Consider the following 70,550-nt stretch of genomic DNA (forward strand, 5'->3'; position numbering starts at 1 on the left):
GGTGGTTGTACTGGAGGAGAAGCAAGAGCCCATGTACGTATGATCAGAAGAAAGCTAGCTAGTATGCTTATGATCGAAAGGAGAAAGAGCTAGCTTCTACTTATATATAAGGAGGCAGTGCGCAAGGAACCATGAAGGTGACGTAGGCGAAGGCGTCACTGGAAGCGTACGAAAAGGAGCGGGGCGGCAAAGAGCGGGGATGTTGGGTCATGAGTGACGAATAGCTTGCTCGTCAGGCAAGGGAAGATGCGCAGGTAGGCATACGATTTTGTCTGGTTTCACCAAATTTATGACCGGTTCCACTTCGCCCGTTCTGATCGTGCCGTCGTTTCAGACTCTCTTCCAATGCTTACGCTTGTGGGTGTCTCTAAGTGCGTCGCTGGAAGTTCTTTTGGGACCGCTAAAAAAAAGAGGTGGACTCGGTGCACGGCCAAGTTCCCGTCCAGGGAACACCGTGGCCTACATTGGTCCCGAAAGTTTGACCGACCATACTTCTGGCTGGCTGGCGCCGCCGTTTCATTCTTGTTCGCCGGGAACTGTTGGGTCTAAGTGGGCGCTGTGGTCAACCACGGGGCCGGACGGGAGACTCTATTTCTTGCACGTGTGATAAGCCTACTGCTTTCCAGCCTATGAGACGGGCTGTCTACGGCTTTCCGTGATATTCTGCATTTTAATTTTCTTAGCTGTATTCGTACACGTTCTGTATGATACTTCTATTTTAACAAATATATATATATATATATATATAATAAAAATTGACGAGTGAATAATTAGTACTGAAAAGTGGTGTGTTGGCAGGCCTAACAGCCCATCTACTCAACAAATTATATTCCTGTAAACATACTGATTATCTCGCCCTTATTTTTATAAATCCCATTCATCATGTACTCACTGACAGCAAAACCAACTTATCCCGACGCATTTTGCGACTTTTCGCGACGCTTATAAACGTCAGCTAAAGTCCCGCCGACGCTTCTCAAAGCGTCGCCAAAGCATCGGCGATACCTGAGTAGGAAAAGATTTTTTGACGCTTTTGGAAAGCGTTGCAAAAGTAGGTTTTTTAGCGACGCTTTAAAGCGTCCGCTAAAAGCTTCAAAGCCACGCTTATAAGCGTCGGCTTTTAGCCTTCAATTATTAAAAAAAAATTATTTTCTTCACTGGGGACCGAGTGTAGGCATTATCGAGAGGGAAGATCACTAGATTGAGCAGCGAAAAATATGCCCTGAAATGGAATCAGGAATTCTAGACTTTATCTACTTGGGACCATGGAAAGCAAGAAGAGGAATTAAAGAAATAAAAATACAAGAGAAAAAGAAACAAACAGAATCTAATACTTACATAAGAGTTGTCCTGGCAGCCGTGATTGAAGCTCGTCATTCTCCTTGCTAATTCATCGCAAGACTCCATGGCCCTCCCAAGATCCTGTTCATACAGAGAGCACTCCTCCAATTTGGCGTAGTGATTCACCAAATCAGCATATCCTGACGCCCACCATCTCCTTCTCCTCGATGCACCTCCTCAACCCTTGGGCATTCATGGTCGCCTTTGCCTACCCACATCAAAATCAAGACTTCCCCATAAAAACCAAACCCTAGAAACTCAGGAACAAGAAGAAGCCGCAAAAGATCAAAGAATCTGCACCTTATATTGCTCTACACGCTTCTCGGCTTCCTTGAGGCGCTCCTCAAGGACGAAGATCTGATCTTGGAGGTGGCGGCGGGCGTCTTCGAAAGCAAGGACCTTGAGGCGGAGGTTCTTGTCAGAGATTGGGAGGGCCGAGCGAGTTCTCAATGGATTCACGGATGTACTCATCGGTCTCTGGATCCATGGTCTCTTGGCCAAGAAAACGTATAAACCCTAGAAATCCTAAATATTTGGCTACAGTCAAGAAGTAGAGAACCTCGAAAGCTCGAGAAAGAGGGAGTAAGGCAGATCGAGAGAGAACCCTAACCTGAAGATCTGAACGAGAATCATCTTTCCTCCTCCTCGCTTGCCTCTAGATCGGGGCTCGGGATGGAGGTGAGAGAGGGGGGGAGGCGGTGGATTGTCAGCGCCATAGGGAGGAGGAGAGAAGAGGAGAGGGTTATAACAGCTAGGGCATCGATCGATGGGAGGCTGATATTTGAGTGAATTTGGCCTCCGACGACGCTTATAAGCGTCGTCGTAGGTCCAGCCATTAACGACGCTTTTTAAGCGTCGTTGATTTCGAAACTGTACCGACGCTTTTTAGAAGCGTCGCCAACATTCGGCGATGAAGGGGGATTGCCCGACGCTTCTCCCTAGCGTCGGAAAAAAAACATCAGAAAATCTCCGTTTTCCTGTAGTGACTTATCTCAGATTGCTGCTTTCTTGCCATATCTCGGATTATTTTTGTGATGCACTGCTGACATGATAGGCAGACAATCCCGATGAATGTTTACTATTGCCACTAAGATTGGACTCAAAAGAAAAATAATTCTAAAGCAGGAAGAAGCGCAAGATATGCTTAAAGTTCTACCAAATAGTGGCATTAGATATATATTTTTTTTGGGTTTAGATGGCTGGTCTCTTATAAGCAATTTTTTCATTTTTTTATTTTTTTTCTCTCGGCTACTTTTCCTGCAGTGGCTATCTCGTCTTGTATAGCCTCGGCTTAACTTCTGGTGCTTGCCCCTTCCAAATGTTGGGCTTGATATTTTTTCTCGTGCATAGTGCTTATAAGTTTGTAGCTTCTGGAAGGAAACTAGTTCCGTACTCGTTTGCCATTTTGACGAGGCTGGCAAATATTCGGGTAAACCTGCAAGTATGGATGCAATGATCAGGTAGGGCTGGGGGTTTTGTTAATTGGTCGTGCCTGCATGTGTTGGATGAAAACTCCGTACCGCAGAAAGATGACCAAATCACAAAATAGTCTACGTCTGCCGACCAAAGTTCCATCCATGTGACTTGAAAGGAAATGGTGATCATCAAGTGCCATGGGTAAAGGAAGTATGCTTCTTATTAAGAAATTCCACTTAAATGCTTCTTGAGAATGACTTCATAAACCAGGAATACATATGAGCTTCAGATGCGTATGGATTAAAAATATATTCACCAATCTTATAGGTGATAGCCCGTTGGCCTTTGCCTGACCCATTGACGATCCAGTGAAGCACCAACCTATACCTATTACTGCATCTGAAAACAGCCAAACGGCCAAAATTCTGCAACTATAGCACATTAATATGTTTTGTTTTTTAAAATTATAGGCAACTAACTTCTTGCAATACGAAAAGAAGTGTTTCATTTTTTTTTTTTATGTTCGAATTAATTGACTGCTGTCTGCTCCCCAACCTGGAGATGCTCCTGGGCAAGTGGTTATGAAGGTTTTGCCATGCCAGTGATGGTCTAACGATGTTTTTGAAGTCTTTGATGATCGGATGCCATCCTGTCCTCTTGTCAACCATTTTCCAGACTCGTTTGCTGCTTGGAGTCCTCGGTCTCAAGTAGCGAAAAAGGAATAAAGGGATGTGTGGCGCAAAACACAGAATCCAAATGGCGAACAAGACGAAGAAATTGAGAGAGAAAGAGAAAGAGGAATCAAACATAGAGATTTTATGTTGTTCGGCAATGTGCCTACGCCCACGAAAGAGAAATAGATTTAATTGCACTATCTCTCCAAATAACAAGGGTTGCAAGATATTTATAGTTAGACTCTAGTTCTAGAGTCTCAACCCCTATTAGCATCCCTGGTAGAATAAAACACTACATACTTGCTCCAAAGATAAGTATATGTCGTTGCTTCGCTCCATTCCGTTAGAATACCAGTGTACCACTCAAATACGAATACCAGTATACTACTGAATATGAACCACTTACTCTAAAAATCTCTACCTTGGCGAATATTTACCTCTTAGGAGAAAAGATAACTTGGGACACCGCCCGACACCGATGGATTGGAATACCTTTTCTCTAGCACCTAGAAATGTTAACCAAGTCTAAGCAATGCTTGAACTTGTCTGTTGTAACGGATTTTGTCAACATGTTTGCTGCATTTTTAGAAGTATGAACTTTCTCAAGTAATAAGTCATCAGAAGAAACCAGCTCCCTGATCTTATGATACCTCACATCTATGTGCTTAGTTCTCGCATGATATACATGGTTTTTTGCTAAATAGATCGCACTCTGATTGTCACAATGCAACTGAACTCCACCTTGCTGAACATCTAGCTCCTTGACTAATCTCGTCAGCCACAATGCTTCCTTGGCAGCCTCAGCTACTGTCATATACTCTGACTCAATCATAGATAGTGCAACTAGAGATTGAACCATGTACCTCCAACTAATAGGCCCTCCTGCAAGAGTGAATACATAGCCTGTAATCGACCTTCTCTTATCTAAGTTCCCTACATAATCTGCATCAACATACCCCATGACTGAATGATCATCCTGCTGTCTAACAAACATGATATCATAGTCTGCAGTACCCCTCAAGTATCTAAAAATCCACTTGCTTGCATCCTAATATTGTCTTCCTAGATTCGTCATAAACTTGCTCACTATGCTAATTGCATGCACCAAATCCGGCCTAGTACAAATCATAGCATATATCAGACATCCCATTGCACTAGCATATGGAACATTTGACATGTCTTCAATTTCTTTTTCTGTCTTCGGGCACTCTTAGTTAGACAATCTGAAGTGATTCACTAAAGGTGTGCTTATTAACTTCGCATTACTCATGCGAAAGCTCTCCAACACCTTCTGTACATAATTATTTTAAGATAACCACAATTTTTTGAAATCTCTGTCCCTGCAAATCTCCATTCCAAGAATCTTCTTGGCCGCGCCCAAATCCTTCATTTCAAACGCTCTACTTAACAAAATCTTCAACTTGTTGACTTCATTCATAACCTTGATAGTAATCAGCATATCATCCACATAAAGTATTAAAAAAATAAAAAAAAACTATTATCAAGGCTTTTTCATATAAATACAACAATTATACTTAACATCTTTTGTAGCTAAGGTCAGCTTGTTCGTCAGGCACCCAATTTATGACCGGTTCCACTTCGCCCGTTCTGTTGGTGCCGTCGTTTCAGACTTCCGGGTTGGGGTCCCTCCTAAACTCTCGTCCGATGCTTTCGCGTGTGGGTGCGTCTAAGTGCGTCTCGGGAAGTTCTTTTGGAACCGCCAAATAGGTGGACTCGGTGTACGGCCGAGTTCCCGTGCACGGAACACCGTAGGCTACCATTGGTTCGGAAAGTTTGACCGACCGTACTTCTGGCTGGCCGGTGCCGCGGTTTCATTCTCGTTCGCCGGGAACTCTTGGGTCCAAGTGCGCGCTATGGTCAACCATGCGGCCGGACGGGAGACAATTTTCCAGCTTGTGTGCAATTGTGCATCACACAACAAGATGTCCAATAAAAATTGACGAGTGAATAATTAGTACTGAAAAGTGGCTGTTAGCTGCCCATCTACTTGAAAATTATACCTGAGGTGCAACATACTAATCATCTCGTCTCATTCTTATAAACCTATTTATCATATATTTATCTCGGATTGCTACTTTCTCACCTTATCTCGAATTATTTTTGTGGTGCACTGCTGACATGGTACATGTGGCATTAGGTATAATTTTTTCGGTGCTTGGATATGGCTGGTCTCCTATAAGCAATAGTTTTTTCATCTTTTTCTCTTGGCTGCTTTTCCTGAAGTGGCTGTCTCTATTGCTCAAGCTATCTCGTCTTGTACGGTCGCTGCTTGATTTCTGGTGCTTGCCCCTTCCAATGTTGGGCTTGGCCACCTTCTCGTACATAGCGTTTACAAGTTTGTAGCTTCCAGAACTAAACTAGTTACGTACTGGTTTGCCATTTTGACAAGGGGTGGCAAATATTTGCGTAAACCTGCAAGTATGGATGCAATAATCGGGTAGGGCTGGGGGTTTTGTTAATTGGTCGTGTCTCCATGTGTTGGATGAAAACTCCGTACCGCAGACAAGATGACCAAATCACAAAATAGTCTACATCTGCTGTCCTAAATTCCATCCATGGGATTTGAAAGGAAATGGTGATGATCAAGTGCATGCCATGGGTAAGGAAGCTTGCTTCTTATTAAGAAATTCCACTTAAATGCATCTTGAGAATGACTTCATAAACCAGGAATACATATGAGCTTCAGATGCGTCTGGATTAGAAATATATTCACCAATCTTATAGGTGATAACCCGTTGGCCTTTGCCTGGTCCATTGACGATCCAGTGAAGCACCAACCTGTACCTATTACTGCATCTGAAAACAGCCAAACGGCCAAAATCCTGCAACTATAGCACATCAATATGTTTTTTTTTAAAAAAATTATAGGCAACTAACTTCTTGCAATGCGAAAAGAAGTGTTTCATTTTTTGTTATGTTCGAATTAATTGAGTGCTCCCCAACCTGGAGATGCTCCTGGGCAAATGGTTGTTAAGGTTTTGCCATGCCAGTGATGGTCTAGCGATGTTTTTGAAGTCTTTGATTCGATGATCGGATGTCATCCTGTCCTCTTATTAACCATTTTCCAGACCTGTTTGTAGCCTGGAGTCCTCGGTCTCAAGTGGCGAAAGAGAAATAAAGGGATGGTAGACAGGATGTTTGGAATACTCTGGACCATGATGAAATTGATTCTTTTTTTTTTGATTGAAAGGAAGCAGAGGCCACTCATTTTATTGAAGAGCAGCCTAGAGGAGATTTACAAAGTCCCAGAGGAGATTGAGCAGCTATATGAAATGAATATACTCCCAAAACAGCATTCCAGGATTCTCAGAAATAACCATCAAGGAGCAGCAGCAGCAGAACACCAATCACACAAAAAAAAAAAAGGGAAAGATCGCTCCTTTATGAGAAAGGCAGGGTCCGAGAATCAGCATTCCAGATTCTCAGAAAGGGGATATAGAAGAATTGCCTGTTCCATCTTTTTTTAAGGACTGCTGCAGATTGTAGGAATAGAGGCAATACTGAATTGCTACATAACTCTCTTGAGATTGGGTTGATGGTTATATGTCAAGACTCGGCTTTTCAACTTCCTAGTGCCTTCTTTTTTAATAGCTTGGGGACATGACAGACCTTAATAAGCCAAAATTTGAGAATATCTTGTTTAATGTCCATCTTATTGTGATGATATAAAAGTCTTGGGTAGAGAATATCACTCCAATATGCTGCCTGGCTTCCACCCATCCTTGCTCTCAAAACTTCTTCTCAATTTATTGCAACGCCCAGCCTAATCTCAACCAGAGAACTAGGCCTTGTCCGCTTGACCTGCCCGGTAAACATAAAATGGCCCAAAAAGAACCAAAATAAGAAAGAAAAAAAAAAGCTCACACGTAGGAGAGCGACTAAAAATAAGATTTTGATATCTTTATTTTGACTAGATTTTCGTTAAAGTTGATGGAACATTTTAGAATATTATTGATTTTATGAGATATTCAATTTTAATTTAGCTATTTAAATTTTTTTAACTACTTATTTATTATATTGTGTTGAGATGTTTTACATGCTTGTAGAAAGAATTTTTTTTAAGTATGCTGCAGTTACTATGACCCTAGCTCGTGAAGTAGGATCAACGGCGTGACACTTAGAGCTAGGAGTCAAAACTGAGACCTAATCTAATGAGTACCTGCTGTAGCAAACTCCAAGGGCTGGCACTATAGATGATCCTGGACTCCACTCAAATCCTATTTAAAACCCATAAAAAATTGAAGCGTTGGTTCATGTGCATCAATTTTGCTTCTTTTATTAAAAAATATATTTATTAACATTAAGCTCACATTGCTCCCCTAAACCCTGCACTCATCCACCTACTTTGCTGCCTCGTTATTTTTAGCTCTACCATTTCAACACTCCGTGGTTGCCGCTTTGCAATCAATACATATAGAAATTGTATCACATGACATGCTAGAAAGATAGATAGATAGATAGATAGAGAGAGAGAGAGAAAGAGATTATTTTATTATGGATCTTAATTAAGTATTAACAAGATCGAGTGCCTAAATGAAAGGGAAATGGAGGAAGTTCAATAGCTGGAGGGCCTCACAGCCACAAGGGACACTTTACATCTTGTTCATGGAAGGCTGATCACCTTAAAATTTAATCTATTCCACTTGCATAAAAAAGGACCACTATACTTGTCAGATATCTTTCATGCTCATTCCCACAAAGTCTTTAAAACTATAATCAAAATATCCAATGATATGATGCCAAAAAAATAGAGGGGAATGACAACAACGAATACTCCAACACCAATCAGAAATTTAAGAATAGTGGTAAACTTCTATAACATAATATAGGTACAGCTGCAATCCCCTTTTGAACCAAAATATTCTAATCCTACTGAATGAATTTCTGCATTTGAGTTCATGAAATTGGGGTTTCTAACCTCGGACCGAAGGAAGGATTTTCTTTTCTTTCTCTCACACAATGATGGAGGAGGTGACAAACTTACCTCAGAGTTTATTAAGAATCCATGTACACCAATTACCATTTCATACTTACGGATTGTACCAATGCTTTGGGTTACTTAGGGTTGGCCTGCTATATATGATAAGGGTAGCCAAACTATAGTCAGGCTTAATAATAAAAAAATAAACTCAATTTCTTTCTCGGTATTTTTTAATATTAAATAGGGCGGTAATGCTGCTATTCAACTTTATTTTTTAAAGGCCATTAATTTTTAATTCATCCATTTATCAAAAAAAATAATTAGCTTTGCAATATTTCATTAACCCAAAGAGGCGAAGCACAACCATCCCCATTGAACTCTTGGTGAGAGCTGCATCTCTCTTTCTTCGTTGAACGAGATCAGCAAGAAGAATTTATCCATTCGGATAGAAAGCACTCAACTGAAAGGAGAGGGAATGGAAAGATGAACTCCACCATAGGAGAATAGGTAGAGGCCCTAGAGGGCAGTTTCTCTATGGATTAGTCAAGGTTACAATTGGAATTCTAGTAGAAGGCTTACAGAAGGGTCAAAGAGGGCTGACACACCGAAAGAATGGTGAAAGATAGGGAAAGGGAGATATTTTTTTTGGTACAGGAAAGGGAGATATTTGAGTCACAAATTTTTCTCTCTTTTTTTTTTGATATGTGGATGAATCATAGTACGAAAAAATCTGGGAAAGTTAAAAAATAAAACAAGATGATAAGAAAGAGGAGCAACCTTGTATTTGTCCCACACGTAGCTATCAGAATGCTGAGCCAAATTGTTCTGCTCTCTGTATTCGAGCCATGCTGGTGAAAGATTAGAAGCCGTGCTTGCGTCCGTGGCAAACATCGAAGGCGGCACCTGAGCACGGCACCGTCAGCATCTCGTGCTGAGTCACGTGACAGCATCTTGCCACGTCTCGCGAGTTTAGTCACTTGGATTTTTAGAAGAAGCCAAACGGCGTGAGTCCCGAAGATGGTTCCTTCCGACACGCGCGATCTAGTACATGACGCGTGTGTGCACACCAACTCCCACCTCCCCCAGAAAATTTTTCGCCACAGATTCCGTTAAATTCACCAACCGACCAACCGGGGGCCCATGCGAAGTCAACACGTGCGCCTCTCGCCACAGGTTGTCTGAGCTTACTCGTGTCACTCACACGTCTGCCGCCGCCTTCTGCGATAACGGACGACGAATGGAGGAAAGAATTAAAAAAAAGAAAAGCTTATGTGAAAGAGGGATGAGAGATGACATCTTATGTGATGAATGAACGAAAGGGAAATGTTGGACTATTTCTAGTTTTTCATTTCCATGACTCGGAAACCTTTGTTTCTTTCTCTCGAATGCTTTCAAGCACGCCTAAGCTGGGGTAGGTGGGTTTAAAGAACTCCCAACTCATGAATCTGAGGATGGGTAGATAAAAGAGAGAACTTTTATCCTTAAATCTAAGAGAATGCCAATGTTGAAAGTAACATAAAATCTACACCGACAGAACTGAAGATCTAAATGATTGAAATTAGATGTGCATCTCACATGCCTCCCATGGAGGCTCCTGCACCACCAAAGATTTCCGCCATTAAAACATTAGTCCTGATTGTTTAAGATAAGGCTGTACATTAATTTAGCATTGTCCTTTCTCCTAATTCTAATTATAAGAACATTGAACTATATTCTTTTACCAGATTCTTGATATAGTATTGTGACAATGATTCAGGAAAAGAAAGAAACAATCAGGATGCTAGAAGCAAATTACATACATTAATAAAAGAAAAAGATGAATATGTTGCCCGATTTCTTCGAGTGTATATGGACATATGTATGTAAATTTTTCTAATGTTAACTACTAGAAGAAGCAAAAACTGCAGAAATAAATTAGTGTATGAATATATGTCTCGGCACTTACCATACCGTCCTTTGGATCGAGCATGTGAATTGCACGTGTAGAAAGCTAATTCTAATTTCTTCTTAAAAAAAGTTAACATAGAAACTAGGAGAAGAATAGAGGAATAAAGATGCCATTATCTAGACGAAAGGTGGCCTTTCTCTGGATAAAGGATAATGAAGACTAGTTCAACAGTGCAAAATGTCGACACCCATATCCACGTGTCATGATGTGATATGGTGAGAACGACACCTCTGGTGTCAGCCAAGCCCCAAATGGGAAATTTAGCTCTCACACCCGCCGTTGCTTTTGGGGCCATCACGGACCCCTCATTAATCTAATCCCACCCACCCCTTCACCTTTAGTCCTAAGCCCATTTCCTAATCCAACATAATATTCTAATCCGATCTCATCTCATCAGCCCCTAGATGGGGTGTTATAAAAAATATGCTTGCCACGCCCCTTGACATGCATGTGTATTGTATCTTATTTGGAGATTGGAAGCTTAATGACAGTATTAAAGCAGCATAAGATAAGAATGGAAAGGGATGGAAAAGAAAGCTGAGGCCTTTGGAGATATCACGATTCCTCACGGCTCTACCTTTGGAGGGAGGGAGGGGAAGGAAAGCGATGGAGAGGAGCAACTCAAGGTGGAGGTCCCTATCACTCGACTCGTGGCGTTGGCGTGTCGACCAAGTTGATGCTAGATGCGATGCCCCCGATCCTGACGGTTGATGACTATTACATTATTCAGTTATATACACTCTGTCCATGACCAACTAACCAACCAACTGCTACATTCGGGTATGAGTCCAATCGAGCCATTAGGTTAGGACTCAATCCAACGCTCGCACACTCCAAATCTTGCAAACCACGATCACCACCTTCTTTCTTTACCAAACTTGATAGACAAAAGTTTTCTCACATTATAGGCATAAAAATATGCAGCTTTTGATCAAAGGAATAGACAATGTTGTCGATTCAGAAGAAGATTAACTAACTATCAAACCAATTGATGGTCCGATGCAGCAACATTGATGGTAAAACATGTCGATGCTTGTGCTAACATGATCGAACATCTTAGAGCATTAACATCAGAGTACACGTCCATCCCAAGTATGCACAAATGGGTATTTTTAGGCACTCACGTTATAGTTTTTACCAAAGAGCCAGCTAAATAATAGCAGCATTACTAAAATTAGTGCAGGCCGACCATCTGTTTTAGATAAAATTTTGTTGGATCAAATTTACTGCGGACTTAGTGAACTGGTCTAACCGTGAAGTAACGCATAAAAACCTGCATGTAACATGTATTTTTTTTCTTCTTTTTTATGTTTTTGTGCGTGCTGTTTTGCGGTTGGATTGGTTCACCGGCTTAGAGAGCAGGGGAGATCAAAAGAAACGCTGAGCGTACACTTAATTAATGCACCCTGCAGGGAGTCAATTTGTACCATCCACTATCATCTTAATTATGTCCTTTAAAAAAGCCCCAGATGCATGCATGAAAACGCAGGAGTTAAATGCTACATAAATGCAGATATGGAGAGCATGATAAATACCATACATGCATGACAGGCACCATAAAGAGATTAGATTAAGTCCATCTCAAAGGTTTTCCATTTACACAAACCAACTGCACGTACAAAAGGACATAGTGCTAAGGCTGCTAATAATAAAAGAATATATATATATATATATATATATATATATATATATATATATATGTGTGTGTGTGTATATATATATATATATGTATATATGTATATATGTATATATATATATATACATACATATATATATGTACATATATATATATACATATATACATATATATATATATATACACACACATATATACATATATGTATAGCAAATGAAGAAAATAAAAGCATAGGAAAAAACTAACACACTCCATGTATAAAGCTTAGGTGTGAGAGAGAGAGAGAGAGAGAGAGAGAGAGAGAGAAACAGAGAGAGCACTGCATTCTAACTATATTTACAACAAAAAAGAAAAAGGAGAAAAGATAGGTTTTTCCTTCCTTTTAACTTCCTATGTATCTTTGCTTCTTTCTCCATTGGCTTTGCCCTATATGTGCTAGGTGTCTCTTTCCACATTTATTCAGTACTGTATCCAGTCTTTTTTCTTTCTACAAACTTTGTAGGCTCCTATCGATCTTATTATTATTGCACCATTTTTTCACAGTTGTCGAGCTTTATTTTTCTAGAATTTTCATTTAATCTTTAGAATGGAGCTCGGTGGGGAATACCCTTTCTTCTGGAAGTCCGGTAGTTGATGATGGGAGGGGTCCCCGGAGAAATGCTACCGGTGGCATTGCCGGCCTCGTCATCCGATGGGTTCGCCGGGACTTCGATGGCTCGGCCGAACGCCTGCGTTTTTCGGAGCTTCCGGGGTGTCGATGACTCGTCCGACTCTGATCCACGGAGCAATTCCCGGTTCGGTTTGGGACGCAGGGCGAAGGTCAGCTCCGGGTCTCTCTTCATGCCTCCAAGCTGAGAAGAGAGAGAAAAAAAGAGACCTTTTTATGCAGTGACACTGAGAACAGAGCGGGAGGGGAGAGAGAAGACACCAAGGAGGAGATTGGTTTCGCTTAGAAACATCATAAACCGAGAGAGAAACGGGAAAAAACCCAGGTGGGCTTTGCGCTAAATGCTTCAAAGAACACTTTTACTTTAATTCGAATAATGGAAGACCACAAAATATATATAACCAATTAATAAGAAACAGGTCATGCTTAGAAACCTGAAATCTTTCAGGTTAATGCTTAAGAACTTGAAATAAGGGCTCAATCTCTCTCTCTCTCTCTCTCTAATTAAGAAATTCATTTCATCTATGAAGAAATACAAAGCCGAAAACTGAGAAGAAAAGGTTGATTTTCTAATAAGATAATTTTGCGCGTTTGAATGCTCAAAAAAAAAAAAAATCAAAGTGGGTATTGCGCAATTGCTTCAAATATTTTTTATTTTTACAATTCAGTTTAAGAGAATAAACTTAAAAATAAATTGAAAAAAAAACTTCTGGAGCAACGAGTCTTGCTCATAGAAATCTGAAATCTTTCAGAATAATGTCTAATAACGTCAAATACCAAACTCATCCCTCCCCAATTAAGAAACCTATTTCATCTATCAAAAAATATTAAGCAAAAGCTAAAAAATGATCAAAGTGGGCATTGCATAATTGCATCAAATGACATCTTTTTACAGTTCAGTTTAAGAGGATGACTATAAAACAATGATTTCTCTCAAAAATGATCTACGGAGCAACGAGTCTCGCTTAAAAACCTGAAATCCTTAAAAATAATGGCTAATAACAACAGAAAAAGAAATGAAAATAGAGGAGAAAAAAAAAACTCGATTCCAAATCAAAAAGCTGAGAAAAAAGTGCCATTTTTGTGAAGGAAAACGGGCGAAAACTTCTATTAAACCACTCCAGAGGCAAGAAAAAAGCTGGGAATTAGACCTTTGGGAGAGGGAAGAGGAGGGATAAAGGAGGCAGACCTTGCAACCAAGGGAGCAGAACCGGAAGGAATCGAGGAGACTCCGGCAGCAAATCTCGCAGGTGTTGGTCACCCCCTTCCCGGGCCTCGGCTGCGGCCTCTCGTTTAGGAAGACGATCTTGGCGCTGTTTATAATGTAGGTCTGGACGCAGGAGATGTCGATAAACTTCGACACCTCCGACACCCTGATCACATTGTGGTACGAAGACCTCCGAATCTAGAAGAAAAACACCGAAAAACGGCCAAAAACAAATCACTCAAAATCACTTCTTTTCTCGATTTCTTCATAGATTTCTGTCAGAAGAATAAGAACGAATACCTGGACAACGTGGTGGTCCCTGTGGTTGCCGAGGCAATAGGAACAGAGAGCTCGCCCCATGCAATCCAAGCAGTACATATTGCATTCGCTCTTGTTGGAATCGCCATGAACCTCGCACGGAATGAAGAAGCTCGCCTTCAGAAGAGGCCTCAGCCATGGCGGAGCATTGTTCTCATTCCCCCGCCGTATCATAGGACCCACCTGCTCCCAAACCCCCATCTCCAGATCAAAACCCAGCCCCAAAGTTCCCATCTTTAGCAAACAAAACACAAAAAGATCGAAACTTTACCATCACTTTCTTCTGCTTGATCCCCACGAAGCCGATCTTCTGGTGGTTCTCGATCGCCAGCTCGTCCAGTTGCAAGGAACTCCAGAGCTGACAACAAAGCAGAGCAAATCCCAAAGTGGCTTCTTTCTCACCAAAACACCAACAGAAAAATGGAAGATTGGGGCTTATTCGGCATCGAGTGTTACCTCAGGGGCCGAAGCGCCGCCGGTAATCGCCGGAAAGCTCGCCGGGGAGAGGAAAGGAAGCAAAGAAGAGAGCAGAGAGACAGAGAGAAAGAGTGGCGAGAGAAGAGTTTAACATGGGAGAGGGGAAGGCTTGGAGAGATATATACGGCAGATTGATTAAAAAACGCAGACGTGCCGACGATTTTAGCCGGCGGTTCTATCGACGGAGGACAGCGAATTTGATTCGGCCTAGGGAATTGTGGACCGTCCGATGGGGTGATTAAAAAGGCCAAGAGACAGAGTGGGCGATGTCAATACTATTCATGAGTGTTTGATTAAATAAAAAACTGTGGTTTAGTGGATTTTTTGATGGGTTATTACGAAGGCGACGGTCATGGGTTAAAAGGAAAAATCTAATCGGCGAATCCTCGGCGATTTTCTCAGATTTAGTGCTTCCCTGAACTGTATCATCTCATGATATACTACGGACATGCTACCTTTGGTTGTCTTTTGATTTTCCTTTTCCTTTTTCAAGTAAATAATTTAATCTTGGAATTTTGTTGGGAGATGGTTTAATTGATGTTACTTGGTACTTGTGGTAATTGGCTAGGGTTTTGTTATTCTACAAGGCAAGAGAGAAGGGAGATTACTTGATCAGATCATTATACTTGTGGACTAGGATTTGTGTGAAATTGATATTAGTTGACTTTCTAGTTAAATACCAATAAAATTCATCATGAATTTTAAAATATATGTTCATGAAGCATTTAGCTAAAAGTATATTCATGAGATCAGTTAATTAGAATATCATTATGCATAAGTTTTGTCATTTGCTCATTCAAAGTTACATGTTAAGTTGATTGTGCGATGCATTATCTCTCTTATACTATCATATTTTTGCGTAAAGATAATTTCTAGAAGATTACTCCTGACTTTTTTAACTTACCAATATCTGAACCTTAACATAGCTACAATTTTTTCATTAGTTTCCTCTAACCTATAAGATAGACAACTGTTCCCAAGAAATTGATATATATGCTTTTATAATGCAATTCACAGACCATTTTTGTTTTAATACCCTAGATTTTTTCGGAGAAATGTGCTACTTACCTAAGAGTGTGGCCCCACAGTTCAAACCACTTTTAATGTTTGAAAAGAACAAACTTTGCCTTTTCCATGAAATTTATATCAAAATAATTAAAAGCACTTAGTTGGACAAAAAATAACTAAAGTTATACTTCATATGATTAGTTCAGCAAGAAAAAGGAATATTGCCATTATTGAATGTGATTGCGCCTAATTCTAAGGAAATGTTATCTGTATTTATTCTAAAAAATATTGATGGGAATCTAGGACAATAAGTATTGGGCATAACAAAATAATTTTTGGTGAAGAATCATGATTGTGTATATTCTTAACCTTTCATGGGGTTGGGATACCTAGCATCATAAAACTGCTAATTAATTTGAACAGAAAATAAAATAAGATACTCTCAAAGAGTTAAGCTTGAATTGATATGATGAATTTGGAGTCTGAAGTTGAGTGATCTATTTTTTTTTTACATAAATTAAATGATCATCAATAAGGATTGGATTAAGTAGTATTAGTATATGGATGCTAAAGTACATTCTCAATACAGTTAAGAGTATATCCTCATGGCTACCCAAAACAAAGGATTGAAGACTTTTCTTTTTTAAGGAAAGGCTTGAAGACTATCATATGAGGGAAGAAAAGAAAAGAAAAGAAAAGAAAGGAAAATACTAGCCTATGTTCGCTTAGCTAGCATAGAAGAAATGTTAACTCTAATTCGAGTGCAAAGAGGATGAGGATGCTGAGGATAATCATATTATCTAAACATAAAAAATACTAAATAATGCGCTCATTACCTCATGGCTGCAAATTTCATTGTTGAAAGGGGCCATGCCTTGACCAGTTTTATGATAGTTGATCTTTTGTTCTCTTAGTTCAGCTAATGATGCATATTTTTTTCAGGAGTTTTAAACATAAAATGAGTCTACCTTTCATGCCTCTATTGCTTAGGTGCGAGAAAACTATCTTTCTGCAAGCAAATCTCTTGAGTGATACCTGATTGGCCATTAACATATTTAAATTAAGGTACCCGAACTTTGAAATGCTCCTCAAGGACGACTTCCCCTACTACCGAATATAGTACATCATTCAAATTATGTCAAACATAATAGTTTTATAAGACAATAAAGAAAGTAACTTCTTTTTTATTTAACTAAGTTGACTTCTTGAGATTTTGGTACCATTGAGAATATATATGATGAGAATAATTTGCGTATTAAAATAAACAGTGAAAGGAAGATGGTCTCTAAGAAAATTGATAGATCAACCAACCAAAACTCAAGGAGGGTTAGCTTGATTCTTCTTTAGTACACCAGAAAACAAACATTAATGCTAATGTCTTTTAAAATAAATTTGATCCATAATTTAAGTGCCAAGATGAGTATTATTTTTTTATGAACATTGGAAATGTAACCATCACTTCTATAAAAACATAGATATAGGGAATTTTATTATATTTCTCTCCTTTTCTAGTACTCTTATTCTTTTGGAGGTCTCCTGCATGCTGAACATATAAATCAAAACATGGCCAAGGAGCCACACTTGCATCTTCCTCAACCCCCTCTGCTAGTGTTGCATCTGGAGATTTTAATTTCTCTAATATGAATAGGCCAATAGTAGTTTGTGACTTGCTAGCAAATTAATTATATGCAAATTATACCCACGGATTTATTTGGAAATGACTTGTCTAGATTAGAGAAATTAAATTTTGAGAAGGATATTAAAACCTGACCATGATTTTGAAGGATCTAAGAAAAAATTTTAAAAGTAATTAATATAGGTACATATTTTTGCCAATAAATATACAACCTCCATTTTGAGAAAATGTGACTAGACTAAAGAAAGCTAGCTCCACCAAATTATTTGGAGAAAAAGAAAAAAGTTATCATCCATAAATAGTATTAGAAATATATTTCTCAAGAAATGTATTATTAGAAATACATTAGCCTCTCCATACTTGTTTGATGACCTCATAAGAAATACTCTTGTAATCTCCAACTAGAATGCAATAACTTGATGTGTTCAAGCATTTGTAAAATTGATTAACATGGCTATGTAGAAAGGTTGCAACTCTTGCTTTAAATTGGTCCAACAATTCAAACTTTATTTCCATAGTAAAACCAAGTGTGATGCATGATACACTATGGATTTAGGCTATCCCGCATTATTAACAAAATCTCAAAGTCCACCTCATATCACAAATTGGCAATCTTTGCTAAGCATCATCAATATTTCATACTCAAAAGCAATATTAAACTGAAATAGAGTTATAATGGCCAGACTTCAAGTTGGAATTGAAAACTATGACTTGCGTGAGTAGTGGAAGCTTCTGGTGACATTCGTCCTCCACAAAATCTACAATGTCGACCAAATAGATTGGAGAATCAAAGCAGAAAACTTCCTCAGAAATATCTAGACTAGATTTTTTTTTTTTAAAAAAAAAGAAAACACTCATCTATGCAATAGATTACACTGCAATCCAATCCTTTTGCGGCTCATCTATCATGTTCATACCACGCCTGCCAAAACCTCACATCATCGGCAACTCGACGAGTTGGAAATAAATCGGCAAAAGGCCTGGGAGTCCACTTGACGAGGAAACGGCGTTAGAGCACGGGACCGTCGGACATAACGGAAGGAGTCGGCAGCCGTGACGTCCATGTCGCCGCTTTTTTTGTGTGGCGGCGACGACTTCGTGGCCGGCTACATCATCCACGGGGCCTCTCCGCCTCTCATGTGTGGCCCTCGCACGTATGGAAGCCCACAGGTGATGGAGGTACGTGTCGAAGGGAATACCCGCGTTTACCCCACCGCGGTCGGACCAATCTGGATGGGGCGGTGGGCTTTTCTTTTTCTTTTTTTTTTTTTTAGCGCTAAAATGGACGATTCATCCATATCTGATACGGATATATCCAAAAAAAATTAAAAGACAACACATCATAGAGAGCTCTTGGCAACTACCTCTTTCCAACCCACAGAGCCTCCTCTAAATGGTCTGCAACGAAGGAGGCCACTCAATCCACAACCCAATTTGCCTCTCTGAAGACATGCTTGGCTAGGAATGCCACCCCATTGTCTACCATAGCCTGAATGTCTTGAAGTAGAGAATGGAACCCTCCCATGCTACCGAACTCTGCAAAGATTCAGTTGATCGCCGTAGATGAATCACTCTTAAGGATGACTGTTCTACAGTTTTAGCCCGCAACACATGCCAAGCATAGTCCAGCCCTGCCCATGCTGCCTTCAGCTCAATCTTCGGAGCGGGGTGTTTGACCCAACATCTTTGCCTCTATGGTGCAACTTGAGCGGGTCTAATCCAAAAGAAATGAGTAGCTTGGGTCGAGTTGAACTAATGGCTAGGTATTTCAGCTGTGCTTGGATTGGAATTCTGGTTGGATTTCTTTTTTGGGGCACATTTTAATTTTTTTTGTTTTTTTATTGAAGTTATACACATTATTTCTCCAATTGGGTTCAAGTTGGTCCTTAACCAAGGATGTTAACAAGATAGGTTTAGCAGAGCTTATGTAAGGTTTTGTATAGGCTTGACTCATATTGAAGAAGAATTATGTGATGTGAGCTTATGAGTCAACTTGTTGAGATTTTTATATTTACCCTCATGTAACTTGTCCAAGTTGTATCCCTAGTTTTTTTTTTTTTTTTTATGATTGAAAATCTTTGTATCCCTAGTTTTAAAGGCAAGACAAAAAAATACTGCTAAATAACCAATCAGTAATGGAAAGTTTCCTTAATATCCAAGCTCAAGTAGGCACTAATATTTCTTCATCACATTTTGTAGATAGAAACAGGTATCCATTCAAAAAGTAGATGGAAATAGCTTTCCAACCTGCAACCTATTTCATTGAAAAGAACATAAGAGATTTTTTCAGTAGATTTTGTGGGGGAATTTGCTATGTATGGAAACATTTCGAAGCCTGATTAAGGGCAGAGTTCTTTTCTAACTTACATACTTTAGGAGATTCTTGGATGTTCCAAAATAAACCAACCATCATTTATATTTACCACCTTGCTGGATGAAGTTAGATATACATGGAAGGAAAGATGAGATGCTATCAAGAACTTGTTAGCAAAATGTGTGGTCATCCTTCCATGCTTTTCTTCCTCATCCACCCCAACAATCACAAGGACAACTCCATTTGGCAATGATGGAGCACCTAAATTCTCTCAATCAAGTCATTCTCTGTGTATCTAAATGATGGAGGGATGATTTGTCCTCTTGCATTTGTATCGTAAAAATCGATTGTTCCAAAAACATAACAATCTTTATGTTGCTGAACTTAAAAGATCAAAGTTCGCACGGGAGAGATACTAAACTAAAGCAGATGGAGACAAGCTTTCGACTGTTCCCTTAGTTCAGTCAACCTCAAAATAATTAATCACCTACTCATCTCGTGTCCATTCTCTTTCCACTGATCGCATGTCCATTCTCTTGCAATTATGGAGCACAATGGGGATGGCCTATGTCCTCTCCTTTCACAGCAATCTCACTCTAAGAAAACTTTAGAATGAGTGGAGGAATCAACCAGAAATAAAGCTTTGCTCCCTCATTTTCTGGTCAACTTTTTTGACAAATAATAAAGTAAGGAAGCCCCTTTCCCCCAATTTTATTAAAGAGAATGTTTTCCACCAAGCTTACCTCACTTGTGTAACTTGTCTTTGTTTATTCCTCTTCCTCCTACTCCCTTAAGCCTCCTCCAAAAATCTATTTGCAGAATCCTGTGCATCTTCTAAAATAATTTGCCTGTGATTGGTATAGAGTAGCAAGGAGTTGGCACGAAAAACCTCTAAAGGCACTTGTCTCAATATTTGAACTGCAGCAAGGTCTTCCAATTAGTGCACTCGATACAAGGTCCGGGGGGGCATGGGATCATTTTCCTTATTCAATTGCCAATTCATGGTCACCCCACTTATGTGGGGAAAAAAAAATAAAAAAAATATTATTATAACTTGCTTACCAGGATATGATACTTTGAGGATATCCTTCCACCCAACTCTTCTTTAGAGAAGTTTCAAAAAGAAGCGTCTTTGAAACTTATAAAAACAAAATAAAAATATGAAATAATATAAATTTTTGAATAACTAGAATTTATGAATTATATATTATAAAATTCTAACATATATATATTTTAATAAACTGTACTATTATATAATACTTAGAGTTGATAAAGCAAGGTACGTGTCTTTTTTTTGTTGTTGCTGTAGTTGTTGTTGTTTTTTAAACTCTTTATTTTTTCGCACATAGATTATTTTAGCAACAAGGTTTAGGGTTTATCGAAAATATTATAAAGCAAAGCAGGCCAGTATGTCACATATTACATATCTTAGTATCTTTTTAAAATATTTTTTATTTTCAAGGTAAGACATATGTTATTAGTTTTTGAAAATGTATGAAGGAAGATAAAACAAGAGATATTTTCTTTTAATGGCTGGACTTTTACTTATGTGACTTATATATACATATATATATCTCAGCAATCCAGAAAGATTTGCCTGGCCGGAATAGACAATAAAGAAGCCAAATATTTTGTCATCACGATTTGACTATTGTACTTCCATGGTTCCACTAGAAATGTATTAGTGGACCAAGGGTCACAATCTTCAACAATCAAAGGGCATTAGACAAGGATAGGATGCTTTTTAGGATATATGAACATATATGAGGATGGGAAAATTTTATGCAGTAGGCATTCTGGATAATGATGAGCCATGGCATTCCAACATGTGGGCCTTGTGGCCAAACCTCTCAAACATTAACTATGTTGTGTTCAGGATTAAGTAGAATCGACTTTATATTATCTTCAAGTTGTTTATTCTAGCTATTTTAGCAGGTATTATTTATTAAAAAAGAAGATTCGAGAAGATAAAGTAGATTCTTTAACAAATAAATTTTATAAATTCCATGAAATTTACCCAATTTGTCAAATAAAAAAATTAAATTTATATCTCGAAATTAGCCAAGTAGAATGTGTCTAATTGGAATGGATTAGCCCGACCATCAAACAATCGTCTGAATACCTTGTAATACTTAGAGATGGTAGGTGTCTCATGTCAAAATTTTCTCCCCTAGTTGTGAATTTAAAGAAGCATGAGCTATAATACCCTATATAACATTCATGGTGAAGGTGAAAAGGTATAAATATATCAAGTATGCTACTATATGGTTTGCATACTAGTTTTTCTTATTAATTAGCAATGAAATTGAAACATTCCAAAACAAGGCAGGAATTGTAGCAAAAGTACTTCAAATGTATAGAGATTGTTAGATTCCTCTGGTCGGAGTTTGACAGCAGAAAAAGCCTTGATTTAAATACTCTACTGCTTGTCGCCGACAAGGAAAATAAATAAAGTATTTAAATGACAATTACTGAACTATTTCATTTTATATACATTATGGACCCACCAAGGAGGAAAGCAATACGTAATGGTCCAATTTTAGGCCCAAATATTATATGGGCTGGCTCTGTTGGCCCATCCATTCAAGTACCTCACACAGTTGGATATTAAATTGGGCTTGGAAGTATCATGGACCGCGCTTGTTGGGGCCATTTAAGCCCAGCAGGAATTCTCATACAAGAGGCAATTGGTAGGCTTTTCAATGTAGCAGAGTTTTATCAGTTTGGCCGAGGATTCAGAACTAGGAATTATCAAAGATCCAGTGATACATACAACCAGTTGATTAATTTCATTGCAAATGAAAGAAGATCAATCATTGTTTTGGGCTATATTTTTTTTTTTTTTTTTAATACATCGGCGATTCACACACAACGGATGTAAGGGAAGCCCATAAAGTCAGAAAAAAGCAGAAAGTGCAAAAAAAAGGGATAGAGTCGTGTCTCTCTCATATAACAACTCCGAAATGATGGACCGCATAAGAAGTCACCCAGTCCGCAGCATAATTGGCCCATATTCTTTAGCAGATATGGAAAGAAAGGAATGAGGAAATTTTTTCGAAATCATGTCGTAGCACCAGAGGAGATTAGCTTGATTTAGTATGTATGCAGAATATAGAAGATGTTCAAGTGGTTTCAAACTAAAAGGATCTTGCATCTGAGGCTGCCACTTACCGCAAGAGATTATCCCCCAGATTATATCGAAGTGAATTTTGATTGGTCGGTTCAATCCGGCCCTGCCGAGGTGGGATTTGTTATCCATAATCACATTTGACTAGTTTTATATGCTTCATTCATTCCACTTTATTATAAACTCTGTTCCAATGGCTGCATGGTATGGGCTCAAATTATTTTGAAGGAAGATTTGAAGCCAGTAGTAACTTGGATTGATAGCAAGGATTTTTCGCAACATCCTCAGGCTTCTTTATTCTACCACATCTGAATTCTTATGCATTCATGTTCTTCAGCCACCTATGTTGGCTTTCTTCATCAACCCTTTGATACATCTGTAGTGAGATCTTCTCACAGCCCTGTTGCTACCACAAAAAAAAGGCTAAAAAAAGCCCTTTAGTACATCTCTTGTCGCCTCTCTAAGCAAGAGATGGAGAGTTCGATTTTGGGTGGCCTCAGACTCCTCTTTGGACCCCCCATTTAATTAATTGCCTCGGTTCTGCAAGCATTTGGTTGGCCTACTTAGGGATCTAGAATGAGGTGGGTATAGATTAGGAGGTGGAGATTAACCTCATTTCTTTTGCTAAAATAAGAACAACAACGCAATCCCAATAAGATGCGGAGTGTGAACTGGCAACTTACTTCGACCAAGATTTGGAGTTCGTCAACGTGTCGGACAAACCCGGTTATGCTAAATTTAACATGGTTTTTTTTTTAAAAAAAAAAAAACTTTCTTCAGTCACACCCTATTATTAGGCGAGTGTGAAATACTAGGTCGGCTATTTCAACCAAAATTAGGAGTTGGTAACGAGTCAGGCATCAACACGGTTATGCTAAATTTCTAAAGAAAAAAAAGAACACGGCAAACTCGAGCACTCTTGTCAACAAACTTGACTCGAGCTTCTCTGTCTCTTTCTCTAATTAATGACTACAGCTGAATCATGTCCATGTGAAAAATGTATTGGATTTGTAGATCCACTTGAGTCCAATTGCTTCTTTTTCTGGGGGCAGATCAACTAGCTTCCACGTCCTTTTTTTTTTTCAATGGCTTGCATTTCTTCTTTGAACCCATTCTTAAAAGCAAAGTCCGACACATTTTCTGTTTTCAGAACTTTCAAAGCTTTTGTGGAAAAGGAGAGTGGATGCTTTATTAAAACTCTACGTATTGATCGAGGGGGTGAATTCACTTCCAAAGAATTCACTATTTTTTGCAGAAGAAAAATGGCAGGTTTTCAATTTGATGTGAAATTCGCTTTTCTTAATGAAAAATTGGAATAGGAGGTATATGTAGAACAGCCTCAGATTTGAAGTAAAAGGCCTAGAAGAAAAAGTTAAAAATTGGAGAAAGCTTTGTATGGACTGAAACAGGCTCCGAGGGCTTGGTATAGTAGAATTAATAACTATTTTCTCCAACACAGTTTTAAAAAAAGTTGATGCAAGGTTCGTTGATTCGAAACCGAATTCCATACCGATAGGATTTTTATGACATACTGAATATCGGTACCTTAAGTTGATGCCTTAGCATCATTACTGTATGACCAGGTGCTTCTTTTTGTTTTCAATGAAAAATTAGACATAAAATGTCTTATAAACCCATTTTCCATTAAGGAAATAAATTCATAAAAGCAAGTTTAAGCCTCTCTCTCCATCTATTCTACCCTTTGAATTGGTGACTCAAGGATCAAAAAGGAAAGAAACTTCAAGGCCATTCTGCTTTATTATTATTATTATTATTTTGCATACAATTTGCAGAGTAACCCTGAAATTGAATTTTTCAGATACATTTCGAATTCTTTTTATTTTCCATGAAACATGAAGCAGCATCTATTACCACTCAAGTGCACAATTCATAAATCCCCCAAGACCCATGATATGAGTTTTTTGGTACCAGAAAAGAAATTATATCAAAAAGAACTGGACTTCCACCACACCAGAGTCAATCAAGGCAGGATGAAGCAAGGCCATTCATTTCTTCCACCCTCCAGCTGGAATAATGTGGCAAGGTGAAGCCAGACCGGCATCTAGATATCAAACCCATTCAAAGAATAGCTGGCGTCAAACAAAATAAGATCATCAAAGCAAAGAACCACAGGCATAAAAGTCCAATTCAATATCTGATATCACCCATACGAGATAACCACAAAGTCCGCCAAGATTCCCACCATTAGAAGCATCACGGCAATAAGGTGGAACCTTCACTGAACGAGGCTTTAGATGCGTAATGGTCACTGCCTCTCATTCTCTGGGGACACCTTACTGCCTAATCTTGATCGTACGTCATTACAAATTGTATTCTTTTAACAAGCAAAGAAGGCTGAAGCCAAATAGAAGCAGAACAGGACCACTAACACAACTTACAGACTTACAGACCTAAATGTCAGCACTAACCATGCATTACTCTAATTTTCCTTTGAGAAGAATGTCATTATGCTTGTTAAAGATATGATATAATATAGACATTACATATGATGCTTGTGTTATGACTATAGAAGGCACAGGTACATGCCATGGATTAATTGATGATATTAAGCAGCAGCATCTACAAGCTACATGGAATAGTGCAACAATAAATTATAACATGAACATGGTGGAGAGAGCCTAGACTTCCTCACTAAGAGATGGTTGCCCTACACCTAACAAGCTAATACAAATTAGGACAAAGTGAGCAATATGTAGCACTGGCAATGGCTGGAGAGGAGTTCATGGAGCCCCACACCAGTTTTAAACATCTTCCATCTATATCTCTAGCCAGTACAAGGCTAACAAGTTAATTCTCTTGACAAAGAGCTCCTTCAACCACACATCTTGAGGAATATATATATTAAAAGCCATGGATGGGCATTCTAATAGCAACAGACACAGGTCACTCTCACCAAAGGTAACCCACAATCCATTCCTAACCATTATGGAGCCCATTATGTTCGCATGACACCAACCTGGGAGAGGAAAAAATGTATTAGAAATCATAGAGTCTCTTTTGAGAAAACTTTATTAGAGAAAGGTCTCCCCAAATCATTCACCAGTCCGAATCGGTCAAAAGAATCACCTTTTAATTTTGAACATAAAGTCTTTCATTAATCTAACACGGTGTAGGGAGAATATAATTGAGCCTAGAAAAGATTATGTATAAGATTAAAGCGGGAAAGAGGAAAAGAGAATGGAACCTCTAAAGAGAACATATCATGAGAGGGAAATGAAATCTCCACAGACCTAAGGAGTATGAGAAAAACTGCATCTTTACACATAAATCTGGGGTCCTCCAGCATTCCTTTTCCTTCCCCATCCTTCACGCCCTTTCCCCCCAGTATTCTTTGCAAGATCCTCCACCGGAACACCAGGAAAAAGGAAGCTCAGACTCAGGAGAAGATTCAGTACCCTAGGGCACCCCCAAAGAATGATGAAACATATAGCCAAATGGCATCGGAGATCGCTATATATGTTCAGATAGATCCAATTGCTTCCTTCTCAAACTGCTTGACAACTTCAGCCATACGCTTCATATTATCATCGTAGACGTATGGGATCTTCTCAAACCATGTTACTTTGCCTTTGGCTGGCATAGGCATGAATTCATGGCATGGCTCTCCCAACACATTGATGGAACTGTGGTAGTGGTAGTATCTGATCATGTCCTTTGTGTTGTGGGTGGTCTTCCCGATGACATTCTCCGACATGTGAACGCCAGTCGCAAATGCATTCCTTGCTTGAATGGCATATTTACGGTCTCGCCTCACTCTGGTGATTGAATTGCGAAAGACCAGCTTCTCGAACCCCCATTCCCTGGATATCCACAGATAAGAAAGCTTTCAAAATCCAAATGGGACAAGGAACCACCTCCTCCTTTCTTAGCAACAATATATTCTATCTGATGCAGCATGATACAAAACAAACATTGATCCAGCTACTTTTGTATCAACTAATGATAAAAAGATAAATATGGTGCATATGCATGATACATGAATATTTCTAAAGAATGAATACTACCATAACATACAGAGAGCAAAAGATATAGCTAGGAGGAGCATTCATCAATACCACGGAGATCACAGCAAGGCTCTTATTCATAAATACAAATGCAGTCTTAAATAGTATACCTAATGAAATCACCTACGTTAACTTCACAATGGAAACAAATTGAACAAGAAGAAGACAAATGCCCATAGATTTGCAGCACTACTTCTCCCTAATTATTCGTAACCCGAACATAGAATAAGAATAAATCAACTAACCCCTACGCTATGAATTTTGGTAACAGAGGTTCATTTTTTAAATATTCATGGAACTAATTATACAAATAAAACCAGCAGAAGGAAATCAATACAAACGAAAAAACTACCAAGAGTACATCCTAACATTACATGAATATAGTTGATTTAACATTGGAGAAGTTTTTGAGCTTACAAATAATTCAGATCATCAAAGAAAAACGGAAAATAAAAAGTTCTCTCCCTGATGGGTACCTCAAATTTCCAAAAATCCTTCTTCAATGCTTCACAAAACAAAACAAAATTCAGATACAAGAAAAATAAGAGTAACCTATAAGACAGTTTCCTCTTCTTGTTCTTCTTTTGTGTGCAAAACTTTTAAAGGTTTTTCTTTCTTGAGAAAAAAGGGGAACAACAAAAATCTTAGATAGTCCTTGAATTCACGAAATTCATAAACCCCCTCAATAAACTCTTTAGATTTTGTTGCATTATCAATGTCATTAAAATGCAAAACACTTCAAATCTCAAACTAAAAATGCTATTCCCCTGTTTCTAAGGGGGAAAAAAATCAAATGTTAAAAATCTCAATTTTCCAGCAGTGTAGAGAGCTCACTTGGAGTAGTCCTTATTAAGATCCAGCACACACAGCTTACTCGACATGGGATTCTGCACGATGGTGAATTGAGTATACTGCGAGAGCTTGTCGAGCACCGACGCCAGCGTCCGCCCCTCCGGCAGGTACAAGTACTCGTCGACATCGAAGAAGAAGGTCCAATTGGCAGCGTGCCGATACCGGTGCAAGCAATCATTCACCACCAAGAATTGGTTGTAGTAGTAGCCATCGTACTCTGCTTGCGCCCGGATGTCCTGCACCGTCAATCGCCCAGCTTTCACCCATGGTTCGAGCACTGCCTTCACCTCCGGCCCTGCACCCCCGGCGTCGTGGAAGACAAAATGGGAATTGGGACCAAAGAAGTAAGCATGGTAGGCCATCCATTCTCTCATCCTGCTAGCACTCAAATTGCCATACAAGGGGGAGCCACAGTAGAGATACTCATACTGGAACGGTGGCTGGTAATGGGAATGGTTGTAGGAGCCTGGAGCTTCCTCCAAAGCTACGAACTTTTCATAGCGGCGAGAGGTGGCGGAGTAGTAGGCGTGGAGGAGAAGCTTGCCGCCGGCGTTGTCGGCGTTGGGGTTGGAGGGGAAGGTGCAGTTGACGACGACGACGGTGTAGACGCGGCCGTAGCCCCAGTCGGGGAGCATCTTGTAGGCCTTGGCGCGGACGGTGGTGACGGAGGGGTTGTTGGAGACCCACTCGCATTTGAACCAGGGGGTGCCGAAGACGTGGGTGGGCTTGGAGGCGAGGCCGACGACGGCGAAGGTGGCGGGGCCGCCGCGATAGGCGCCCATCTGGACGAACAGCGCGGCGGCGCTGCCGTAGGCCCGGAAAGCTCTCTTGTTTGGGTCGGGAGGAGGAACGAAAACGGGAGATTTTGGGGTTGCAGGGGTGGAATTGGAAACAGGGGAAACAGGGGAGGGGGAGAGCGAGGAGGAAAGCTCGGATTTTGAGAGTGGGGAAGCGGAGTTGGGGAGAGGGCAAGAGGAGAGGCGAGAGCAGAAGAGGGATTCGTAGGGTTGGAGCTGCCACATGGCTATGAGAAGGGCGAGGCCTATGAGGGGCGCTATGAATACCTTCATATCAAAACAGGCGAGCGGGAGGTGCGGGAAAGCTCCTCCATTTCCTCCTCCACTCACTCCGTCTTTCCTCGGTTCCGGCTTCATTTCTTCTTCTTCCTCCAAACCGTTGTCTCAGGTAAGAGGAGAAAAGTAATCTGTTTCTGGGTATTTGTTGGTGAGAGAGAGGAAGAGAGAAAGAGAGATATATGTGATCTAATTCTGTCTAATTCTGGATTCGTTGCGAAGTATATAAACCATCGATATCTTTCGTGACCTCCTCTGTTCTTCTGAACCTGATGGCCTGTTAAAGCTCCCTGCTTGGCCAAAGTTCGCATTTTTTTTCTCTCAAAAGTCCGTATCATTGCAAATCAACTGTGTCTTTGTTGAAATTAGGACGGAAAAATTCGCAGCCGGAGTTGGACTCGGATGTCATGTCCCCAGTACAAACCCCCAAAGCTTGACAGCTGGCATCCACTCAACCTCCTACATTTCGATGATTGGTGCTTTCTGTGGAAGCCATAATACAATATTTGCTCATACATCCTCTTAGTTTCATATTTTTTTTTTCTTATAATAAAATTATTTATTATTTAAATAAGACATAGACGGTAAACCATGATCGATCAACTTCCGTCTTCATGATCGGCCTTGCCAACGGTCTTGATTTTTTTTTTCTTTTTTGCATCCAAATTTAATGAATTGACGACAAAATTCTGTCCGTTGAAACGACCGTTAAAGCTGTCCGAAACGAAAGTGAAATGGGAACGGAAAGTTCGGCGGAGCGGAACTTCCCACGGAGGGTGGCAATATTGGAATAAGCGAAAGAATCGAGTCCGAAAGATGAAGCATCATGTCCGTGAGATCGAGCATATCCGGTGCTTCAACTAGGGGTGACAAAATATGACCCGACCCGCCAATCCGACCCGTGTTCGACCCGCCATAAACAGGTTTGGGTTTGGCCTAAACAGATTCGGGTGGTAAACAGGTCGACCCGTTTAACCTGTTTATTAATTGGGTCGGATACGGGTTTTAGATGTCTGACCCGTTTAAACCGTTTAACCCGTTTAACTGTTGGGCAGGTTAAACAGGTCTAAACAGGTTAAACGGGTTAAACAGGTTAAACGAGCTAAATAGGTCTAAACAGGTTAAACGGGTCTAAATAGGTCTAAACAGATCGGGTTGGGCAGGTTAAACAGGTTGGGTTGGACAGATTAAACAGGTCTAAACAGGTTAAACGGGTCAGGTTGGGCAAACAGGTTAAACAGGTCGGGTCGGGTTGGGTAAACAGGTTACTTGTTTATTAAACAGGTTAAACGGGTCGGGTCGGGTTACCTGTTTAATAAACAGGTCAGGTTCAGGTTTGTAATTCCTGACCCGTTTAATAAACAGGTCGGGTTCAGATTTATAGTTTTCTGACCCGACCTGTATTTGACCCGATCTGTTTATGCCTGACCCGACTCGATTGCCACCCCTAGCTTCAACGCTGAAAAATATTCAAATAGATAGAAAAAAAAGGGACACGGTGTACTTTTTTTTGGGGGGAAATTTAAATGCTTGAAGCGATTTTTTTTTTCGCTAGAAACTCCCAATGAGTCTTCAGGTTTTTAATACCATCCTTGGTTTATCAATCATATATTATTTAGTTTATGTAAACTTTTTTAATATAATATTTTTTTCTTAAAAAAAAAGGAACCGACGACCCCACCTGAAAGTTTTTATTAAGCTAATGAAATAAGAACTTTTTTGAAATGAGTAATTATAGAATCTTTATTTCTCGTTAGAAAAATAAGACATTGTACCATCAAAAATAAAGTTTGCTGACTAGTTTAGATCATTTTCAAATTTTAATTTTATGTAGTTTTTTCCTAGTTACAATCTAACACAATATGGATCGTGTATCCTAATCATTGGTGGATGAATTTAGAGATGATATAAGTCCAGTTTTGATCGAGCTCGTGTAAAGATCAACTTTAAGTTTGAATTGTGAATTTATGTTTTCTTTGTGTGTCCGAATTTTTATTTGATTTTTTGCATTTTTTAGAGCTTAATTTGATCCAAACAAACTTTTCCGGTAACAAGGTTGTCAAAATGATTGATAGTCTTGAGAGGATCTCAACGGATATTTTAAGACCCTGATATTACTGGAGAAATCAGTTCTTTTGTGACTGTAACTAAAAGCTCTGCTTCCGGGAACATTCTCTAATCCTTCCCTCCTTTGAGTAATTATGTAAATAGCTTTTTCTTCAATAATAAAATTTGGATGGCTTTTGCCCCCCTTACCTTACCCTTAGGAGAAAAAAAAATCCTTTTATTCCCTTGTCGATATGTAAGTTATGGCTTTTGGGTGGACGCATTAAGGCTGTAGTAACGGCCACCAACTGAGGGGTAGGTGAAGTTCTGCGTCATGGATCCAAATGAACAAAGCCAGCTAAGATTGGTACCATTCGGGTCAAGTAATGCCACAAGCCAGGTAACTTGAAAGGCATGAGGAGATCATTTGAACATCTGTAGGAGACATACCTTCCCTTTTGTATTCTTTACTTTCTTTTGATTTGGTAAGATATACTCACGTTAGAGCTATATGAATTGCCATTTAAAAAAAAAAAAAGGTACAAAGAGCTTGAAGCAAGCGAGCTTTGGCGCTCTTACTATCATCTGTCATTCCATGGATGTTTAGCAACTAAAAGAACAGAGACTTTAAGTCACTAACAAGAATTACTAGCATGAGTAGCTTATGTCCTTTGTAGGAGATTTCAAATGAGAAGGTTATTAACTTTAGGGTTGCCCTCTCAAGTTGGAGTTTCCAAAAAAACAAAATCCAGGAAACGTAGTTGGGTTGTAGTATATTGTATTTCAGTATTTGGCTTTTGAGCTCTACAGATATGGTTGGAATGTGATTGACAGCCAGTTGTCTCCCGGATGAAGGGCGAGGTATCTACTAGATTTCATCCTTAAATCCATGCCATGCTTCTTGCTCTAATATAGTGGAAAGTACACCATATTTTTCAGAAAGGTAATCAGGTTGGAGATATCCCTGTAGGCTTTGAATTGGTTGGGCATTGCTTTGCAGGCTTTCTTTCTAGTGATTGCTCCATGGGTACTAGATCTTTCATATTATACTACCCTTTTAACATTCTTGTTTCAGAATAGCATTTCTCAATTCCCAAACTAGGCAAGTTTATAATAACTATAGTATGTTAGATACACTATTGCATACAACGATGATCAGACGGAACAATTATTATGAAGCCTTTTACATTTCAGAGTTCCACGTAAGACACTCTCAACGTATCGCTATCTGAACTATTGGTGAAGCTTTCTCACAGTGTTGCAGTTGTTTAGCAGCAGATATACAGCTCCCCTGCAAGTTCTCCCAATCCGGCATATCACTTGTAATGGTAATAGATAACTCTTCCAATCTTGCCGATTTCTTCAGCAGATATTTAAGGAAGTGTACTTCATTTTTATGCCCTCTGAAGTTCAGGATATTGACCTTCTTCAGATACATATCAAGGCATGTGATGGGTGAGGTCTGTGCTTCCCAAAACCTTTCGGCATCAAATGGAGTATTAAAATTATATTCTTCATCCTGCAATAGGCCAAGAAAAAAAAAATAAAGAGAGGAAATGATGATACGTTTAATTCAAAACCGAACAATTGAAAACACTCACGCTGAGGATTCTAGGTGCAAGTTGTGTCTGATAGCCCATGTTAATTGTTAAAGTTTCCAACTTTGGGTAACTTGCTAGTAGAAATATGATTCCTGCTGACTCATCTTTGTGTAATGTTGCCTTCATTAGTATCAGATGTCGTAGTTGTATTATGATTGTTGGCAAGTAAAGATTTTCAGAACCAATTACCTTCACATATGATAGAAATCAGGTTAATAAATTATTTAAGAACATCGTGTGATTGTCTTAAAGGTAGAAAACATCGGCAAAGGCAGAAAGACTATCCAATATTATAAGGTATTTTTATCAAAAACAAGAATATATATGACATAGGAAGTTGCATCAAAACAAAATTTAAAACACAGAAAATAAGGAGGAGGAGGAGGAGGTTTTTTAAAAAACAGATGAAAGTTATCATCATCTTATCAACAAAATCACTATAGATTATATTTTGTCAGCCAACAATAGTAATTTTACTTGTAAACACAACCGTAAATCTAATAAAAACCAAGACAACAATGAGTAAGACAAATGATGGTACGTAGATCAGTATCATTTAACATAGTGATAAGTAATGGCATGACAAAAAGAAACAACAAAAAATACCAGGGGGATACAGCTAAAAGTTATCATATATAGAAAAATCACCTAAACACTAGAATTACAATGACTCGAAACAAAACTCGTTGATCAAAGGACATACCCGGGTTAGGTAACTGCATACTGTGAGTACTCTTGCATTCTGTAGGCATATGAGAATTTCCGAGATTAATCCGCCATGATGACCGAGTTCAAATTGCTGACTAAAATCAAGTTCTGCCTCCTCAATTGTATAGTAGTCCTTGATGACAATGGGCACCGCGATTCCAGAGTACCTAAAATATTGGAGACCTGGCATAACAATGTTGGCTTCCATCAATGGAATACATTCTTCGATCGTTACTCTCTTGATTCGATGCCTAAAATCATTAATATTGATATTGGTCAGATGGCCCAACATCTTAAGTTTAAGATCCTCTAGATGCCAACAATTTGCTACAAGGACCTGAAGCGATTCTCGATCGAATTCAACCCTTTCAATAGATAACTTCCTCAGTGCACTAAACTTGCCAAACAAAGCAGGCTGAAATTTGCATCCTGACAGCCTTAGCGTATGAAGGGAATCACGCAACATATAGACATCTGGTGGTAATTCAGCATAGCTTTTGAAGCACTCGGGGTACCTCCCGTCATGGTCAGGGATAGAGAAATCGATATGGAGCTCTTCGACATCCCTAGTGGTGGCCATTCTAATCCACTCCATGACATCGTTTATGTACTCCGAAGGGTTCGAGAAGCAAAGATGGAGGCGAGCGACCTTTAGCTCTTGGTAGTTCTGTTGGAGCCATCGAGCATGGGAGATGAAAGCATCCCTCCCGCTTCTCTTCAAGTTATTTGCTTCTATATGGCGTCCATAGAGGTTGAGCATGCGCATCGCGTTGTTGTTCACGAAGTGTTTCTCGTCGAGCTCGATATATGGAGAGCAAAGGAGGGAGTCGCAAGGGCTCGTTACCGAGCTGAATGATTTGGCCGATTCGGTGGAAGGGCTGGACAGGGGACTGGAGGGTTCAGACTGCATGAATGAGTTCACCTCCATGAATGAGTCTGCCTCCAAGCTGCTACCGAAGACAGAACTCAAAGACTCCGTCTTGTTAGTGATGGAAGCCTCTGACTCCATGACGGTGGGTGGCGAGCGTCGAATACTCTTAAGCCAAGGCTTCTCTCTTCTTCTCTCTCCACTCCTTGGTAATTTGATGGAGGCAGGAGAGTAAGAGCCAGAAAAATAGAGACGCCCGCCATGGAAGTCTAGATTTAAATTTATAGTGGTCATGACCGTTGGGAAAACGGACGAGGACAGTCCGGGTTTGGTGTTAAGCGCCGCGTGTCCAACGGCGTTTGGAAACGATGTTACCGTTCACGGAAAAGAGAGAGAGGTCTCGGAACGACGCGAGAGGGAGCCGCGTCGGACGCAGAAGGCTCTCTCGATTTGGTTTCTTTGGGCTGGTGGTTAGGCCTCTATATGGGCCCTTTGAGAGACACTGTACCCATGGACGGATGGGCCCTTCATAGTAGGCCAGCCCATTTTCTTTTTGCTGCCATGACTACCAGTTTGGCTTGTTAGGATGTCTCAAGTTAGGGTACCCTACCCTGACCCCAGCAGCTCTCTACCCTCGTTTCCTTCCATTATAATTTGAAGTTAGAACCAAGTTTGCTGTATCGGCAGATACTAATATATACCAACGGTACCATATTGTAATACTTGGTACGCCGAATCTGTCTTCAACCAGAGTATAATAAAATAGTATATGTATAGAATTCGGTACCGAGACGGTAAATCTTTGTTAGGATAGTTTCATCTTATATTACTGGAAGGGTTCTTGGAAATATATTTCTAAGTTAAAATAAGGGATAATTTCATGATAAGAAAGTCTCCATATTTAATTTGGGTTGTGGTGCGTTTGTGGGAATATGATGGAGAAAAGGTGTTGAAAATTGCACTTGATAATAAGAAATAAATTCACTACTAGCCAAATACCCACATAACTTTGATTGAACATTGATTATTAATGTAAATAAAAACCAGTAATCCTATGTAAGCATTCGAATTGTCGGTTGGATGGTGATCTAAATAGAGATACTATCGGAGTTCTTATCTACCTTTTGCAGTTTAATATGGAAAATGAATCTTATTGAATGGCATAAAAATTAAAGCAAATAAAAATAAATTTATATTGGTGGTTGCCTACCAAGTTAGCAAGATGCAAACCCTAAGACTACGGGACCATAATCAAACATTGGACTTGCCTTGAGACATCACATAGTCTTGTATTCTTCGCTACGAATAGAGAAAACTTGGAAAAATGTGCTGCTAAGCTGCATAGGTCCGTCAGAAAGAATATTTTTTCTTTTTCATTTCAAGGAAAGTTTCTTAAGAATTTCTAACAATTCCGTCCAGCCAAATAGACGTTCCTCTATCACCGAGGTGCAAAGGAATTTCAGATGACTTTGAAACATCCGGATCTGAGTTTATACAAAGGAAAGGTCGTCAGTCAAATGGACCACTCGGAACAACTACAGAGTTTACAGATTGTATTTATGAGCTTTTCAGATTTAATTCTCGTTATTTTTGCATATCTACCCCTTAAAAATCTATTCATTTGTATTATTATTCATAATAAAGAAGCTAAAAGTGTACGGATACCATTCTAAATGGTAAGTTAACTTGTTCGTTGAGTTTTTTATCTTTTGATATGCAATGTATTAAGATTTTTGACAATGACTTTTAGAATTTTCTACCAATGTTATATTAAAACTCTCCATTATCTGATGGATAAACAAGCGGTTAAGCACGCTTTAGAATCTATATATGAGCTAAAGTTTGTGACGAATATCCATTCCAAGAGTCTTCTCCAATTTGTCTGATTTTTGGACCATGCAGGTGACAGATGACTAGTCCTATAGACATTGGCCAGGAGATATGACTGACATATATATATATATTAATGACTGGGTGGACCATCATCTTCTTTGGTATGCTGCATATAACTTGAACCTTTACTCCTGGGTAAGACCTGGGTCTTTCCCTCTCATCTCGACGGATGGTACATGAACCTATCGCTTGCAGACAAAACACCCATCACCTCAAAGGAAGGAAAACTAGGGCGAACAAGGAGAGGGAGGAGAACGTATAAAATGGAACCTGGCATCTGACCTGAACTGAGAAAGTTCTTGGTTCTGCACCGAGCCAACATGTGTACGGATTGACCATCTTTTCCATTCATAATCCTATCTTTTACCATGTTCAGAGAAACTCCGTTTAGACAAGTAGGGATATAAAAAAAAGACGCCAACCTAACCCTAAAGGAAGAGTAAGACTGCAAGAGATACTTTACGAGTAACAAAATTCTTATAAGCACCGACCATATCCCAGTGGGCCCGAACGATAAGAACTTGTTGGGTTTGTGGAGAAAAAAATATGGTCAACAAAAAAATAAAAAAATATTTTTTATTTGATTAGAGTTTTCAAAGAAGAGCGACGTAAAAGCAGCATTTTCATAGGAATAAGATTTCTATATTTCATGAAAAAAAAAATCATGAAAGGTATAGAAAAACTACGTTTCTACTAATTGAGAATTAAGATTTTTGTTTAAGTAAAATCTTTCTCTTTATTAAGGGAATCAAAGGAAGAAGGACAAAATCCTCAATCTTTTCCTAGACCAGCTGCAAGAGTAGTAGCTTCTCAGCAGTCAAGGCAAAATTCATACATCAACTACCATAGTCGCTACACCTCATAGTGATGTCATTTGACAAATAAAGAGGACCAAGAAGAAACACTTTTCTATCCGCGAGAGTATAATAAGTATTTCATACAACTTTTTCAGAAAATAGATGCTCAATCAAATATAAGTCATTTTAAGATGTGCCACTTTTTCATGATCAACTAAACATACTAAAATAATTTTTTCAGATATCATATTTCCAAAAATTATCTTCTCAGAAAAAATATTCTAGTAAAAAAAAATAGTTTCACAAACCAAATGAGTCCTAACTTTGGCCATTAGATTACTTTCTAGTTACGTGGGATTTAATGCATAGTAAAGTCTTTAATAATATCTAAAATGTAGCCTACGACCAAGTTTCAATATACTATGCCATGTCACATTGGCCATGTATGATCTTAGAAGTTTCAATACGCGTGTTGAGAGTCAAGTTATTAGCGTATGTCCAATAGTTACGGTGACAAGTGCAAGTTGCAGAAGATTCATCGTCCAGCAAGCAGGGTGACTCTTACCCATTATGAAACACCTTCTCTTTTTTTTCCTTTTTTCTTTTTTTTGCTTATGTAATTTGTGCAGGTGAAAGAAAAATTTGTATTTGTATTAAACGTATAAAAAATCATTGTTTGTATTGAAAGTGTCACTAGAAAGGGCCTTGCATGCGTGTAATTAATGGGTGGTCATTTTTGCTAATTATCCTCCTAATGATATGGTCTCTAAACTAGAAGATATTCTAAACACATGATCAACGTGGTCAACTTGGGCAGCCGGCAAAAGTAGGAAGGTTATATAAACATAGAAATCATATACATATGGTACGTAGCTGTCGCATTTCTCGAGCTAGGCCTTTGATTCGCACCCACATCCCTTTCAGCGGAGTTATCTTAATCTCCTAAATGCTTATCCCTGCTGTGTGGTGGACCAGCATCTGCTTACTTCTTCCCCTTCACTCCATTTCTACGATCCTTCCTAATCATCATTCAAAATTCCAACTTCGATCATTCAAAATCTACCATCCCTCATGAGACAAAGAGAATGCTTTTGGCATTGATGGAGGCCTGAGTTCAGCCAGAAACCACCCTCCTGACAAGACATGTACATATATATTCTAAGAAAGATAACATTAAAGAAGGGCATGTCCACATCCGTACCTGCTTTGTCCCGAAGGAAGACTTAAGGGTAGGTATTGTATTTTCTGTTTTATAAATTTTTGTATTCATATAAAAACTCGTTCTGAATATTACAAGAAAAAATATTGATGTGACCCACCAAGACCATAGTTAATTAGAGAAGCGCATATGAAGTGACCTTCTAGATCACGTATGCATTGAGAAAAACTAATAAAATTACATATTGGATGACTTTTTATATAGCCTACCACTTTAAAATATTTTATGAGCTGGAGAAGAAAAATTGTAGTATTTTTCGTGACTTGTTTTCTGATTTTATTAAATATATCTATACTTATAATATATATATTAATAAAAAAAATACAGAGCAAATAAAATTAAAAGACATGCCTTAGACATCGTACTAATCTCATTACAGATAAGTTAATATGTAACTTTTCTGTTTCTTATCAATTTTACAGTATGTCAAATGCCAGTTTAAAAGAGAGCAATGAAAAAAAAATTACATGATAGATTTATAATTGCTTGATGAGCCATAATAAAATATTATACAGATCACACTATGTTTGAATACAATGAATGGTTTGTACATGGAAGACATTAATATAATGTTACAAGGACCATACTTATAATTAAGCATTTAACTAGAAAACTTAGGATCCTCTCATCAAAATTGATGAAAAGATTCCAAATTTGAAGCCAACAAACAGAAACAAACAAAGAAAAAGGGACACAAAAGAGGAAAATAGAAAAATTAGAAAAGAAAGTTGGCAGCTCGCACACATGGACCCAAAACATTTTTTCTAACTACACCGAGCCAGCCTATGCCGAGCCCTCGGGGAATCACGGCCCATCCTTTTCTCCCCATAATAAAATAAGATAAAATTAAAGGTGGATCGGTCGGTCTTCTCTACCTTCCTCTATTTATGCATTTTTAGAACCATGGAACGTCACACCAGGGCATCGCTGGCTTCCACGTGTCCCTCCGTGCTGATATACCGTGGGGTCCACCCCGAGGATGACGGACAGTAGGACGACGTCACCACGGTGCTGGTCAACCTACTCGACTCCCCGTCCTCCGCCCCCTCGTCGTCGATGGGCCCCGCCGCCGGCCACACGAACGGCGGCTTGAACGGGGGAACCGCCGGCGGATCCACCGACCGGGATATGATCTGGACTATCGTCGCCGTCTTCGGCCGATCCGCCGGGGTGGGGAGGCTGCACGCCAACCCGAGCAGGAGGAGCCGCTCGACGTCGGCGGCCACGTAATCGTCGGCGTAGGCGAGGCGGGGGTCCACGGCGTCGAGGAGGCGGCGCTCCCGGTATAGCTTCCAGACCCAGTCGGCGAGGAACTGGAATCCGGCGACGTCGCAGCGGGGGCGGCGCCCGCAGACGGTCTCGAGGACGACGGCGCCGAAGGCGAAGACGTCGGACTCCCGGGTGGCGCGGCCGGTGTGGAAGCACTCCGGGGCGATGTAGCCCATGGTGCCTGGGACCCCGCCGAGCTCGCGCTCGGTGTAGGAGGTCTTGTCGATGTCGATGGCGCGGGCGAGGCCGAAGTCGCCGAGGCGGGCGTGGAAGGCGGCGTCCAGCATGACGTTGGAGGCCTTCAGGTCGCGGTGCACCACCTTTTGGTCGTACTCGTTGTGGAGGTAGTGGAGGGCCGAGGCCACGCCGGCGATGATGTTGTAGCGCCGCTCCCAGCTGAGCAGAGGCCTGTCGTCGCCGCCGAACAGGTGCTGGTCTAGGCTGCCGTTCGGCATGTAATCATACACCAAGAGCAGAACACCAATCTTATGACACCACCCTATAGTTAATCACCACCATTCTTGTTGTTAGATCTCCTCCAAGTCTCTAATTTATTTTTTCTTTCAAATTTTACTTTTCCATAGTTGTGTATGTATAAGAAGACAATATAGCAGCTTAATTTTCAATTTGTTATTTGGCTACCATTTGGTGATCGAGACTACTTGTTTGCCGAACAAAAATTTTGTTTTATGATCCCCGAATTGAGAGGAATTAGATTTTCAATCACCATAAAACATATATAAATGTATTTAAAAAAATAATCAGGTCCTACTCATAATACGACAGTCAAAGCAAAAAAAAAAAAAAGACTTTATTTCTTTTAAATTTTCCTAGAACTCCTTGAGTTTTATCAAACTTTAATGGATGCCGTGCATATATGGTCTCGTTATACATATTTTAGTGTACAAAACAAGCAAAGTAATGTACTAATATGTTGTGCTTGTTGCAATTTATTTCTTGCGACAAAGGGCCTGTATCATCTTCTCCGGAAGCACCGCCGACGCTTGGGGCGTGACAGTATTAAGGTTATCTGGGTCTTAAATTAACATAGAGTCAAAATGCCACGCAATTGATATTGAAAGGTTGAGTTGCCGAGATGTTCAAGTCCTTAATATAACAATAACCAACGTGACAAGCAATTTCAAATTCCCGTAATAGATTTCAAAAATAATTTTTTATATCACACGAGATGCTGACCGGTTCATCCCCTACCAACTCCATCTGTTAGCCCGTCCCCTTGGGACAGATCTAAAAGATTTAGGACACAAATCTATATTCCTGAAAATTTACATGCAAAGAGAAGGGTAAAGAAAACTTGAGAAACTTTAAGATCAAAAGTGGGATATGGATCATGGAACAACAAATTGCGAGGCAAAATTAAGAAACTAAAAGAGAGAAGGAAAATGAATCTTGGGAGTTTGAGAAAATTACCAACTAAACGGACGAGATGCTTGTGGCGGAGGCGATTGATGATACTGAGCTCGTGAATGAAGTCGTCTTGACCACCCTTGCTGTTCTCCCTCGAAAACTTCTTCACGGCCACCTCAATCTTCTCTCCCGGGTTGTCCCCCGGCAGCACTCCCTTGTACACCATCCCAAATCCCCCTTGTCCAAGCTTCAATTTCTCATCAAAGTTATTCGTAGCTTTCTTTAGCTCATCAAACATGAACTCCTTTGGTTGCCCCGGCAGACTCTTCAACTTGTCAATCAACAAGCTGGGGTCGTCCCCCACCGGGCGCCTCCTCATATAAAAGAACACCAGGAGGCCTAGTACCAAGGCGGCCGCCGCCGGAACACCGATCGCCACGGCGAACTTCCAGGCAGGCCAGCCGCTGCTACCATCATTGCCTTCAGAGAGATCCTCGACGGTTAGACTCCAAGAGAGAATGCAGTTGAGCTGGTACTCGCTCCCGGTAGAGGCCGAGAAGCCAAAGTACGACTCTCTAAGAAGGTGGGCGCCGAGGTCGAGCGACGAATTAAGCACGGAGAAGCTCGGCTTCGGCTTGCCCTGGACCGCCATGTAGACCCAGATGTGGCGGTCGCCGCCATCGTAGTCGATCCAGATGGTGTAGTTGGTGGCGACGGATGGAGCGATTTGGATGCCGAACGGGGTCAGCGAGGCGTAGGCGATGGAGGAGACGTTGTTGATGTCGAGGCCGACGTGGTTGTTGTCGGGGTCGTAGGGCTGCTTGAAGGTGTCGAACTCGACGGCGACGAGGTGGTTGTTGGGGTCGCCGTTGAGGGTGGCGTTGGTGAGGCCGAGGAAGCCGGCATCGCTGCGGGCGGGCATGTCGAGCTCCGGGGCGATGATGAAGGCCAAGCCCTCGCCGGGTGTGGCGTTGTCGACGCGGTAGACGTTGATGGAGAACGTCGTGTTGAAGGAGGCGACGTGCTTGCCGCCGCTGCCGGCTGCGTCGGCGTCGGCGATGGTGGTGGAATTGGTGGAGGGAGCGGGGAGGTCTCGCCACAGGGTAAAAGAGTGGCTGAGAAGGACGCGGCCGGACTTGTTGACGAGGTATTCGACGCTGTTGAGGGTGTCGGGGGTGAGCTGGAGGGCGCCCTGGTTGATGTTGGCGTCGTCAACCATGGTGAGGTTGGTGTGGGCCTCGGATATATCAAAGGAGGGGAAGGAGAAGTTGAGGGCGGCGGCGGCAGCGGCGGTGGGGGGGAGATGGAGGAGAAGAAGGAGGAGGAGGGCGGCGGCGGCGGCGGCGGCGGCGGCGGAGGAGAGGCGGAGGAGGGGCAGAGGTGCGCCCATCTCAGGGGGGTAACCAAGGGGGAAGTAGGAAGACGGGTTTGGTGGGGGGCTTTCCTGATCTTTTATCGTCGGAGATCGTGTATTTAATATATTTGAATTGGTTGGTCTTTCCGTTCAGATTTACTTCTCTTAATTAACTTCTTCTCCCTATAGTTGTTATTATTGAAGGAATACACTATAAAGGCTTTGTCAAGGTGATTGTCATTATACGGTAATACGGATAATGTATTTAATTTTTATTGATTTTTAAATTACCGTGGAATATCGTATTCCAGTCTTGTATTGTCCTCCGAGTTTTACTTGCCATAATTTTCAGTAATCTTTCCATGCCATATCAATCACAGGCAATTTGTATACCGCATTAATTCCATTTTTGCTATTATAATTCGAAGTTATTAATGTTGATAAAATTATAATTAAAATATAAATTTTAATATAAAGAAAATTACTTAATCTGATCTCCATTCAAAATTTTCAGGGCTCACAAGATAACCAGAGCATCGTTTTCAAGCATGCACCAAGCTAGTCTTTTAGAAACATTTGATAACTATAAATAAAAGAGTTTATGCACCAAATATGGCTCATCTTCCCGCACCATAGCTTCCATATGTAGTGTTTGTGTAATTTTTTTTTTAAAAAAAAGTTAAGCATCAAGAAAAAACAAAAAACAAAAAAAATATTTTTTTATTTTTTTTTTACACCCTGTGGATGTGGATGCGGCCATCAGAGTGAGGAAAGGAAAAATGCTTTCAGATGAAGTCATGTGCGCATAAAAAGTTGCCTGAACGACTAAAGTAAGACTAGCAACTGAACAACAACATACCTCCTGTACTATGATATTAATTACAGCTAGTGATTGAGACGTGAGGGGGAGGGGTAAATTCGTTAAATGCTGCCAAGGGACTTTTGAAAGAAAATGCAAGAGCAGGGTGGCTGAATTGAGATATGGCTGATTTCCGCCAGGGTGTTGAATGAATTATAATTCGAGCATAGTGCTTTTCCTTTCTTTCTCATATTTATTTTTATAGCTGCTGATCGAGAAAAAAAAAAGTAAGCAAGCACTTGTAGCTCTTGTCTCTCTTTCTTTTTTTATATTTATTCTTTTTTTTTCTTTTTTTAAAGTATTTTAGATGAAGGATTTTTTTGGCATGAGATAGAAAGCTTGAGGTGGTGGCGAAGAATCACCACCTCGCTTGACAACACTGTGAATTTTTTCTTAAAGCGACAAAAAATGATATACGCGCAAGACATGTCTCTCTACGATTCCGCATCTTAAATATTGAGAACCGCAACTTGGGGGGACAAAAAGGGACAGAGAGGGATCCAAGGCGAGGCTGTCAGCTGTCCTTTAATAAATAATGATGTTAAGGCACAAGGGAAAATGGGTTTGGTGCAGGTCCTGCCGAAGGCACTGGGAAGTGTGAGCTCATGTGCCCGAGAAGAAAAATACCAAAAGATTGAAAAGAGAAACCGAATCTCAAAATAAAGTGACTCGGCCGACATCTATTTTAAATCTAAATCAACTTATTTTATTACATATATTTTTTATAATTTAAAAAATATATAATTAAATATTATAAGAGACGAACGAAACGTTGCATATTACATACAACCTCAGGTGAGATTGATCTTTTTTCACCTCGGCATTAATTGAAGTGAACAACTCTAGTAAAAATCGAAAAACAAAGATCTTGAGTTGTGGCAACACTGAAATCAATATAATTACCGCTGTATCCTGCTCATGTAGGATGGTTTCCACATTATAAACGTGCAGTTGTCCGTTATTTTGTAATTAATGCACATCACGTAACTCACGTTAAATCGGGTAACATCTCGATATACTATTGTTGGTGGAAAAATGGACCACCCCACAAATGTAATTATAGCACCCAAATCCATCAGCAAGCTCGAGCTCATCCTAAGTGATGGAGCTCTTCCGCTCTCGAGCTCATCCTAAGTGATCGGGCTCTTCCGCTCTCGAGCTCATCCTAAGTGATCGGGCTCTTCCGCTCTCGAGCTCATCCTAAGTGATCGAGCTCTTCCGCTCTCGAGCTCATAGACCAGAGAGCCGAGACCAGAGAGCCGAGACCAGAAGGCCGAGACCAGAGAGCCGAGACCAGAAGGCCGAGACCAGAAGGCCGAGCACAGCAGGCCAAGCCCATGCCTTAGCCAAATATCCAATTTCCACCTAACCCTCTAAGGGACCTGACAACTCCACTACAACCTGCTGCTATCTCCAAGCCATCAAGGCATAAGATCTCCGCAGGTATTCGCCACGACCTGCCATTAATGCATGAGACTCCCTCAAGTCTCCGATGCACTCAGTCATTTAATGAACACGGCCCAAGACGATCTCCGGATCACTGAACCATCAGAGCGTATGGCTCTACCTGACCGCCGGTTCATTCAGTAATAAATGCACTTACCATCCACGGACCCCAGGCCCACCACGGCCGGCGGTTCAACAACTCCAACAGGTCCGATCGACCGTGACAACTCCCTGGTTCCGGTCTGATCCGGTCCCGTTCTCCACTACACCATTAATGGGCTAAATCGTGCCCAATTATCACAGAACAGGACAAACCTCCTGTCACCTCCCAGGTAACCAAATCCTTTTATAAAAGGAAGCCTGGGGGGGAAGAGGAAGGAGAGGACTCTCCGGACGGACACTCTCTCCGAACGGACTCTGAGAAACCCCTAACAAAAACTCCCCGGACTGAACCCTCCGGGAGGGGGTGGGAGGAAGCACAGACACAATTGATGACATCATCCTCTTCGTCTTCTTTATCTTATCCAAATGTTCTTGCTGTCTTCTCCATATACTCTCTTCCCTGCTCTCTCCACATACTTGCCCCCTCTGACTTAGGCATCGGAGGGCCGGCGCCGGGGAGCCCGGCCACCGGTTTTCCTTGCAGGACTTGCACACTCCCCCGCAGCGGAGGACGCAGCCAGCCGGCGCACCGCCGTCCGCCCCCTGCAGCAGCGGAGCTCCTCCTTCCCCGGCTTCACGGCGGCCTCCGGGTCCAATTTCCAGCAACAGTTGGCGCTAGAGGAAGGGCCCGAGTTCGCTGCCATGAAGCTAAGAAGCAAAGGGGCTTCCAATGCCTCTCAACGTCCTCCACCTAGCCCGGAGCGTTCCGTCCGAAACTCATCACCTCCGACCGAGTCAGTTCATCAAGTTCGGCCGGAGCAGTTCGATGCCCTGGTACAACAGGTGCAGGCCCTGGCTACCGCTGTCCAAAGCCTGCAACCCAGGGGCATCCCAACGGCACCGCCTCCTCCGGCTCCAGTTCAACCGGAGCCCCCTACAAGCGGGTTTCCCCTTTGAGTATCATGCTCCAAGTCCCAAACGCTCAGTCCAAAATTCACCATCAAGATCTTCGGTAGATCAAGTTCCACAAGTCCAACTCGAGCACTTCGATGCGCTTGTGCAGCAAGTCCAAGCGCTAGCTATTTGCAGCCCAAAGCCTGCAACAAGTGGAGGCCCCTCCTGTGCCGCCTCCACGGAATCATGTGAAGCAGAGGAAGAAACTTTCTCTTGACTCCCGAGCCATCTCGAATCAGGCATGGCTCCCGCTGCAACGACGTATGTGGGGGCAACCAGTGAGAAGTAGTAGTCCAAGTCTCACGTCAACGAGTTGGGGGGAAAGAGAAATAAAAGCTGAGGTCTGGAGAAGGAAAGTTATGGAGCTTTAAAATGGGATTGTAAGCCTCTGTGACAAAGGGTACAGCCCCATTAAATCCCATTATCCTTCCAAGTCTTCTGTCTTCCGGCAGCAAGCAAGAAACCAGCATGTACTCCCTCCTTACGGGCGTAAGTCCTTGGGACGGCGTCCGCGACATTGCTCCCCTTTCAGAGCGTCGCCATCACTGAAGCCCCCGTCGAGCTCATGCAGACCGAGCTCAGAAACCCGAGCGCAAAACACCTAAAAAATCAAGCCAAAGAAGGCCGGTGCCGAACCAAGTCCTGAGGGACTTCGAAGCTCGAGAGCTATCAAAATATCTCCAAAAGGTACAGGACGCCACTTTGGCTTCAAATAAATTCAATATTTTATCTATTTTCAGGTTAGCCAACGAGCTTGGCTCGTTCTCCTACCCTGAGACGTCAGGATGCCCCAATATATTGGGATGCCCTGCCGCAACGGGATGCCCCGATCTGTCGGGATGGCCCGAGACGTCGGGATATGAGTTAGCGGTCCTCTCTGACCGGACGAGCTCGGCTCGTGCTCCATCGGCTATGAGTTAGCGGTCCTCTCTGACCGGACGAGCTCGGCTCGTGCTCCTACCCTGACCACGGTCAGGATGCCCCGAGACGTCGGGATGCCTCGATCCGTCGGGATGCCCCGAGACGTCAGGATGCCCCGGCTATAGGGATGCCCGAGACGTCGGGAGATGAGTTAGCGGTCCTCTCTGACCGGACGAGCTCGGCTCGTGCTCCATCGGCTATGAGTTAGCGGTCCTCTCTGACCGGACGAGCTCGGCTCGTGCTCCATCGGCTTCCACCGTTGAGCTCGGCTCGTGCTCCCCGAATATGAGTTAGCGGTCCTCTCTGACCGGACGAGCTCGGCTCGTGCTCCATCGGCTTCCACCGTCGAGCTCGGCTCGTGCTCCCCGAATATGAGTTAGCGGTCCTCTCTGACCGGACGAGCTCGACTCGTGCTCCATCGGCTATGAGTTAGCGGTCCTCTCTGACCGGACGAGCTCGGCTCGTGCTCCATCGTCTTCAGCCAACGAGCTCAGCCCGCTCTTCTATTTTTGGATTTCTCTGCCGACGTCCCCAAAGAACGGAGTCCGAGCAGAGAAGCGTCTTCAGTCGCCTCGGCGCAAGGACGCACACGGTACAAGGTACCCATTCATTTAATGTCTTTACATTCTCATTTATCTTTACTTGGATTCTTCTCTGCCGACGTCCCCAAAGAACGGACTCCGAGCAGAAAAAGCGTCTTCAGTCGCCTTGGTGTAAGAACGCTCACAGCACCAGGACGATCGATGACTGAACTACTTCCTTCGTCCGAGCCAAAAAGCAGCTCGGACTCGGAAGTCGGGGGGTAGTGTTGGTGGAAAAATGGACCACCCCACAAATGTAATTATAGCACCCAAATCCATCAGCAAGCTCGAGCTCATCCTAAGTGATGGAGCTCTTCCGCTCTCGAGCTCATCCTAAGTGATCGGGCTCCTCCGCTCTCGAGCTCATCCTAAGTGATCGGGCTCCTCCGCTCTCGAGCTCATCCTAAGTGATCGGGCTCTTCCGCTCTCGAGCTCATCCTAAGTGATCGGGCTCTTCCGCTCTCGAGCTCATCCTAAGTGATCGAGCTCTTCCGCTCTCGAGCTCATAGACCAGAGAGCCGAGACCAGAGAGCCGAGACCAGAAGGCCGAGACTAGAGAGCCGAGACCAGAGAGCCGAGACCAGAAGGCCGAGACCAGAAGGCCGAGACCAGAAGGCCGAGACCATGCCTTAGCCAAATATCCAATTTCCACCTAACCCTCTAAGGGACCTGACAACTCCACTACAACCTGCTGCTATCTCCAAGCCATCAAGGCATAAGATCTCCGCATGTATTCGCCACGACCTGCCATTAATGCATGAGACTCCCTCAAGTCTCCGATGCACTCAGTCATTTAATGAACACGGCCCAAGACGATCTCCGGATCACTGAACCATCAGAGCGTATGGCTCTACCTGACCGCCGGTTCATTCGGTAATAAATGCACTTACCATCCACGGACCCTAGGCCCACCACGGCCGGCGGTTCAACAACTCCAACAGGTCCGATCGACCGTGACAACTCCCTGGTTCCGGTCTGATCCGGTCCCGTTCTCCACTACACCATTAATGGGCTAAATCGTGCCCAATTATCACAGAACAGGACAAACCTCCTGTCACCTCCCAGGTAACCAAATCCTTTTATAAAAGGAAGCCTGGAGGGGAAGAGGAAGGAGAGGACTCTCCGGACGGACACTCTCTCCGGACGGACTCTGAGAAACCCCTAACAAAAACTCCCCGGACTGAACCCTCCGGGAGGGGGTGGGAGGAAGCACAGACACAATTGATGACATCATCCTCTTCGTCTTCTTTATCTTATCCAAATGTTCTTGCTGTCTTCTCCATATACTCTCTTCCCTGCTCTCTCCACATACTTGCCCCCTCTGACTTAGGCATCGGAGGGCCGGCGCCGGGGAGCCCGGCCACCGGTTTTTCTTGCAGGACTTGCACACCCCCCCGCAGCGGAGGACGCAGCCAGCCGGTGCACCGCCGTCCGCCCCCTGCAGCAGCGGAGCTCCTCCTTCCCCGGCTTCACGGCGGCCCCCGGGTCCAATTTCCAGCAACAACTATGTATATAAATGGGTGGCCCGGAGATCCTCAAGTAAGTTCATTCGGAGATGACTTTAAAAAAAAATTTTCTTTCACACTATTGTCTCATTATTCTGACTTAGGCAATGAAGAGTCTTCGTCGAAAATTTTTCGGCAAACGAAATTTTTATAGGTCATCTTCGAAGGAGACCAATTTTTTCATACCTCGATCACCTCATTTAGTTTGGTTCTCACCAATATCAGAGCAAGCCAAGCAGCGCTCCGACCTCGATTCGCGGTTCAGCGGCAACACTAAGAATCAGATGTATTTGAAGATAGAATTTGAAAATAAACCCTCTGCTTTGACCACACTTTTTACAAATAATAACAAAAAAAAAATTCAAGTTCCCCAAGCCTCCGAGCTCCACTAGTTTTGAGTCTTCGAACATGAACGCTTGGAGACGACGCTCTCGCAACTAAGCTTCTATGCAAAGGCTATAGCCGACGAGGAGCAGCTGCTCTGCCTCCTCTAGTATGTAATCACTGCTGAGCCGGGGGTCGACGACGGCGAGAATTCGATCCTCGTCATGGAGCTTCGAGACCCACTCGACGATTGACTCGAATTTGGAGAGGATCGGTTTGCAAGTGCCAAAGGCACAAACATTGGACTCGCGAGTGAACTTGTGGGTGATGGGGCACTCAGGTGTCAGCGATGTTAAGGATAGTGTAGAATCTCTTGCCGCTGTTGATGTGAGAATAGGGCTTGAATGGGTTGAAGTCGGCAGGCCCAGCCGACTCCAAACCATGGCCCAAAGGAGAAGCAGAAGAGAGGACCGCGATTGCAATTCAATGCTCCGTCTTCCTCAGAGCATAATGGGCGGCATCTCCGCGGCCACTTAAACGACCGTCGATTACGTTCAACCGTTACGAGAATCGCGGCAGTGAATGAGCCGAACCTCTTCGAAAACCCCTGTAAAATCTTCTCAAACCTCTGAACAATCCACCACCGATGAGAACCTCTCCTCCCTCTCCTTCTCCTTCTACGTTGGTCGTCATGCCACCCCGGCCAAGCGCCGTCCAAAGCTTCCTACTCCATGAGCCTCTGGGAGTCAACGCTTCAAACCCCAAGCTTCAATGGTGCAGTTAATAGCTTCTAGGCTGAAGCTCTAGAAGCTATTGACCAAGGAGTTTTTTCACTGTATTTGGAGCTGAAGCTCTTACGAAGTTGGCCACGAAATTAGAGCAGAGAAGTTTCAAGTCGGAGACTACCATATTCATAATTGAGGGTTTTATGTTTTTAATTCAGGTTATATTGTCTCCTTCAATGTAGCTTCTAATGGTCCATTCCTATAGTCTCTAAAAGTAGGGATAATTGACCATTTGTAACCAAGTGTTTGTGGTGTCACTGAGTGGTGAAAGTAAAAGAAAGCAGCAGTATCGGTTATTTTGAGTTCATTTGCGTGCATTATTTAATTAGGGCTTATTTTTGTACAGCCATGCAAGTCCACCATTGGAGGTGTTTAGAATCATCGTATTGTCAAATCCTCATTCTATCACCAACAAAATTGGTATCAGAGCCTACCTTACCAAGTCAACATCCACTTCTCTCTGTTGCTTTTAGTAGAAGACATGTTCAAAGATTCAATTCTAAAAAGCTGGCTAGAAGATATTATATTTAGATTTTTTTAGTCTTATATAAGTAATCAAAATCTTTTTAATTATTAAAAAAATACAATCCAGAAATAATAATACCGCAAACTTTTTTTTTATTTTTTTTTAATTGAATGGGATATCACTCACGAAGCAACAATGAATTCTATACAAGTAATTGTCAAGCAAAATAAACAAGCAATCTACAAACCAGATGTAACACAATTTTTTAACCTGAAAAATTCTTCGATGTGAAGAAAAAAAATCATGGAACCTAGTCCAGCCAAAAATCTTTCATTATTTAAAATAATAAAATTATAGGCTGCACAAATATAAACAAGATTTATTCTTGGCTTTCACAAAAAATATTTATCCTCAATAAGGCATATTTTAATAATAAACAATAAAATAGTGGATGGATCTCACCAAGTGTTGATCCTTGAAATTATCAATGAAGAAGGCTTTTCAAAAATCCAAACAGTTGAATCTGTAGCTCTCAATTAATTCGTAGAACAACATATTGAAATTCAGCCAAATCTAAATAAAATCAACTATCTGATCATACAACAAAGTAACACCCTTTTCTTTCTCTTCTTTTCCGTTTTCTTTTTGTTTTTTTTTTCTATTTCCTGCAGTCCACATTACCCGGTTTTCACGGTTACTATACTATCAGGCCAAACTGTTTTGGAAAAGAAAAACACTGTCACGTTATCTTATTCTTTTTTTTAATTTTGAAATGATGTGGTCCCATATGAGGAGAGACTACACCAACACTAAAGACTACCAATCTACATGGATCTTTGTATACTTCTTCCAAAGTCATGACATATTCGCTGGGCTAAGAATGTATAATTTCTATGAGAAGAGATAGGAGGCTTCCCATTCTTTTCTTTAAAATAGATATGGAGAAAATTACATTTTTGAGGATGGGAACAAGCCATATTTCAGTCCATGGTCTCCTTCCTCCTTTAGCCGCGCTGCGTGACTGACTAATTTTCAATTTAGCTTTATAACGCGGTACAGCGGAACTTAATTGACTTTAAAGCAGGTTTGTATCCAAGTGGGAAAGAGCTGCACGTGCATTTAGATGGGAAAGACCCTGCCACTTAATTCGCCAGCATCGCCTCCATCGCCTTTCCGTTTTCAATTTCCCCCCTTTTTTGGTCAAAACGGCAATTCATATAGCTCTAACGTGAGTACATCCTGCCAAATCAGAAGAAAGTAAATAATACAGCTGTGGCGGTAACTCCACCGTGGAAGTCCAATGGATCTCCCCAGAATGTCGTGCAACATGGGAGGCAACCCAGTCAGCAGCCCTGTTTGCCTCCCGAAAAATGTGCACTGCCATAAACTCGTCCATCTCCATCGCCAGTCTGCGGGTCTCCCGAATGAGCGGATGTCCATCCCCATATCTATCAGCACCCCGGATCCAGTCTATGACTACGGAGGAGTCCCCCTCAAGATACAGCCGGCCAGCCCCGAGCACCCGCCGCGCATAGGAAATACCCGCCCAGGCAGCCCACAGCTCTGCCCCAACGACCGTGAGCCCCGTCGTGCCCCAGCCTCCTGCTGCGACCAGACTCCCAAAATGGTCCCGTATAACAAATCCAGCCCCTCCCGACCTCCTGTCCGTCATCACACTGCCATCAAAATTCACTTTAAGATAACCAGGGGGTGGGGGTACCCAGGACACAATGGCAAACCTGGGCGCTAAAATAGCACTGCGGGTACCCCAGATGTCCATAGTCATCCCAAGTGAAGACTCGCCAAAGCAAGAGATAACCTCCCCAGCCTGAAGCACAGCTCTCTCTGCGACCATCCTCGCCGAGAACCTCCTGCCCTCGAACATACGAGCATTCCGGTCCAACCAGATATGGTAGGCCAGGTATGCCCTAGTAATGCCCACCTCCACCAGCCTAATTTCCCCCCCCCCCCCATTTCCCCCCTTTATTCTCCTCCACCTTTCGGTTCCTATTAGTCGACCATAGACTTTTTGACCGCGACGGCACCGTGGACACAATACCCTTTGCCCAAAATTTGGGCCGCTCCTTGGAGCTGACGTGGCTGCAGACGAGGCAGAGGAGGAGGATGTGCTCGACGTTCATAGGCAGTTGCAAGTCAAGAAGGTGGTGCTCACCGTCGGCAAAGACTAGGGTTGGTACTGTTCTTTGCGATCGGTCTAAAAAGTTTAGACTAGAAATCTATAGGCTCTGTTTGGAAAAGTTGTTGGCAGTAGAGCTTTTGGAAGTAGAGCTTTCTGAAGTAAAGCTTTTATAAAAACTTGTTTGATGTTTGGTAACTATATGTTTAAAGTGTCGTAGCACTTTAACATTTGTTTGATAAACAAACTAAGAAAATACTTTTAGTATGATAAAATGACCATAAAAGATATTGCATAGTATTATACAACATAACATAATAAAATATAATAGGTATTAATACATAAATATATGATATAGTATAAAAAAAGATTAAAGAGAAGTCCATATGCTTTTTGATCAAATATGAGGAAGGTCACCAAGTTGTGACATGAGAGAAAATAAATAAATAAATAAATAGGTAAATTGTTAAAGTCGTGAGGAAGTCGCCGAATGGAGGCGATTGACAATATCGAGATTAAGTTATATTTTGGCCATCCTTCTTGTTATCTCTCGATTTTATTATTTATTTTTCTCGCAGTCACCGCTATCTTCTCCGTCGGGAGCCATTGGAGATGATGCTGAAGTGGCTGCCAAGTCCAAATCCAAATATGGCCAAGTATGAAACCGATGTTGAGTAGAATTTAACAATATTGCCCAAAGATGCAATTTTTCCATTTATGTTTTTTTTGGAGGTTGTGATAGTAAATCAGATAATTTGATGCTACAATAAAGCAAATTTAGGTTTTGCATTGCCCTCACAGCCCCCAGAAAACACAATAGCCAACAACAATTGTTAATTGTTGCAAGAACTGTAAACAACAGCCAATAATAGATATAATGATAGCTATTTGTCAAAGTCACTGTTTATTAAATAAATATTATTTTCAAAATCGATTATTAAATATATAAAAAAATAATTTTTATTTGATGATCAAAGAAAGTCAGAACTATGAATCCAGACGGCTGGATACCACAACATAATGACTTCACTAATCGCATCAATTGACACCTATTTTATAAGTTTATTTTGAATTGTTAAAAAATTTCATTGACACACAATAAAGAAATCTGCTATTAAATAATAATGGCCCGATGCTTAGAATATTGTTCGAATTACTGCACTTTTTTTCTTTTTTTTTCGATTTTGAATTGCTAAATCTTTTACCAGCTCACAATAAAAATTTCTAGCCTTGGAATTTTAAGCCAAAGAGTTTATAATGTCAATCTTTCTCTTGAAAGGTAATTTTGATTCCTAATTCTTCCTTAAAAACATATATTAACGACAGGAGAAGAGATAATTGAAGGAAAAATTGACTTGTCAATTCATAATCACCAAAAGTGAAGTAGACTTTCAATCTCTCTCCTTTTTTTTATTGAATAAATGAGAGTAAATTTTGAAAACTGGCTAATGTTGTAGATTAGACATGATATATTAGATACTTTTTAGAGAGAGAGAGAGAGAGAGAGAGAGAGAGAGAGAGAAAAGGAAAAGTATTTTATTTTAAGATTCATATATCTACTTGTTCTTCATTTTCATTTATTATTTTAGCAAATTACACGACAAATAAATCCTAAAAATCACTATGGAATTTTCCCTCTCCTATATGTCCAATCACTCTCTAATTCTCTGCAACATTACATCACACATGCGAAATAAGACCAATATTCACATGGAGAGAACTAGGGAGGAAGAGTTCCAAAAGCTCAAATTTTTACACAGGAGGCGAGAAAAAAAAGAAAACTAACAAAAAAAAAAGTTGCTGCACCATTAAAATCTAAGAAGCAAACAAGAAGCAAGGAGTGAATTGTCCAGGCTTGTCGCCATTCCAGTAGATCCGATCAGAAAAGGAGGAACAAGCCAATTAATGCCTCACCTATCTATTCACAGTTTCCCTTCATCTTCCATCATCTTTGATTCCTTATCCCCTCACCCTGAGCTGTCGCTCTCCCCCTCCTGCACGTCCTGGCTGAGGCTCTGCCTGAACCACTCGCCGGCCGACGACGTCCCGGCACTGCTGGTCAACCTGCTCGACGTGTCCCCCTCGTCGATGGCCTCCGCCGGCAACACGAAAGCCGGCTTTAATGGGGGCACCTCCGGCGGCGGGGCCGAATTGGAAATGATCTGCACGATGGCCTGCGTCTTGGGCCGCTCTCCGGGGCTCGGGTGGCTGCAGGCCAAACCAAGGAGGAGCAACCTCTCTGCCTCCTCCGGCTTGTATCCAGTCCCAAGCAGGGGATCGACGGCGTCGAGAATTCGGCCCTCGCGGTGGAACCGCCAGACCCAGTCGACCAGGGGCTGGAAGTTGGCGAAGATCGGGCCGCAGCCGCAGACGACCGCGAGGATGACGGCGCCAAAGGCATAGACATCGGACTCTCGCGTGAACTTGTGAGTGAGGAGGCATTCTGGAGCGATGTAGCCCCTGGTGCCGGCGACGTCGATGTCGGTGTAGGAGGTCTTGTCGGTGTTGAGGGCGCGGGCGAGGCCGAAGTCCCCGAGGCGGGCGTCGAAGGCGGAGTCGAGCATGATATTGGAGCACTTGATGTCGCGGTGGACGACCATCTGATTGTACTCGTAGTGGAGGTAATGGAGGGCGGAGGCGACGCCGGTGAGGATGTTGTAGCGGCGGTCCCAGCTGAGCAGCGGCCGGCTGGGGCCGCCGAAGAGGTGCTGGTCCAGGCTGCCGTTGGGCATGTACTCGTAGACCAGAAGCAGCACGCCGTTTTTATGGCACCACCCTGCAGGTGCAACAATCAAGTATTATTAGCTAGGGTTTTTTTTTTGGTTCGCGAACATTCTTCTAATAATTAAAATTTTTATAAATATTTTCTTCAAATTGATGCTTATTTTTTACTCTCATAAATTATTATTTTTCACAAATACTTCTGAAATAATAACGATTATTTCAATACTGTTAATAAATATCATATTTATTTTAATTAAAAATAAAATAAAATTTTGAAATCATTTTTTTGGTCTTCCATCACAATCATGTTATAAATATTTTAATTATTTTAATTTAAAATAGTTAATTTTTTAACGGTGTTAGAAGACGTAAATATATATGTAAAAAAAATAAAATAATTATTTTATAAAGATATATTTATAAATATTAAGTATTCATGCAAAATTTGATAGTTAAATAGATATTTATGAAAAAAAAATTAGCTAAAATTTTTTCAACACGATGAGCAGGGGTATTGTTTTTAGATTAGGATTGATTGGGTCCTAACCTTAGCCAACGTGCAAATTGGGCAACGTCGTCCTTTTCTTATGGGATGGAGTATCTTGGTCAAATCTTTGAATCGATCAACGTCAACGGCAGGGGATTGAATAAAACAGGAGAGAATGATGAAGTACAGCCTAGCCATCCATGGCCGATTGATGCATGGGTGGTGGATAATGAAATTGAAATAAAGTGTACATGAACTCTTACGTCACAATGCATTGCTGCCAATGGGGTACACATGGGAAGATGTCGCTCTACAGAGAGAAATTATTGGATGGATGGCGGACGCCACATCACCTATAGCACCAATTCTGAATTGCTATAATGACCATGACCGCTTAATAAATGCCTCCAAGTTGGAGCATAAAGATGCTTCTTACTTGACTGGAATTTTTAAAAAAAACGAAAAAATTGTATTTTCATAAAAATATAATTTCTATATTTTCTAAATTTTTTTTTGTGAAAACATGAAAAAGTTATTTTTCCATGAGCTGAAAATTACTCTGTTTTTTTTTTTCAAAAAAATCCTTCAGCATTAAAGAGGCATTAAAGACCTAATTTTTATTAAGAATATAATAGAAATTACATATATTTTTTTCAAAAAAGTAAATGGTCAACCAAACATAAGCACTCTGTAAATATGTCACTTTTCCATGGTCAACCAAATATGCCAAAAGTATTTTTTCAGGCATTCTTTTCCTAAAAATCTTCTTCTCAAGAATTATATTTTTAGGAGGAAAAATGTTTTCCGCGAACCAAACGAGCCATAAGCAAAACATTTTAAAATAAAATATGTTGTCTAGGTGGTTTGATGTAATTCATATTTGAATTTTTCAAGCAAGACCTTCTGCGAAGGATTACAAGAACATAGCGAGAAGTGGGGAAAATTGCCTCTACTCTTTTGGCAAAAAAGTAGCTTTATTTACGGTATTAGTAGTAATACAAAGTGATATCATCTAAAATTAATTCACCTAATATGGGCCGACACGTTGCAAGCAATTTCAAATAGATTAAAATTTTGGACTGCTTCAGCACTATAATTAAAAAAATTTAGGAATAGAAGAATGATTATGACTTAATAAAAAGAGTTATGGCTTATTTCTTGATTTTCATCTCTAATTGTAATATATTCTTGCTCCCACATCTATATAAACTGGGCTAAAGAACTCTAAAAGAAGAGGCACTCATAGCTCAAATCTCTTATGATAGTACCAACTTTAGAGTTATATGAAATGCCGTTATTACTATAAAATAAAAAAAAACTCTCATGATGAGAGGCTCTCAAGCCCTCACCTATCATTCAACCTTTTTTTTTTTTTGTAATTAAGTTGATCTATAGCTTATCAAGGCCGAGGTGAAGACCAAGGCCGATGTGAGAAATCGCAACTGACGAGAGAAAGCCAAGGTGAAGACCAAGATCGAGGTAAAGATAAAGGCTAAAGTGAAAATCATAATCGGGACGAATCCAAAATCGAGCAGCCAAATTTGAGTTCGAGGTGAAAAAACTAAGGTCAGGAAACCGAGGTGACATTGAGGTAAAAAGATAGAGATGAAGGAGGTCTGATCAAAATGGACAATATTCTATACTAATTTTTTATATATTTTTTATTTTTTATTGTTAATCTAAAATTCTTGCTGATTTAGATATCAAAAGATCTAGTCAAAGAAAATCTAACGAGTTTTTTTTTTTAATATGTATAGATCAGCATCTCCACGTGGATTGACTGGTGGCTTTAGGACCATCATGTCGACGCAAAGACAATGTCAAATCATTATGGTATTCCATCATGACTATTGGTAAAAGAGAAAAATTAGGCTTCTACGTCAAATTACCAAGTACCAACATCATATCACATCATGTCAGCATACATCATCTAAGGGAACGTAAATCATCAACATCATATGATGGTTGACCAAGTAAGATATTCTAAAAAGAATATCTCCTACTTATATCCTTGCACGGTGGGTCCTATTTAACACTTTAAAACAATTACCAGCGAATATACCCTTCAGAAAATTAGGAAAAGAAGCAGTCGAAAACTCACCGCGCAGGGGGACAAGGTGCTTGTGGCGTAGGCAATTGATGATGGTGAGCTCGGCCAGGAAATCATCCTGGCCTTTGCTGCTGGCCCTCGAGAACTTCTTCACTGCCACCGTTACGTCGTTCTCCGCCCGGAGCAACCCCATGTACACTTCCCCAAATCCCCCTTCTCCTAGCTTCATCTTCGTATCAAATTTATTGGTAGCCTTCTTGAGGGTCTCAAACTTGAACTCCCTCGGCATCCCTGGGAGGCTCTTGAGCTTGTCGCTCAATACCCGGCGGTCCAACACCCCCACCCTCTTCCTTCTCTTAGACCGCGCCACCAAGAGCAGCATAGCTACCACCAGTGCCCCAAGAACCAGACCACCGGCGAGGTACCACTTCCACCAGCCCGGGTTCCGGTCGTCGGGGAGCTTTTCGACCGTTATGTTCCAATCTAGCACGCAGTTGAGCTGATACGTGATGCCGGTGGAGGCCGAGAACCCGAAGTAGGACCACTGTCGGACGTAGTTGCTGATGTCGAGCGAGGTATTGAGGACGGCGAGGTTTGGCTTCGATCGGCCGCGGACGGCCATGTAGACCGAGATATGGCGAGCGGCGCCATCGTAATCGATCCACACGGTGTAGTTGATGCCATTTCCTAGGGTGGCGATCGTGATGTTTAATGGCGTCAGCGGGGTTGTGATGTTCGAGGCGACGCTGTTTAAGTTGAGGCCGACGTGGTTGTCGTCGGGGTCGTAGCTCTCCTTCACCGTGTCTAGCTCGACAGCGACGAAGTTGTTGGAGGAGTTGCCGTCGGTGGTGGCGTTGGTGAGGCCGAGGTATCCGCCATCGCTGCCCGGCGGGGGATTCGCGGTGTCGGGAGCGATGACGAAGGCCAAGCCTTCGCCGGGGGTCGTGTTGTCCGGGCGGTAGATGTTGATGGAGAAGGTGATGTTGAAGGAGGCGACGTACCGAAGGGGGTGGTCTCGGTCCTCCCAGAGTTTGAAAGGATCCTTAAAGAACACCCGGCCGGACTTGTTGACGAGGTAAGGGCCGACGTTGGAGCTGTCAGGGGTGATTTGGAGGGCGCCCTGGGAGATGCTGGCGTCGGCCCGGATGCTGAGGTTGGTGTTCCCGTCGTCCCCGGTGAAGTAGGGGAATACGTGGGTCTCGTAGGAGACGGAAGAGGTGGCGTTCGTCTCCGAACGAGCCTTGGGAAGGTGGAGGAGGAGGAGGAGGAGGGAGAGGAAGGAAAGGTGATGGATGTTTGGTGATTTGGTCATCGTAGGAGAGCTAACAAGCTTAAGGATAAGGAGGGCTTTTAGTTTTGGGATGTTACATTTTCTCTTATAGAAATGGAGGGAGGAGAAAAAGAGAGAGGCTGTTCGATTACACTTCGGGTCCCCATCTTGAGTCTTTCCCCTCTATTTCCCATTGTTAATCATATTCTTACGTTCGAACAAACAAACCTCATTTATATCTTTTAGTGTATGTGTTATTGGTGTAGGTCAAAGTCATAGCAGTGCGTTCCCTGCAAGGGGGCGTGTATTTATCAGCTTCTCTGTTGTTTTCTTGTGGAAAAATAGCTTAATCCTCTGCTTCCATGTACCTTGGCAGTTAACTCCATTGACCTGGTAATCCAGGTTATTATATTAGTTTTAGTCAAGAGTACAGATCCTATGAACTTTTAATTGCAGTAAAATCCTCAAATCAGGTTACGTGGCGAATTATGACTAGTGGCTGCACAAGTTTTGGAGCATAGTATGTCTGATGACATTTGATGGATTACTTTAGCACAACCATTAATCATGCGATATGCACAAATCGAACAGTACAGAACGTAATGTATCATATCAATTCAGATATCTGGCACAAGTGGCGTTCCGACATTCGGTGCGCCAAAAAAATTACGTATTGGATCGTAACAATATTATACTAGTGTGGAGACGAGGAATCTTGATTCAGATATATTACTTATATTTCAGGAATCATATAAATTATCCAAGAAGCCCCTACGTTCCTTCTGATCTGACTATGGGAAATTTCATAATAATTTTTGCTGACAAAGTTTCTCTGATGATGCTTTGAATTTGTCCTAATAAACTACCAATTTAAAAAAGAACTACAGGATTTCAGGTCATCAATCAAATAAACCTCCCGTCACCAAATTCGTGGCACTTGGCCGTACTCCAATAACCCAAATTCTAGGGCAAAGTCGTGCCTGCCCTCCACCTTCTAGATAGACGGTAGTTTCTGGGAATTCACTAATTGGAAGGCAGAGACTCTTTGGTGGGGGGCGCAACGAAGCTTCGTCAGAACTTCGCTGGCTTCCTCCTCGAATTTTTCAAAGGCCGAGCGTTCTCTGAAAATTATATCAAAGGACCTTTCTCATTCAACAGTGCCATTTGGACACCTTGGTTACATCATAAGACTGCGAAAGACCCATCTTTGCATCTAGGATTAGTCGTCCATTTGCCATAGTATGATTAGATTATGATAATCTTTAGTGGTCTATACTATGGGCTAATGGCGGTTTCACTGGGAGTAGTAGGTATTCAGAATCTCTAATTACTTAAAACACTTGCCTCCTTCCACAACAGGCTAATTTTTATTGCATGTCAATTGGCTAAATCATTGATCTTCTACAATAAGCTGAATATCAGAATCTAGGCTTTTGTAATTCATAGAGAAAGAAAATTGAATTGGTCTTTCTTTTTTGCCCATTCCTTGGAGCATTAGCTCTTTTCTTGCTTTTGTTTCCTACTTATTGTTTGATTTTTGTCAGGGACCATTTATACAGAGTACTTTGGTGTAGTCTCCTCAGGGCTTGTTCTGTTCTCTAGATTTTAGGGTGTTTTCCCCCCAGGGGTTTGAATAGGTTTTCTTGTACCTTTTGATTCCCTATTAATGAATTGGTAAGGTTTTAACAAACCTTCCAACCTGTCTTCGTTGGATGCATTTCTTAGGGGAAGAAAAGTATGTGACATGAAGTTTTCTGGTCAAATAACTAAGTATTTAATCTTTCCTGCAACCAAACCTTATGAAGGAACATGTTGAAGGTCAAGCAACCTTGCCACTCCATTCAACCATATGTAAAGAATTCCCCACAAGATTAGGTGATACTCGAGAGCCATATAATAACTTGTTATGATGCCTCTTGGGTTTTTAGACCAAAACATTCCACTTGGACTTTTTCCCCTTCAAAGATGTAGCCAAATCAAGCACTTGCTATATAATCTCCAAGTGAATTATTTATACGAAATGTACTTCTACTCTCTTGATCACTATCCGTTACTTTCTCAATGCTTTCATTTTTCTCTCAACGCCCCCGTCATATCCAGCTGAGCGGTGTTGCGTTCTAACTGGTCTACTTCTGAACATGGACTCAACCAATTGGTCCAATTGAGGCTCTTCAGACTGAATTCATCTTAATTTTATTGTTTTAAGCGGATTTAATTCATAATTAAGGTTATTAGCCCTCAACCACTTCTGTGCCCTTAGTGAGTATAACTACCCGGTAACCGCGAAATATGATTGTTTGGCTACCCATATTCTTTTGTGGTCATGTTTTCTTAACTATGATGGTTCCATGAACTTTGCAAAATAATGACTTGAGACTAACTATTGCCATGACGGCTTAAAAATAGACTGCTAGTTAGCTCTTATTGAATGTGTGCTACATCTTCAGGCCTGTTTCCTTTCTCCTTTCATATCGAACTTACTAAATATTTCCATTTGAATAAAATTCTGGTGGCCAGGCCTCCCTTCTCATCAAAAAAAAAAAAAGGCAATATATGCTACATCTAACGTGCATATGTTTAGGGCATAAACATTAAGAAAAGTAGAAAATGAATATCCATGCCACGAGATCCGCATTAGTTAATATATGAATTTTGTTCTCAAATGTATCGATGAACAAAATATTTTCTCCTATCTGGGGAAAACAAGAAACTAAAGGCTACACCCAAATATATTGAACAATGATATTTTGTCTTAATGCCGAGGGATTGGTTGTTCATGAAGACTTCTAAAACGTCAGGCCAGGAAAGATGGCTATCAAACATGTGTAGATGGAAGAAAAATGAAAAGAGACGACAAATGTGTCTAGTTCAAAGCCCCAAACAAGAGCTTGCAGACCACTTTAATTGTAATCAACGGTTTCCTCTATTAGCTGAGGATAAATAAAGATGATGCATGTTTTTGATACATCAAATGGTTTAATTTTCTGAATTAAGGGCATGTTTGATTGAGAGGAGTTGTAATATTTTATTAAGAGCCTTCCAGCTTCAACAGGTTGGTGTGGTTCACCCGATTGTGAATAATATTTTATATAATACAAGATGTGGATTAAAGCCAAAGACACATTTGTCAATGAAAAGCTAATCACGGGCTATGCAAGATGACTTGTCATGCACTGAGCCAGTAAAGAGATGACTATGTTAAATAAGTCGTGCGAGGGAAATTATATGTAAGAGAGAAATATAGTTGCTTAGCTACCAAAATTAATGTTTAGAGACTCACACAAATGTTTACTTCCTAATTGAGTACTCGACTGAGGACACCTTAACAAGCAAGCATAAACTAATTAAAAAAAAAAATCAATCTAAAACATGCAAACAAAGAAAAGTCAAAATGGCTGAAGTCAACATCGATCATACTTAATTAACTATGTTTGATTAGATTCCAAAGTAGCTATGGCTTTCATCATATGCCTGCCGTATCAACTCCAGTAAAGGCAGAGAAACGAGCTGATGATTTGGAAGGCCTACTAGAAAGAGTAGATATTTTTTGTCTTCTAAAACAAGCTACCCAACATTGTCTTTCGGGTCTTCCAAAGCAAGCACATTTATAGGAAGACTAATAGAGTTGAGGGGGTGGGTCCACATTTTCTTTGGTTCGGAAGGTGCATTATTTTTCGTGCTTTGGTGAAACATTTCACCGAACACTGTGAAGCTGGAAGGGGTGGAATAGGGTGGGTGCGAGCGGGTGCGCCAATAGTTGTGTGGGTGGTTGTGGCATTTCCCCAAAACAGCTGGGAGGGGTGGACTATGGACGTCGGGGGGGAAAAGGAAAGGGGAAGGAGACGGAGGGCACGAAGACCCCCAACGGTGCTGGGAAGCGGCAGGGACCTGGAAAGGCTGGATCCTCGCGGTCCTGGTCGAAGGTGGCTAGGGGCTCGGCCCGACCATCAATGTGGACCACCCATGAGATCTCAGCTGAAGAGTTAGAGGAGGTTCCCGAAGGTACTGGAGTTGACGCCGGAGTGGGTGGAAATGGAGAGGGAGGCCTGGAGCTCCATGGCGGTGATTGCGAGGAGTTTGGGGCGGCGAGTTCCGGTGGAGTGGGCTGCCCGGGAGATGAAAGCACGAGGGAAGTTGGAGTACGAGGTCGAAGCTTTCCCTATGGCCTCCAGGTACTTCGCTCTACGCTTCCCGAAATGTGGAGGACAGGGAGGCGATGCTGGTAAGAGGTCCATGGATTATCGCTGGACAGTTACTGGGGGTGGAGAGGTGGCAACCGGATTTTGTTCCCGGGAGGAAGGAGGTCAATAAGGTGGTGGTTTGGCTTCGCCTCCCAGGGTTGCCACTCGAGTACTGGCGTAAGGAATCCATCTGGAAAATTGCTACAGAGGCCGGCATCCCAATCGAAGCTGACGGTTTCACGGAGGATCGCCGTCGTATGGGGTATGCGAGGGTCAAGGTGGAGGTGAATGCCAGCTTACCGGTGCGGCCGGGGGTGTTTATCAGAGGGAAGGAAGGGAAGCTTTGGCAGACCTTCACATATGAGTATCTGTAGCCGGTATGCTACCACTGTGGTCGGCTCGGCCATGAAGGGAATGGGTGCCGGTCTGCTACCCCGGAGTCGGCTACCGAGAGTGGGGGGTCCGGGGCCAAAGCGACTGTGGGAGAAAAACCCGATCATGACTCCGGCGGCCAGGCGGAACCAGCGGTGGACGGGACATGCGGCCGAGCTTTTGGCCCATGGCTTGCCACGCACAGAGTGCCAATGCCGGCGCGCGCGGGTGCTGCCACAACTCAGATTCGTCAGTCCATAGAGGCCGAGCCGAGACCTTCCCACGCGAAGCCGATCTCCCCGGAGTCGCCCGTGGACACTGATGGGTGGCAAAAGCCTACCAAGGTGGCCAGGCGGCGGTCGCCGGAGAAGGGGGTGGTGGGCGACTCGGTGGCAAAGGAGACCGAGGCAACTCAACTAGGTGCGAGTGCCGTTTCAACCTTGGAGCATGTTGGGACGGTAGGTGAGCCGGGCCGGGCGGAGTCTGGGACGGGCTGGATTGATTGGGCTAATGCCAAGCCCTGCGGCCCAAGGCGGGATGGGCCTGTTGGAGTCGGACCAGGCTGCTGCAACCGGGCTGTCCTCGGGCCAGGGCCCAAGCCCGATGAAGCGGGTCAGGAGCTCGGCTAGAGCGACTCGGAGCTCCGGGGCGGGTCGAGTGGCGAGTGAGTCGAACCTCCTCAGATCGTCTTCATCTTCCTCCTTCGAAGACCTGACAACTCGCCGGAAGGGGGAAGGGAGGAGGCACTTTCGGAGTGCCTCCCTGCCCCCGGTGAGACCCCTTCTCGACCGCTGCCGGTCGGTGTTGCGACTGGTGGAGCAGTGGCGGAGAAGGTCCCTGTGCCGAGCGGCGGAGAGGGTACCATCTCCGCGGCCGGCATCGGTCAAAGGCGGTAGGAGGGTCCCGGCTGAGGAGCGGGGACTGGAAGGCAGCGCGATGGCTGGGAAGACGGATGAGTTCCCGGCTCGGCGCCCTGAGGTGAGTTCGACTGGGGGTTCTTCAAAGGATCTGTTTCCCCCTTCTAAATTAATAGGGAAGGGAAGGAAAGAGATGGGGCACCCTGAGGCGTCAAGAGGCTCCATCCAAGGGTTGATGCGGCTGCCATCGCCTTCAGGGATTGTGGTAAGGAGGGGCCTGGCGTCTGGTTCGGGACAAGGATCTTCTTCTCCGATCTTGGAGCATGGGAAGGTGGTGGATCTGTTGAGAGCTGCGATCCAGGAGGATGTTTCGGCATCAGGGGAAGGAGTGATCTCTGTACCCGCAGTGATTAGCCCAGTGAGAGTGGGCCAAAATTCTTCTTAATGTTTGAATGAAGATGCTCGCTTGGAATTGTAGGAGGGCAGCCAAGCCGTCCTTCTTGTTGTCATTTAAGAGATTGATTCAGCTTCATGGCCCGGATATCTGTTTTCTTTGTGAAACCCGAGTATCGGAAGATGGGTTGCGTCGAGTGCAGCGACGCTTGGCAGTTGATTGGGAATCGTATGCAGTTGAGTCTCGGGGCTTGTCTGGGGGCATCCTAGTGTTATGGAGGCGGGGGATAGCTTCTGTAGATATCATCTGCAATTGTTTTCAGCAGGTTGTGATGGTAATTTCGGAACCACATAATCCTCCTTGGGTTTTGTGAGGAGTTTATGCCAGCACTGACTACCGGACTAGGAGAGTACTTTGGGACGAGCTGACGAGTCTGTTGACCCAGGGAGTGCCGACTATGGTGGTAGGTGATTTTAACTGCATCTTAAGCCCGAGTGAGAAGAGAGGAGGCAGAGCCTACTCAGAGTCTGTGGACAGAAGAAAGTTTCAGGAGGTTTTGGAGAGGAATGGACTGGTGGACCTCAGCTTCTCTGGATCTCGATTCACCTGGTGCAACAATCAGCTTGGGCAGGCTAGAGTGTGGGAGCGGATTGATAGGGCACTTGCTTCTCTAGACTGGGTTCAGCGTTTTCCATCCTATCAGGTTAGTCATCTAGCCCGGATTGCTTCTGATCATTGCCCTCTTTCGATCTCCACAGTGTCGGGGTCCACACGTCATAGCCCTTTCTGCTTTGAGAAGCTACGGTTGTCATACCCCCAGTCTTGGGATGTGGTCAGGGAGGCTTGGGGTATGCCAGTACGGGGTGATGCTATGCAGAGGGTGTCGCGTCGGCTGGAGCTTACCAAGCGGCGCCTTCGTCGATGGAACCGTAAGGTCGTCGGCAATGTTTTTCGGAGATTAGAGGCAGTGGAGGCCCAGATAGTGGATTTCCAGGGGCGAGAGGATCAGGGAGAGGAGCTTACGGTGGTAGATATGGCGGACTTACGGCGATCTCTAGCCACCCATCATTCTTTGCTTTGCCAGAAAGAGATCTTTTGGAGACAGAAATCTAGAGTACAGTGGGTTAAGGATGGTGACCGGAACACCAGCTTCTTCCACCGGTCGACAGTCATTAGAAGGCAGAGGAACATGTTCGCTCTTTGCGGGTTGGGGCAGGTCAATGGGTGGAGGAGGATGCTGCAGTGAGACAGGTGTTAGTGGAGTTCTTCAGATCGAGGTGGATGGAGGATGATGGATCACATGTTACAGGTCAGCTCCCCAGGTCGGGGGCTAGTATTGAGGAGACAGAAAATGCAGCTTTGATTCGACCCGTGTCAGAGATGGAGGTAAAGGAGGCGGTATGGAGTCTGGCTGAGGATAAGGCCCCAGGGCCGGATGGATTCCCACCCTTCTTCTTTCGGAGGTATTGGTACATCATTCAGAGGGGAGTGGTGGAGGCAGTTCAGCTTTACTTTAGTCGGTCGGTGATGCCGGATGAGTGGAAGGCCACCTTTATAACATTGATACCGAAGCGTCTGGATGCTTCATAGCCGAGTCATTATAGGCCCATTAGTTTATGCACTACTATGTACAAGGTGGTCGCGAGGATCATGGTGGAGAGGATGAAAGATATGCTACCGAGGATCATTAGCCAGGAGCAGGAAGCTTTTGTGGGAGGGAGGAGTATTTCTGATAACATTTTGCTAGCTCAGGAGATGATGAGGGACCTAGTGCGCGCCTCGAGGAGGCGATGCTTGATGGTAGTGAAGTTGAACATGGAGTGTGCCTACGACCGGATACGGTGGGATTTTCTTCGGCAGATGCTGAAGAGTTTCGGATTCCACCAGATTTGGATTGACTGGATCTTGGGATGTGTGCAGAGGCCCAGTTTTTTTATTTTGATCAATGGCACACCATCGCCTTTCTTTCGAGCTACTATGGGTCTTCTCAGTCGAGGCTGGTTCATATCTCGGCAGGGAGATCAGCTTCTTAGGCGGCTGCGCTCTTCGCGGCGCTTCTTTTGCTTTTTTGAGGCCTGCTCGGTCGCGCCCTTTCTGGAGGCGATAGCCTCCTCGGCCTTCGCGTACTTCTGAGCTCGGGCTAGCATCTCCGTAAAGTCAGCGAGAAAGCTCTTCTCGATGGAGAAGAGAAATCTGTACGAGCGAGCCCCAGTCTTTAGCGCGGACATGGCTATTGACTGGTCAAGCTTGCGGACCTCCCAGGTCGCAGCAGTGAAGTGGTCGAGATATTCTCTGAGGGATTCCCCCTCCTTTTGCTTAACGTCCAAGAGGAAATCCGATATCCGCCGCTGGCGCCGGCTGGCAACAAAGTTGGTGGCGAACTGTCTGCCGAGCTGCTCAAAGGAGGATATCATGCTCAGCTTTAGTTCCGAGAACCAAAGCCGAGCCGTTCCCCGAAGAGTTGCAGAGAAGGCCTTGCAGAACACAGCCTCCGAGGACCCTTGCAAAGCCATAAGGGCTCGGTAGCTCTCCAAATGATCGAGGAGGTCGGTAGTTCCGTTGTAAGGCTCCACTTGAGGCATTTTGAACCTCGGTGGGACCGGCTCGTCCTCGATCTGGCGGAAAAATGGGAACTTGGTGGTAAATTCGAAGTCGCCCTCTCGCCTTGCCTTCCTGCTGTGAAGCGCCTCAATCTGGCGCTCAAGGTTCTCGATCTTCCTATCGAGCTCTCCAACCTGGGGAGTCGCCACGGTGGTCCGCTCCGGCTCATGGCGGTCCGGGGCCGACTCGGCCTCCGAAAACTGTGGCCTTTTGTCTATGCTCCTCCCCGGCAATTCTTTCCGAGGAGACGTCCGGGCCGAGTCTTGGCGACAGCATCGCTCTTCGTTGTTGGCCCTTGAGGAGCCGTGGAGGTTTTGGCCCTAGGGCACCGGTCCATTTGGGGGGAGCATTGGCTAGTTCTGGGCCTGCGGAGGCGGCATAGGTGGGGCTTCCCCACGCTGCATTCCTTGGACAGCGGCGGCCAAGGCCTGAATCTGCTGCATCAGAATGTTGAACTGTTTCGGCTGGACCTGGGGAGCTGGATCGGCCGGAGATGGCGAGTTCCGGACAGAGTGTCCGGGGCTTTGTGGGAGACGCCGGGAGGCATTAGAGGCTTCTTTACTTCTCAATTTCATGGCCACGACTCGAGCCCTTCCTCTAGCGCCAACTGTTGCTGGAAACTGGACCCGAGGACGACCGGTCCGCTGGGAAGGAGGAGCTCCGGTGCTGGGACAGCGGGTGGCGGTCCGTCGGCGGGCGGCGTCCTCCGAGAGACCTGTAAAATGCCGGTGGCCGGGGTTTCCGGCGCCGACCCTCCGATGCTTAAGTCAGAGGGCTAATGTGTAAGGAAAAAGTGGAGATATATTTTTCTGGGTTTCAGAGTCCCTCCCTCTAAGATGGGAGGGTTCCCCTTTTATAGAGGGACGCTGGGTTACCTGTGATGTGATGGGGCGAAGTTGCCATACGGCTGAGCACGTCGCATGAACTGGTGTACGATCAAGTAAATTAATGCCTTGTCATCGGAGATGTGGTCGGGATCAGGGAGTTGTCAGGGCCGGCTGGATGCAGCCGAGCTGATTTACCGTGGAGGATTGGAAATCCATAGATAACAGGCGCCCCGCGCATTAATTGTTGAGTAAGCCGAAGATACAAATTAATTGTTGAGTAAGCCGGAGATACGCATTAATTGTTGAGTAAGTCAGAGGTCTGCGGAGGCCATGCGCATTAAATGCTCGGGGCGGTGGCAGGATGTGATCTCTGATCGGACTACAGAAGGATGTGACCGCGGTAGGCGAGTGGCGAGGTCGGACTTCCGAGGTCGGGCGCATGGTCGGGCGTTCGGGGTCGGAGTCCGAGGCTGGGCGCCTGGTCGGGCGTCTGAGGCCGGGCACTTTCGAGGTCATGTGCTGTTGCCGTGCTCACGTGCTTTGGGCGACTTACATTCCCCCAACAGAACTTTTCCTCTCCTATATGTCCAATCACTCTCTAATTCTCTGCAACATTACATCACACATGCGAAATAAGACCAATATTCACATGGAGAGAACTAGGGAGGAAGAGTTCCAAAAGCTCAAATTTTTACACAGGAGGTGAGAAAAAAAAGAAAACTAATAAAAGAAAAAAAGTTGCTGCACCATTAAAATCTAAGAAGCAAACAAGAAGCAAGGAGTGAATTGTCCAGGCTTGTCGCCATTCCAGTAGATCCGATCAGAAAAGGAGGAGCAAGCCAATTAATGCCTCACCTATCTATTCACAGTTTCCCTTCATCTTCCATCATCTTTGATTCCTTATCCCCTCACCCTGGAGGCTGGAGCTGTCGCTCTCCCCCTCCTGCACGTCCTGGCTGAGGCTCTGCCTGAACCACTCGCCGGCCGACGACGTCCCGGCACTGCTGGTCAACCTGCTCGACGTGTCCCCCTCGTCGATGGCCTCCGCCGGCAACACGAAAGCCGGCTTTAATGGGGGCACCTCCGGCGGCGGGGCCGAATTGGAAATGATCTGCACGATGGCCTGCGTCTTGGGCCGCTCTCCGGGGCTCGGGTGGCTGCAGGCCAGGCCAAGGAGGAGCAACCTCTCTGCCTCCTCCGGCTTGTATCCAGTCCCAAGCAGGGGATCGACGGCGTCGAGAATTCGGCCCTCGCGGTGGAACCGCCAGACCCAGTCCACCAGGGGCTGGAAGTTGGCGAAGATCGGGCCGCAGCCGCAGACGACCGCGAGGATGACGGCGCCAAAGGCATAGACATCGGACTCTCGGGTGAACTTGTGAGTGAGGAGGCATTCAGGAGCGATGTAGCCCCTGGTGCCGGCGACGTCGATGTCGGTGTAGGAGGTCTTGTCGGTGTTGAGGGCGCGGGCGAGGCCGAAGTCCCCGAGGCGGGCGTCGAAGGCGGAGTCGAGCATGATATTGGAGCACTTGATGTCGCGGTGGACGACCATCTGATTGTACTCGTAGTGGAGGTAATGGAGGGCGGAGGCAACGCCGGTGAGGATGTTGTAGCGGCGGTCCCAGCTGAGCAGCGGCCGGCTGGGGCCGCCGAAGAGGTGCTGGTCCAGGCTGCCGTTGGGCATGTACTCGTAGACCAGAAGCAGCACGCCGTTTTTATGGCACCACCCTGCAGGTGCAACAATCAAGTATTATTAGCTAGGGTTTTTTTTGGTTCGCGAACAATCTTCTAATAATTAAAATTTTTATAAATATTTTCTTCAAATTGATGCTTATTTTTTACTCTCATAAATTATTATTTTTCACAAATACTTCTGAAATAATAACGATTATTTCAATACTGTTAATAAAAATCATATTTATTTTAATTAAAAATAAAATAAAATTTTGAAATCATTTTTTTGGTCTTCCATCACAATCATGTTATAAATATTTTAATTATTTTAATTTAAAATAGTTAATTTTTTAACGGTGTTAGAAGACGTAAATATATATGTAAAAAAAATAAAATAATTATTTTATAAAGATATATTTATAAATATTAAGTATTCATGCAAAATTTGATAGTTAAATAGATATTTATGAAAAAAAAAATAGCTAAAATTTTTTCAACACGATGAGCAGGGGTATTGTTTTTAGATTAGGATTGATTGGGTCCTAACCTTAGCCAACGTGCAAATTGGGCAACGTCGTCCTTTTCTTATGGGATGGAGTATCTTGGTCAAATCTTTGAATCGATCAACGTCAACGGCAGGGGATTGAATAAAACAGGAGAGAATGATGAAGTACAGCCTAGCCATCCATGGCCGATTGATGCATGGGTGGTGGATAATGAAATTGAAATAAAGTGTACATGAACTCTTACGTCACAATGCATTGCTGCCAATGGGGTACACATGGGAAGATGTCGCTCTACAGAGAGAAATTATTGGATGGATGGCGGACGCCACATCACCTATAGCACCAATTCTGAATTGCTATAATGACCATGACCGCTTAATAAATGCCTCCAAGTTGGAGCATAAAGATGCTTCTTACTTGACTGGAATTTTTAAAAAAAACGAAAAAAATTGTATTTTCATAAAAATATAATTTCTATATTTTCTAATTTTTTTTTTTTTTTGAAAACATGAAAAAGTTATTTTTCCATGAGCTGAAAATTACTCTGTTTTTTTTTCAAATAAATCCTTCAGCATTAAAGAGGCATTAAAGACCTAATTTTTATTAAGAATATAATAGAAATTACATATAATTTTTTCAAAAAAGTAAATGGTCAACCAAACATAAGCACTCTGTAAATATGTCACTTTTCCATGGTCAACCAAATATGCCAAAAGTATTTTTTCAGGCATCCTTTTCCTAAAAAT

The 70,550-nt window shown here is 42.7% G+C and overlaps 6 protein-coding genes and 1 pseudogene across 7 annotated transcripts in view; all 7 read right to left on the reverse strand.

Annotated features, from left to right (window-relative positions):
• Positions 1-1,338: 1,338 nt before the first annotated feature.
• On the reverse strand, positions 1,339-1,828 carry LOC120108464 (annotated as a pseudogene).
• A 10,360-nt stretch (positions 1,829-12,188) lies between these two features.
• Positions 12,189-14,720, reverse strand: LOC120108461. 2 transcript variants are annotated; one of them, XM_039122066.1, is made up of 5 exons: positions 14,606-14,720; positions 14,421-14,507; positions 14,132-14,332; positions 13,814-14,029; positions 12,189-12,808 (listed from the first exon to the last, which is right to left on the reverse strand). In XM_039122066.1, exons 2-5 carry the CDS (start codon positions 14,421-14,423, stop codon positions 12,539-12,541), a joined length of 690 nt encoding a protein of 229 aa, XP_038977994.1. In that variant the 5' UTR covers positions 14,424-14,507; positions 14,606-14,720; the 3' UTR covers positions 12,189-12,538. The 2 variants fall into 2 exon arrangements, with proteins under 2 accessions (XP_038977994.1, XP_038977993.1); XM_039122065.1 differs by lacking the exons at positions 14,421-14,507; positions 14,606-14,720 and having other exon boundaries at positions 14,132-14,398.
• A 10,516-nt stretch (positions 14,721-25,236) lies between these two features.
• On the reverse strand, positions 25,237-28,976 carry LOC103713874 (galactan beta-1,4-galactosyltransferase GALS1-like). The gene is made up of 2 exons (XM_008800922.4): positions 27,571-28,976; positions 25,237-26,532 (listed from the first exon to the last, which is right to left on the reverse strand). Exons 1-2 carry the CDS (start codon positions 28,740-28,742, stop codon positions 26,193-26,195), a joined length of 1,512 nt encoding a protein of 503 aa, XP_008799144.2. The 5' UTR covers positions 28,743-28,976; the 3' UTR covers positions 25,237-26,192.
• Positions 28,977-31,920: 2,944 nt separating this feature from the next.
• On the reverse strand, positions 31,921-34,025 carry LOC103713893 (putative F-box/LRR-repeat protein At5g54820). The gene is made up of 3 exons (XM_017844448.2): positions 33,012-34,025; positions 32,309-32,497; positions 31,921-32,226 (listed from the first exon to the last, which is right to left on the reverse strand). Exons 1-3 carry the CDS (start codon positions 34,023-34,025, stop codon positions 31,921-31,923), a joined length of 1,509 nt encoding a protein of 502 aa, XP_017699937.2.
• Positions 34,026-38,268: 4,243 nt separating this feature from the next.
• On the reverse strand, positions 38,269-41,861 carry LOC103713892 (probable L-type lectin-domain containing receptor kinase S.5). The gene is made up of 2 exons (XM_008800943.4): positions 40,494-41,861; positions 38,269-39,561 (listed from the first exon to the last, which is right to left on the reverse strand). Exons 1-2 carry the CDS (start codon positions 41,818-41,820, stop codon positions 38,705-38,707), a joined length of 2,184 nt encoding a protein of 727 aa, XP_008799165.2. The 5' UTR covers positions 41,821-41,861; the 3' UTR covers positions 38,269-38,704.
• Positions 41,862-53,436: 11,575 nt separating this feature from the next.
• On the reverse strand, positions 53,437-58,437 carry LOC103713890 (probable L-type lectin-domain containing receptor kinase S.5). Its single transcript, XM_008800942.4, has 2 exons — positions 57,177-58,437; positions 53,437-54,640 (listed from the first exon to the last, which is right to left on the reverse strand). Exons 1-2 carry the CDS (start codon positions 58,435-58,437, stop codon positions 53,832-53,834), a joined length of 2,070 nt encoding a protein of 689 aa, XP_008799164.3. The 3' UTR covers positions 53,437-53,831.
• A 9,840-nt stretch (positions 58,438-68,277) lies between these two features.
• LOC120108462 (probable L-type lectin-domain containing receptor kinase S.5) overlaps positions 68,278-70,550 on the reverse strand; it is a 4,858-nt gene continuing 2,585 nt past the window's right edge. The window contains exon 2 of the mRNA XM_039122067.1: positions 68,278-69,352. Within this exon, the coding sequence (XP_038977995.1) occupies positions 68,514-69,352 (839 nt within the window). The 3' untranslated portion in view covers positions 68,278-68,513. The remainder of the gene's footprint in view (positions 69,353-70,550) is intronic.

Source organism: Phoenix dactylifera, unplaced genomic scaffold (assembly GCF_009389715.1).
Source record: "Phoenix dactylifera cultivar Barhee BC4 unplaced genomic scaffold, palm_55x_up_171113_PBpolish2nd_filt_p 001344F, whole genome shotgun sequence".
Taxonomy (NCBI): Eukaryota; Viridiplantae; Streptophyta; class Magnoliopsida; order Arecales; family Arecaceae; genus Phoenix; species Phoenix dactylifera.

Bases quoted from the DNA above. Each gene is read 5' to 3' on its own strand.
- LOC103713874 (XM_008800922.4), bottom strand. From the start codon at position 28,742: ATGAAGCCGGAACCGAGGAAAGACGGAGTGAGTGGAGGAGGAAATGGA. The intron at 26,533-27,570 runs GTGAGCTCTCTA...GTGGATATCCAG, and splicing joins CTTAATAAGGACTACTCCAA to GGAATGGGGGTTCGAGAAGC.
- LOC103713892 (XM_008800943.4), bottom strand. From the start codon at position 41,820: ATGGGCGCACCTCTGCCCCTCCTCCGCCTCTCCTCCGCCGCCGCCGCC. The intron at 39,562-40,493 runs GTAATTTTCTCA...GATTAACTATAG, and splicing joins GCATCTCGTCCGTTTAGTTG to GGTGGTGTCATAAGATTGGT.
- LOC103713893 (XM_017844448.2), bottom strand. From the start codon at position 34,025: ATGGAGTCAGAGGCTTCCATCACTAACAAGACGGAGTCTTTGAGTTCT. The intron at 32,498-33,011 runs GTATGTCCTTTG...TCATATGTGAAG, and splicing joins TATGCAGTTACCTAACCCGG to GTAATTGGTTCTGAAAATCT. The intron at 32,227-32,308 runs GTGAGTGTTTTC...GGCCTATTGCAG, and splicing joins TTGCACCTAGAATCCTCAGC to GATGAAGAATATAATTTTAA.
- LOC103713890 (XM_008800942.4), bottom strand. From the start codon at position 58,437: ATGACCAAATCACCAAACATCCATCACCTTTCCTTCCTCTCCCTCCTC. The intron at 54,641-57,176 runs GTGAGTTTTCGA...TTGCACCTGCAG, and splicing joins GCACCTTGTCCCCCTGCGCG to GGTGGTGCCATAAAAACGGC.
- LOC120108461 (XM_039122065.1), bottom strand. From the start codon at position 14,383: ATGGGAACTTTGGGGCTGGGTTTTGATCTGGAGATGGGGGTTTGGGAG. The intron at 14,030-14,131 runs GTATTCGTTCTT...TTTTTCTTCTAG, and splicing joins GGGACCACCACGTTGTCCAG to ATTCGGAGGTCTTCGTACCA. The intron at 12,809-13,813 runs GTCTGCCTCCTT...CTCTCTTCTCAG, and splicing joins TCTGCTCCCTTGGTTGCAAG to CTTGGAGGCATGAAGAGAGA.